Raw genomic sequence first — 72089 nt, 5'->3', positions numbered from 1 at the left:
CAGGATCTTCTGTTGCTCTTTGGCTGTCGATCCGCGACGTATAGTGGCCAACAATTTTGTCTCTGGTCCCGGTAGTGAAGATGCTGTCTCCGTTCGTTGCGCCGCCCTCTCCGTACATGAAGCATAAAAAATAAATACAAAACTTTAGACAATTCACAACCATTACAAATATTACAAAAATACATAAACAAAAACTAAATTAAACTTATATTCACCCGCAAACTGGGCTGACACTGGTGGATGGGTGACGCTTCAATTTCGCGTCCCACTACAGCAGGTTCCATGAATTCATGAGGTTGTCTCCAAACCTCGATACAATTTGAAACGAGACTCGTCCGACCAGGCAACATGTTTCCGGTAATCAACAGTCCAATGTCGGTGTTGCCGGGCCCAGGCGAGGCGTAAAGTGCAGTTATCAAGGGTACACGAGTGGGCTTCGGCTCAGATAGCCCACACCGATGATGTTCTGTTGAATGGTTCGCATGCTGACACTTGTTGATGGCTCAGCATTGGAATCTACACAGTTTGCGGAAGGGCTGCACTTCTGCCGCGTTGAACGATTCTCCTCAATCGATGTTGGTCCGCCGGCCGCTGGTGGCCGAGCGGTTCTGGCGCTGCAGTCTGGAACCGCGCGACCGCTACGGTCGCAGGTTCGAATCCTGCCTCGGGCATGGATGTGTGTGTTGTTCTTAGGTTAGTTAGGTTTAAGTAGTGCTAAGTTCTAGGGGACTTATGACCTCAGCAGTTGAGTCCCATAGTGCTCAGAGCCATTTGCACCATTTGATGTTGGTCCCATTCTTGCAGGATCTCTTTCCGGTCGCAGCGATATAAGAGATTTGATGTTTTACCAGATTCCTGATATTCACGATATACTCGTGAAATGGTCGTACGGGAAACTCCCCACTTCATCGCTATTTCGGCGATGCTGCATCCCATCGCTCGTGCGTCGACTATAACACCACGTTCAAACTCAGTTAAATCTTGATAACCCGCCATTTTATCAGCAGTAACCGATCTAACAACTGCATCAGACTCCTCTTACTACATACAGGCGTTGCCGACCGCAACGCTGTATCCTGCCTGTTTACACATCTCTGTATGTGAATACGCATGCCTATACCAGTTTCTTTGGCGCTTCAGTGCATGATGTCATAAACACTGATATGCGTGAAAAAATGCCACATCGTGAATGAAGTTTAAATTTATTATTTCTCTGCCATTAACTCTATTCTCAACACATTTTGAAGACAGTTATCAATATAGGCCAATAAATGTGCCCACAAGACTAAATTATTGTACGACACATTGTTCAGCAGATATGACGTCTTAAACATTGAGCTGTGTGAAAGCGAAACTGCAGGGCGAAATTAGCTACAGATACACGTGAAATAGACGTACAACCTTATTAAATTTAAGTCATATGTGCGTATATGGGCAAAGACGTGGATAAAAAACTCCTCCTAAGACCCTGGATGGTTTTGAAACACACACGGTATACATATCACTTACGTCAGGAAAGAAAAATAAGAGGGTAACAGCCATCAACTTCCTATTGGGGTGGGGGTGATAATGTGGAGTGAGTAGGAGGGAGAGGAGATGAACAGAGAGGGGGAAGGAGGAAATGGATTCATAGAGAGGGAAGAGGAGAAAGCGAGAGAGAGAAGACGAGAGAGAAGTGGACAGAGGAAGGTAAGAGGTGGAGATGAACACAGAAATGGGGAGGAGGAGGTGGAAAGAGGGGGAGGAGTAGATGGACAGAGAGGTCCAAAAAGGAACAGGCACTGCGGCGGTTACAGCCGATAAGAAATGTGTGAAATGTATTCGCAGTTGCGAATACGAACAACTATCAGCTGTATAATGGAATTACGACAACGAAAGTTTGTGGAGGAGTGGGTCTCGAACCCAGATTTCTGGCTTTCATGTCAGCGGGCGCCTTAACCGCTTTGATTATCCGTGTATGACTCACAGCCAGACCAACAACACGTAAATTATTATTACGGTATACATGACGTGAAGTGGTGATTTCTCGCTACTGATAACGCTAATGTGTCTCTTTAAGTGTTTCATAGTGACGATTTTCACAGCACTGAGCGTCACGACTATGTTTGTTTATAGTTAGACTGTTGGTCTAAGACGAGACGTTCCGCAGGCGCAACACCTGTGCGAAATATATTGCAAGACGGAACTCTGACTTTTGCAGGGGGTATACACGAATGGTACTGATCTGTTTAAAACTGTGGAGAACTGAGAATTTAACAGTGAGCAGGGAAGAAGTTTTATAAAGACAATACTTTTCTCATTGCAATCCAAAAACGATATGAATGGTGAAAACTCCTTTTTATGTTAGTGAATACTGCCCAATATAAATTTTGATAGAATCACATGTTATTTGCTTAAGACGTGCGTCTCAGGAACAGGGTTAAGTTAATAGTTACGTTAAATATCGCTCATCCATAATGAAAACAGGTTTTCTTGATCACCAGTGTAAGTTGGTTGGGTAAATTTTGATAGATTACAGTTCAATAAATTGCAGTTGTTATGCGGAATAAATATAAGAAAAGAAACTGCCTGCAGACTGGCCAATTTTAAGTGCCTTTCTGCGGTCCAATGACAGAGACTTTTGGTCTACCGAGTTCTGCCACTTGCTTTCCAAAGCCTATAGAGGCTGGAGGGGGTGTTCTCAGTGTTGTCCGAGAATGTGAGGATTTCGTGGAGTGGCTTCGTTTGGAATTTTACTAGCAGTGTTTCTGATACAGATTTCCTACTGTCAATGGCCTTGTCCTTTAAAGAAACACGTAAGCTTAATGAATATCTTTGTGTGGCTATTCATAGTCCTGCGATGTTCTTGTAACTTTACGATTTACACGCTGTTACGTAAACATAATGTTTTGAATGAAATGTTAAATACATATTCTTCATTTACGTGAGCGAATATTCTGATGGTCGGCTATCTTACGGACTGATATTGATCCTCTCCAATGTTGTTAGCATTAACAGCATGCCACTGAAACTAACAATAAGCATACTCTTCGTAGAATGTAACATTAAATTTTTAGACGTGAGCTAAATCATTTTAAAAATTTACAATATAGGAAAGAGATTATAATCGTCATCATCGCGTATTCTGTCTATTGGCACGTTCCTGCCATCATTGTCTTCGTCCGATTCTGTTCCAAACCGTTGATTCGTAGTCTGTTATCTTCTTCTTTCATTTCATCCCAGTTTTTTAATTTTTCTTCTTCCTATTTTCTTCCGTCCTTCCACCATCTTGGATAACTGCTGTTCCAGTTCATTTTCCTCACGGTTTATGTTCAATTAACTTTTCTTTTCTTAACCAGCTTTAGGAGAATTCTTTGTTCTTTTATCCTTTTCGTACCTCCATTTTTCTTCACACCATCCACCCATTTTATTTGCTCCTTTCTCCTCCAGAAACACCACTCAAATGCTTCAATTCCGTCTCTTTATCTCTTCATCTGTGTCAATCTTTCACAGCCGTACAGAAAAACACTACTCAAGAAGCATTTAACCAATCTTTATCTTTACTCCAGCATCATATTGCTGAATAAAAAGTGCTTATTTATCAGGAAAGATTGCTTTGCCGTTGATATTCTTGATCTTATTTCTTTTTCACTCATCCAGTTCTCAGTTAGCATGCCGCATGCGCAACCTGTTGAATTTGACATTTTGTATTTTCACTTTTATATCTTCTTGTCATGTACCCTCGTCACCCTAGTATTCTGTTTGTCGATTTTCATTCTGTACTCTCGTAATACATCTTCAAGTCTATATATTCTTTGAAGAGATATTGCTTTATCTCAAGGCAGTACCACGACAACAGCAAGTATGATGCAGTTTATCTTCCGGCCTTATGTGATTAATCCTTCCCTACCTGTTTCTACCGTCTTCAACAACAACTCGCCGATTTATTTGGTTAAGAGAGTAGGCGAAAGACAAGAGCCTTGTCTACTCTTCTTCCTATTCCGGACCAATCTGTCATACCATTTTTAGTTTCGTGGTTACTTTCTGCCTGGTGTATAACTCATTAGCTGGTCTCCTGTCCTTTGTGTTCTCCTTTCGGAATTTTAGAACTTCCATCAATAAATATAACCGTTCAGTTGCACCTCGCCCTTACGTTCTCTTCCATTCTATGCACAAATATACAATTCAACACACTCAACAGAATTTTAGAAGCGTGAGAGGTTATACTTATTGTTGTATATTCTGCGCATTTCTTGGTACCTGACTTTTAGGGATTTGAAATATCTCCGTACTGACTGCTCCTGGGTATGTCTTACAATCCAGTATTATGATACAATCTGGTATTATCATGAATGAGATTTTCACTCTGCAGCGGAGTGTGCGCTGATATGAAACTTCCTGGCAGATTAAAACTGTGTGCCCGACCGAGACTCGAACTCGGGACCTTTGCCTTTCGCAGGCCATATCTCCGTAATATACATTCTTTCAAGAGTGGTAGTTCTGCAAGGTTCGCAGGAGAGCTTCTGTAAAGTTTGGAAGGTAGGAGACGAGGTACTGGCAGAAGTAAATCTGTGAGGACGTGTGAGCAATGAGCTGGTTGTGTTTTACAACAATTATGTTTTCTAAATAGGTGTTGACTGTCAGTATCCCGTTCTCTTCCAGGTAATTCATAATCTTCGAACACAATATTATGTGTGTTGTGGAAGTGAAACGTTAATGATTGAACAATGCATCTGAGTGTTGTAATACTTAGGGGCGTATATGATTTAGGTTCCGTAACTGAGGATCAATAAAGTAGAAAAACTTTGTAAGGGAGATTCCATCTCAAGTGGTCTAGGGCTCTCCACGCAGCCATGATTTCGTTTAAAGTTTTTGTGAAGCTATGCTGAACTATTAGACTAAGACATACAAATTGCCAGCTCATAGATTTTAATGCTTTGTCAACAGGAGCCCGTTAAGCGATAGTCTCTCGGCGATCTTTTAGTAATCTTGGCTAAGTTTGAAGAGCTGTGTTTTAGTGAATAAGTGTGGTACTGTCAGTGAACGGTTTACATTGTACACATTCTGTTAGTTTTATATCATCTTATTAATTTTTCACGTAACGGCACTTAAAATAATTTTGTCGCTACAAAATTTGTCCAACAGTATTCACTTAAGAAACAGCTATGGAATTAATTTGTACATTCAGGTAAAGAAATTTATTTAAATGATTCCTGCGCATCAAACGGGCGACAAAACGTTTTCCTTGTAGCAGTATTAGCGTTAAGAGGTCACCAATACAGATTTACTGTTCCCAAATATCCATGGTGTCTGTACTAACTTCTGCGCCCTCCTTTGTGGAACCTACTTTGTGCTTAACGAGGAGGGGTCAGGGTCCCAGACGTAACTGGCCGTCTAATTACATTTGCAGTTAGGGATGAAGCCACCCTGCTCCTATATAAGTCCCAACCGCGGCAGGCGATACTAGTCAAACTTCGCAGCTCTTCTGTACACAGTGCTAGAATGGTTTCGGTAAGTAGAATCTTCAGCGCAATTACATGTGCCTTCCAAAATGATATTTCTGCTACCTGACGGGGTTCGACGCCGACTCTCTGTGGCTTGTGGTTGGGAGAAGTTGTCCCTCTGCAGATAATTCGTAGTTGAGTATTAGTTTCTTAATGTCTGGATTCACAGCCTCGGCGTCGTTTCTGTATGATAAAGCCATTTTAAATGTCCGCCCTGGAGTGTCGAACTCCTTATACAACCTGATTTCAGTTGCGCCATGTATTACACCAGAATGAAAAATGCTCCTAACGCAGCACAAAAAAGGCGAATATGTCCTGGGCAGAGTTTGTGACACATTCACATCTTGACATATTCACGCTTTTTTACTTGTTATTGTTAGTACTCATGTCGTACCCGTGTCGTATATCAACGATACATTATGTCATGTCGTATAACACGACACAGGCCATTATGTCATCCAACATGGCATTTGTCACGTCGTACAATATGGCACAACAGGTTATTAAAGTTTAGAATGCATGCATCCCCATTCTGGGATATTTCCTATTATAGATGCACCACCACTCTCAGATACTTCTTATTGTAGAAGCATCCCACTCAGTGGAAGCACAAAAATTTGTGTCTTATTTGTTCGTAGACCCAACATCTTAGATGTAGGAGAGGGTGGTTTTGGGAGAGAAATGGTCCATTTGGGGGAAAAGAATCAACCCCCGTCGCCTTGAAATAAAAAAAATACACTACCAGAAATTTTATTATCCCAGAAAAACATTTTTAGCTACTACATATATGTTCTTCAGCCATATGATATTACGTATTGTTAACTATGGCTCACGGATGTTCTGAATTTGGGCACAGGATCAGGGACTTTAGCGTATAAATTGCAAGATACAGGTGTGCCAGTACGTTACTGCTTAAGAGAGCTCACTGCGCTGGAGAAGTTGGTTTAACTCATAAGAAAGCGAGTATGCCAGGATGTATTGATTTAAATGTTTTTGAAGTTGCCAAATAAGTCAAAAAGCTTAAATGGCTCTGAGCACTATGGGACTTAACATCTATGGTCATCAGTCCCCTAGAACTTAGAACTACTTAAACCTAACTAACCTAAGGACATCACACAACACCCAGTCATCACGAGGCAGAGAAAATCCCTGACCCCGGGCGCGGGAAGCGAGAACGCTACCGCACGACCACGAGCTGCGGACCAAAAAGTTTTTTTTCCCTTTTTTACATCCCTGCCATTTCTTGTTCTATGACAGGTGCATTTTTCATTCTGATTCCCAACTTTAACTGTACGATAATTGTGATATTACACCGTCATATCATGGAACCAACGTACATTTTTGTTGACTCGGAGGATGACTGATCCACTGTTGTTTTTTTTATTATATTTAGAACCATGTTGCTTATATCGTGGGAACGGGTAAAGCTTTCGAAAAATATGAACCTGTTTTAACAAATCTGTAACATATAAGTCGCGCATGTAAAAAAGCTACAAAAACGTGTTTGTTGAGCGAAGATTTTTAAAAGCAAGATTTCAATTTTATCGTAATAATACATTTTTCATTCATTTGATTCACTTTAAATCATTCCGGCACACTCAATTCATCTAAGAACGAATTTTACGCACAACATTTAACTCAACTTTAAACCAGTGCATCTCAACAATGGATAAAGATTACTGGATTATGAAATATTTTTGACTTTATCGATTTATCTTGCTCCTTGCGAAGGTTCAACCGATTCGTAAAAGTTTAATGCAAAGAAGTGGCGCGTTTAAAAATCCTTTCAGAAAAATGTCTTTTTCGCATGTTTTTGCACGTATAATCAGAACCCTGCGTATACAAGTATTAATTTCAGCCCAATTAAATTCTTTTGCAAACGGAATTAATCGACACTTGCAAATTTCCTGGGCGCCAGATCCGGTTCGTCATTCAAATCTTGTTTAATGAACTGTAACATAGCTACAGTAAAGACGATTTTCGAATGGCTATAGAAATAGAAATGGCCGTTGGTCCGAGCTAAACCAAAATCTTTTTACTCCATGTTCTGGTTCAAATAGGAACCGAGCGAGCACCAAGTCCCCCCCCCCCCCCCCCAATCTCCCCCGCCTCCACCGAAACCTCTGTTCTGCGCGCGGCCTTCTCAAACACACTTATTACAGTGCGGACAGATAGGTTCGCACCATGGCTGTTTGCAAATGTACTTACTTCGGTGATAGGTGAAAGTGTAACATTAAAAAAAAAAATTACACAAGTATCACCGACCAACAGCATCTGAAAGCGGCCACGTGGCAAAACTGGCCCGAGTGTGATGTAATACACGATGAAATAAAGGTTATCTTGTATAAAAAATTTGACAGCCTACTGTGCATATATAAAATATTTTTATCATATATAAAGGCGGTCGTCTGTTACTTGGACAAATATCGTAGACTGATATTTCGTTTGCAAGCAGACAACAATATTGAGATTCGTTGGGGTTGCAAGACTATTTGCACTACATCTGACGTGACGATAGCCTCTTAAAGAGATAGTTACAGCAGTCTTGTTTAGAAACATTTCTGTAATCGAGAGAGTCGTGTGCAAAGGAACTGGGACCAAGAGATTCCATTTCACGAAATAGGAAGCTCGCCTGCTGTTATTTAGTGTGGTAGCATGAACTTCTCAGAAATATACCTGATATATATTTAAAAAAAATGAAGTGTCCAAATTCAGTCTCCAGAACGCTTACCTTTATTTCCGAACGACGGGTTCGAGGCCAGTTGGCGATCTTTAGATCATTTGTTGCAGTAACAGAGTAACCTGTCGAATATGGAACTGAAAGTTCTCAGTCATAACTAGTTATGACAGCTGTGACAGCGAAGTTTCAGTTCCATATTCGACAGGTTTTTCTGTTACTGTAACAAGTAATCTGAAGGTGGGCTGCTGGACAGAAACCGGTCATATGGAATAAAAGGAACGAGATCTGGAGACTGAAATGGCTCTGAGCACTATGGGACTTAACATCTATGGTCATCTGTCCCCTAGAACTTAGAACTACTTAAACCTAACTAACCTAAGGACATCACACAACACCCAGTCATCACGAGGCAGAGAAAATCCCTGACCCCGCCGGGAATCGAACCCGGGAACCCGGGCGTGGGAAACGAGAACGCTACCGCATGACCTCTGGAGAATGAAGTTCGACACTCTTTTATAAGTAACTATCGTCGTAACTCCTTGAAGGCGAATACGTCTAATTTTGATAAAATAATTATTTGAACATTCATTAGCGATCCATAAACAGAGTTCCCCGAAGTAGGATATCGTTTAAGTGTCTTTTAGAGCAAAGGGGGTAACATCCCGTCGACAGCTAGGTCATCAGAGATGGATAACAAGCTCGGTCTGGGAAAGGTTGGAGAGTGAAATTGATCGTGCGCTTTCAAAGAAATCATTCCGGGACGCGTCTTAATCGATTTAGAGAAGTCACAGTAAAAATTTGGAAATTTGTCGTAAGGTCTTATGGGATCAAACTGCTGAGGTCATCGCTCCCTAGGCATATGCACTACTTAATCTAACTTAAACTAACTTACCCTAAGAACAACACACTCACCCATGCCCGCGGGAGGACTCGAACCTCCGACGGGGGGAGCCGCGCGGACTGTGACAAGGTGCCCCTAGACCGCTCTGCTAGGCCGCGCGGCAAGTCACAGTAAACCTAAATATGGAAGACCGTATGGGGATTAGAACAGTCGTCCTCCCGAATGCGAATCCAATGTAGTACCATAGTACCAACCACTGCGCCACTTCCCTCGGTTTTTTTTCCGCTAAAGGAATCGGCTAGTATATTAATTACTGTGGGACTACGTGAAACAAGCTTCGTAGTAAATTACATAGAATCAGTAATGATAGTACGATACTGCTTAAAATGCACGGGATATTCTGAAAGGTGTGTAATCAGTTCCAAACGAAGAAAAATATCTTGGTAGGCTGCTAGGGGCAGTAACAGGATTTAACCGTGGGTGCCTTTCCAACACAGGAAATAAGAGGAGGCTAAAAGTTTGATTAGGCGCTCAACAGTATTGCACAGAATTCATATAAAGATTCTGGCTCAGTAAGACAAGTGATTCAGATGTGTATCGCCACTGTCTCTATACAGAGAAATATAGCGTCAGTCGAATGGTGTACCATACAGGCAGTTGTGGTGGGGTAACGGAGTTAACGAAAGGCTAAAATCCAAAATTTCCAATTATTGTGTGACCGTTTATAGTAAGTGAATGTAAATTCTAGATATTGTCTGTAAACGGATGACAAATGGACGGCATGCATATCCATATGATCATTCTCACTAGCAGACTTTGCACCTAACGCGCAGAACAGGCACATGAGTAGAGGTGAAATACATATGACACAGAAATTTAGCTTCACTAACACAAGAGTTTATATCCGTTTGAAGAGGTCAAAATTTGAAATTTGTGGTAAGTACCTATGGGACCAAACTGCTGAGGTCATCGGTCCCTAGGCTTACACACTACTTAATGTAACTTAAACTAACTTACGCTAAGGACAACACACACACCCATGCCCGAGGGAGGACTCGAACCTCCGACAGGGGAAGCCGCGAGAACCGTGGCAAGGCGGCCATGACTGCGCGGCTATCCGGCGGGGCGAACAGGTCAGAGGTCAAAATAACTTATAATCCCGTTTTCATAGGAAATGGTCGTTGCATCGGTCATCAAAATCCCTTCTACGTGGAGCTGACAGTACAAGCTGTGAGAGGAAAAAATCGACGATGGCCTTGTTCAGTGGAAACATATTGAAAATTCAAATCAGCAGATTCAAACGAGAATTTGAAACTTATTCCTCTTGAATACGATTCCAAAATCCTGACCACTTCCACAGCTCGGTTGGCCATTAGATTAAATTGCATACGATATATTCAAATTCGGATTCAAATGTGAAGCTGAAAATACTTACTCCCCACGAACCAAACTCGTGCGATCTTTTAACTACACGATCGCTGTTGGAGGGGTCGTAAATCCCAAACGAATACCTCGGTCTTGCAGGTACTTTTCACATAGAGCGTACATTCTGCACGTCTGTAAGTTAAATTATTTCGAACTAGTCGACGGTGAGACGCACATTTTTCTTCTTTTTTCAGATTTACGTGGCTGTCAAATGGATTTGCTTCAGAAAAATTTGGCACTGAGTTTTAAGAAAAGCGTATAAATTCGGTAGAATGAATCGGGGGAACAGTTGTAGTCATTTTAGTATGCCTTGATGCAGCCTCCATTAAAATTTTGTAGATTTTTCAATCAAGATATGGACAAATGGAGAGTCCAATACTGAAATGAACCACAGTTGAAACACGTACCGCACTACGTACCCCAGCAGTGACTAATGAAATGTGGAAGTGTAATACGCCATAACTATTTAGAGGAGGCCGTGATTGAAAAATGATTATTTGTCTTCTTCTTTTTTACATGACGACGGTGACTGCGTTTAGTTTTATAATGACTAGCTTCTTCGGTGATCTACACTCAGCTTTAGATCAGAGTTGCAGCAATAAGAAGTCTCGTAAGTCAAATGTAGACCATTTTACGGACGATTTAAATATATTATCTACATTATACACTACTGGCCATTAAAATTGCTACACCAAGAAGAAATGCAAATGACAAACGGGTATGCATTGGACAAATATATTATATTAGAACTGACATGTGATTACATTTTCACGAAATTTGGATGGATAGATCCAGAGAAATCAGTACCCAGAACTACCACCTCTGGCCGTAATAACGGCCTTGATATGCCTGGGCATTGAGTCAAACAGAGCTTGGATGGCATGTACACGTACAGCTGCCCAAGCAGCTTCAACACCTTACCACAGTTCATCAAGAGTAGTGACAGGCGTATTGTGACGAGCCAGTTGCTCGGCCACCATTGACCAGACGTTTTCAGTTGGTGAGAGATCTGGAGAATGTGCTGGCCAGGGCAGTAGTCGAACATTTTCTGTATCCAGAAAGGCCCGTACAGGACCTGCAACATGCGGTCGTTCATTATCCTGCTGAAATGTAGGGTTTCGCAGGGATCTAATGAAGGGTAGAGCCACGGTCGTAACACATCTGAAATGTAACGTCCACTGTTCAAAGTGCCGTCAATACGAACAAGAGGTGACTGAGACGTTTAACCAATGGCACCCCATACCATCACGCCGGGTGATACGCCAGTATGGCAATGACGATTACACGCTTCCAATGTGCGTTCACCGCGATGTCGCCAAACACGGATGCGACCATCATGATGCTGTAAACAGAACTTGGATTCATCCGAAAAAATGACGTTTTGTCATTCGTGTACCCAGGTTCGTCGTCGAGTACACCATCGCAGGCGCTCCTGTCTGTGATGCAGCGTCAAGGGTAACCGCAGCTATGGTCTTCGAGCCGATAGTCCATGCTGCTGCAAACGTCGTCGAACTGTTTGTGCAGATGAATCTTGTCTTGCAAACGTCCCCATCTGTTGACTCAGGGATCGAGACGTGGCTGCACGATCCGTTACAGCCATGCGGATAAGATGCCTGTCATCTCGACTGCTAGTGATACGAGGCCTCTGGGATCCAGCACGGCGTTCCATATCACCCTCCTGAACCCACCGATTCCATATTCTGCCAAGAGTCATTGGATCTCGACCAACGCGAGCAGCAATGTCGCGATACGACAAACCGCAATCGCGACAGGTTACAATCCGACCTTTATCAAATTCGGAAATGTGATGGTACGCATATCTCCTCCTTACACGAGGCATCACAACAACGTTTGACCAGGCAACGCCGGTCAACTGCTGTTTGTGTATGAGAAATCGGTTGGAAACTTTCCTCATGTCAGCACGTTGTAGGTGTTGCCACCGGCGCCAACCTAGTGTGAATGCTCTGAAAAGCTAATAATTTGCATATCACAGCATTTTCTTCGTGTCGATTTAATTTCGCATCTTTAGCACGTCATCTTCGTGGTGTAGCAATTTTAATGGCTAGTAGTGTATTTCAAACAAACAACTGTTTCATTTGAAACGTTCCCTTAGAAAAATTAGTGAATTACTGTGTTAATAAACCTCTTACATTATTTGATTTTCAAACAGCTGAGCAGAACTGAACTTACTCAGACGTTTCGCTCTTTACCTATTCTGATCAACGCTAAACTGACAGCCAATATTTTTAGCGCAACGCAATCTGACTTTCAATAATCCCTACAAATGAATGGCCCTGACTAACATTAACCTATACGTTTCACAAATCACTTACCTCACAAAAATCTTCGTTACTCGAACTACTGCAATACAGCGAGCGCCACTACTGCCAGCTAAATGAAAGATTCAAACTATTGAAGGTACTAACTACTGATAGGCATAGTTAGCAAATGAAAGATTTTGATAGAGAACAAACAATGTATTTACCTTAATAGTGTCCAAAAGTCATAATATATATAGCAGTTCATGGCATCCAGTCTTACAAATTTACTGTCTCTGATGGACACACGTCCAGATGATCCGCTCTCAAAACTCCGCCATTTCTCTCCCCACATCCATCACTGCTGGCGGCTCACCAACTGCGCAACGCTACGCGCTGTTAACATCCAACTGCCCACTACAATAGAGAATATTTCAACAATGCAAACCAGCCACAGACTCCACACAGCACAGGCAGTGATTGTCATATAGAGCGCTACATGGCGTTACCAACATAAAAACCTTGACAGCCTACTTACACATCTTATTACCTAATACTGACAGAACGCAGAACTACACTCACCTTGTTTTAGCTTAAGTGACGTGAGTCCTCCAGATAGAAGTTACTGGGACGTAACAGATGTTAAAATTTACACGATCAACATCGTGTCCACTGCTGCTAACGCTACATTACTTGGTGGAATTCAAATCCTGTTACATCGTTCTTTGAACACTATGAATTCGTACCGCCTTGTTTACTCCACTCTAAAATGGTTCAAATGGCTCTGAGCACTATGGGACTTAACATCTATGGTCATCAGTCCCCTAGAACTTAGAACTACTTAAACCTAACTAACCTAAGGACATCACACAACACCCAGTCATCACGAGGCAGAGAAATACTCCACTCTAATGACATAAACTTCACAGGAAAGTGGGCGAAAGTTATCCGCTAAGGCCCAAAGTAAACCATAGTTCCAGAAGATTATTTACCACTTCTTTTGTTGCCGTATGTATGTTTGGATCAGTGTGCGATTTGTGCTTTTACCAGTGTGGGGAGGGGGGGGGGGATGTCTTAGGGGGTTAGTATAATTATATATGTTACTTGCTTGAACCGTGGCGTTACCCATGGTTAAACAGTTATTTATAAATAGATGTTAATGCCGAAACTCACTATTCACGCGTATGCACTATCAGAAAAGCCATCCCTTTTATATCTTTAAAAGTACATTATAGGTAAAGCTTATTTACAAAATCATCTACATACAGGTATACGAGGGGAATTCAAAAAGTAAGGGGACATTTGTGAAAAGCTGTACTTATTGTGATGATAGAAAACTGAAAAATGCGTTATTTTTCTACGTAACCTCCCTGGACTTCAATGCACTTTTCCCGACTTTTTACGAGTTTTTTTTTTATTTCATCAGAAAATACGTTTTTAGGTTGCATCTGTAACCAATTTTGCACCGCAGAAATGACGTCTTCATCACTTTCAAATCTTCTTCCCTGTAATGCTTCAGTTAAGGGTCCAAACATGTGAAAATCGCTTGGAGCCAGGTCTGGACTGTATAGTGGATGTTCCAGCACCTCGAATGCCAACTCCTTTATTGCGTCGGCTGTCCGTTTGGCAGAATGTGGGCGAGCGTTATCTTGCTGCAGGATGACACCTCCTCACAGTTTTCCACGACGTTTGGATCTGATTGCAGGTTTTAGTTTCGTACCCAACACATCACATCCACCATACAATACAGACCTGGCTGTAAAGCCTCGTTTACGCTCGGGCGACGTCTTGCAACATTGTGGCATGCTACGGAAATGTGGCGTGCGTCGTCTTGTCATTTAGTTATAAATGTTTTGAAATGCTTAACTACTACATAACACTTTTTCAAAATTAATAAGCAAACATATCAATAGTAAGACTGTATTAAAAACTTTCAGTGTTCGGCTCCACAAATTTAAATTATACGCAAAGTTTTACTCCAGTGCGTGGGAAATAAACATCCCAGGTTGGGATGCATAAACTAAAACCAGAGGAGGGGATGGTCTGATGCAGAAGGAGGGAAATCCCCCCCCCCCCCCCTGCAAATCGCACACTGGTTTGGATTGGTTACATTGCTATTGCTGTCTGCAAAAAGAACTAATTCTGATTGCTGCATGTTAGGCCAAAAGTCGTTTACGTATATGAGAAACAATATTGGACCTAAAATTGAGTCTTGTGCAGTGATATATCCTCAGTCAGAAGAATGTCTCCTGGTTACTCTGGTTGAACTAATAAGTACGTAACTTTCTACATTTTTTTTCTGTTGGATACACTATTGTACCTAGTCTGTGTATACGTGACTCTTTATTCAAGTTATTTGTCGCATTAGTGAAACTTTTTAATAAGTCCATGACCTGAATAACGGGAGCATGAAGAAGAACTGTGCTACTTCCGAACAGGTAGCGTCACCACTGCTGCTGCTGTTGGTTGCGTTGGCGTCCGTCGGAGCGCGCGACCTGTACCGTTTGCGGCAGCACGCCGGTGCAGGCGAGGGCTACGGCAGCGCTACTGACGTCGGGGACGAGAACTACGAGCTCCCGGAGCTGCTGGCTGCGGATCCCACGCACGGGCTGGTGGGCACCGGGCTGCGGCTCAAGCCTGATGGTCGCCAGGCGGGCGCAACGCTCAGCTTGGGCAGCATTCTCACCGCACTGGGAACAGGTCCGTCCACTAATTTACAGGGAACACCCAGAAAATTAGTGCCCCTTCAGTACGGGGAGAAGTGTGTTGCTTCATATGCACCGCAAGAAAATCCGGGGAAAGAATACCTGAATACCCACCATGAGTGTGAGGAATTTTCATGAACATCCATTCTCTGCGAACCAATCCGAAAAGCGAGGTAGATGACACTTTCTAGTTATTAGGCCTACTTCCGTTACATTTACGTACGGAGCGTGGGAAGAATGATCGTTTCAACGCCTTAGTGCTCACTATAATTGGTCTATAAATCTTGAGCTCGTAATCTCTACAGAGTGGTACGTAGGGGCTTGTAGTATATTCCTAAAGTCGTCATTTAAGCTGCTTCTTGAATCTTTTAAGTGAACTTTTTCGGGATAGCCAAATGTCTGACCATTTGTGCTACTCTTCTCTGTATTGCCTGTCAGTCCTGTCTGGTACATGTTCCATACGCTTCAGCAGTATTCTAGGACGGGTCGCAGGAGCGATTAAGCAATCTTTACTGTAGTTCCGACGCAGTTCTCTAGTATTCCACCAATAAACCGAAGTGTTCTACATGGTTTATCCACGACCTAGCCTCGTTCCATTTCATGTCCCTACAAAGTGCAACACCCAGATATTTGTATGAGTAGACTGATTCTGACTCGTTGATACTGTAGTGGTAGGGTACCAGGTTTCATGTTTTGCGAAATGCACAATTTTGTATTTCCGAAAATCTGAAACAAGCTGCCAGTCTTTGCACCAGTTTGAAATGTTATGAAGATCACAATGAATATTTGTGCAATATTTTTCAGACAGTAGTTCATTCTAGATACTGAATCATCTATGAAAACTGTAACATTACTATCAGAGGAAAGTCCCTCAAACCAAGTCCCGATATTATTTTCGATTTTTTAAAAATAGAGGACACTAAAAATTGTGTTTCAAAGGCACACAGTATTTAAAATATAATGGCATGCACTATTTACCTTTGACTCTTAGAAAATATAATGAAAAATTATTATAAAAAACATTATTTTAAGTAACCTTACACTTAACGAGTTTGAAAAATAGTTACCAAAATCGCACCAATTGTAAAAATAATCAAAATAACACTAAAAAATGTTAGAAAAAGGCATTAGGTCAGAGGAAACATAATACTGTTTCAAAATATGTATAACATAATGTCTTCCGGAAAGTAACATAATTTATCTGCATTTTCTTTACTAAATTCAAGAGCACTGCTGAAGTATTTTATTGTAGGCATTCTTTCTTTGTTTTGTGGCGTTCAAGGAAAAGCCTAACCCACATTTTCCCAGCAATTTCGTTGTGAAATGATGTTCAGTATATTATTCCTCACTGCCAATTCTACGATCTTTCTTCACAAGTCTCACGAGTAAGCCCAATGAAAGTAGGATCCATAGTAAAACAATATAAAACCACCCGTTCTTTAAGATGTTTTCCCAGAATTGTAGGTGTCCCTCTTTCTGCTTTTGTTGCTTCCTCAGGTGTTCTGCACTTCGTGTTAGACAACTTTATAAGTTTTGTTTATCGAACAGTAGACTGTTTAGTGGCCTTCTTCCAATACAGCTTCTTTTTCTCAACTGCTTCAATAGCTTCAGACGTTTTCGACGGACTCAACTTTCTTTGATGAACCTTCTCCATTATCCTACTGTAATTCTCAAGAGAATTCCAGGAGAATAAGAGTGTATACAAATACAAGCAGGCTCTAAACATGAAACAGTGAGGCTTCCGATTTCAGCAACTGAAGGGGGTTCAGTTTACACACGTAGAGCCAACATTTTGTTAAAAGAATAAATATTTAACGAAACATCCAAACTAAACGGTTAATTCATAAACATTAACCTTAAAGCTTACAATTCAAGTTCAAAGGCTTACCTGCCAATATCTATGACATACCGAAAATTGTAGCACATGATAAATGTTGTCAGTTAAAGGCATTATCCTCTAACATTGTCTGCAAGGTCGTTAATATACAACATGAACATCTAGGGTTCCAAAGCACATCTATAAGGTGCACATGAAGTAGTTCTACATCTGTCGTTAAATATGCTTGCAAGATAATGTGCTGCGTCCTCTCCACCAAGAAGTCCTTAGCCAAGTCAAAAATTTCAGTTGATACCAGATACGATCGTACTTTCAACATAAAGTTCGGTGTGGCACTGAATAAAATGCTTTTCGGAAATCAAATATTTCTCCAGCTACCAGAACACCATGATCTTTATTTTTCAGAAGGTGAGTTGAGAAAGTGCATAATCTATATTTTGGAAATCCATGCTGGTTGGCATGGAGGTGATGATTCTGATCGAGATACTTCATTACTTCATTGCTTCGCTAAATTCTTCTGGACTATACTAGTATATGATACCAGTAGGCATCTTATCTGACGAAAAGAGGAAATATAAAACGAGTAGGTGAAAGGGAATACAGACGTAAAAAAAGTGAGACTGGCAGAGGGTGCAAAATGGCTAAGAATTTGAAATTATGTGCAACGTTTCTTGGAGGTGCTAAATGGTGTCATTCTCGCTTACTAGATGAATGAAGTCTGGGTATTTGATCGCTGTCAGTTACACTGCCTCAAATTAAAAACACATGTAGGCTTTCACGGCCGGTATCGTCTTCACTTAAAACTTCCGGGCTGATAGGCCATGGTCTATGTATGAAACTCTCCCCTGATGTTTCGTCTCCGACTGCGGGAGACGTCCTCCAAAGCAGTTCGCCGCTTTACCTCGGAGGATGTCTCCCGCAGTCGGAGACGAAACGTCAGGAGAGTTTTATACACTCCTGGAAATGGAAAAAAGAACACATTGACACCGGTGTGTCAGACCCACCATACTTGCTCCGGACACTGCGAGAGGGCTGTACAAGCAATGATCACACGCACGGCACAGCGGACACACCAGGAACCGCGGTGTTGGCCGTCGAATGGTGCTAGCTGCGCAGCATTTGTGCACCGCCGCCGTCAGTGTCAGCCAGTTTGCCGTGGCATACGGAGCTCCATCGCAGTCTTTGACACTGGTAGCATGCCGCGACAGCGTGGACGTGATCCGTATGTGCAGTTGACGGACTTTGAGCGAGGGCGTATAGTGGGCATGCGGGAGGCCGGGTGGACGTACCGCCGAATTGCTCAACACGTGGGGCGTGAGGTCTCCACAGTACATCGATGTTGTCGCCAGTGGTCGGCGGAAGGTGCACGTGCCCGTCGACCTGGGACCGGACCGCAGCGACGCACGGATGCACGCCAAGACCGTAGGATCCTACACAGTGCCGTAGGGGACCGCACCGCCACTTCCCAGCAAATTAGGGACACTGTTGCTCCTGGGGTATCGGCGAGGACCATTCGCAACCGTCTCCATGAAGCTGGGCTACGGTCCCGCACACCGTTAGGCCGTCTTCCGCTCACGCCCCAACATCGTGCAGCCCGCCTCCAGTGGTGTCGCGACAGGCGTGAATGGAGGGACGAATGGAGACGTGTCGTCTTCAGCGATGAGAGTCGCTTCTGCCTTGGTGCCAATGATGGTCGTATGCGTGTTTGGCGCCGTGCAGGTGAGCGCCACAATCAGGACTGCATACGACCGAGGCACACAGGGCCAACACCCGGCATCATGGTGTGGGGAGCGATCTCCTACACTGGCTGTACACCACTGGTGATCGTCGAGGGGACACTGAATAGTGCACGGTACATCCAAACCGTCATCGAACCCATCGTTCTACCATTCCTAGACCGGCAAGGGAACTTGCTGTTCCAACAGGACAATGCACGTCCGCATGTATCCCGTGCCACCCAACGTGCTCTAGAAGGTGTAAGTCAACTACCCTGGCCAGCAAGATCTCCGGATCTGTCCCCCATTGAGCATGTTTGGGACTGGATGAAGCGTCGTCTCACGCGGTCTGCACGTCCAGCACGAACGCTGGTCCAACTGAGGCGCCAGGTGGAAATGGCATGGCAAGCCGTTCCACGGGACTACATCCAGCATCTGTACGATCGTCTCCATGGGAGAATAGCAGCCTGCATTGCTGCGAAAGGTGGATATACACTGTACTAGTGCCGACATTGTGCATGCTCTGTTGCCTGTGTCTATGTGCCTGTGGTTCTGTCAGTGTGATCATGTGATGTATCTGACCCCAGGAATGTGTCAATAAAGTTTCCCCTTCCTGGGACAATGAATTCACGGTGTTCTTATTTCAATTTCCAGGAGTGTACATCGACCACAGCCTATCAGCCCGGAAGATTTAAGTGAAAACAAAAACACTGTTTGCAGCTGTAATAGTTATCTTACTGTGTTAAACTTTTAAAATAAGATTATTCGTCTTAATGAAAGGATTATGGCAGCTTTTAAATTTTTAAATTCGGTCAGTAATTAAGCGAAAAATTGAAAATCGAATTTTTGTTGCCTCTATACTTCACCTACTTCTAGGTTCTGGGATATCGTTGTAGTAATACAGGTTGTAGATGGTTAAAGTTCAGATATTTTTATATGTGGTACCTTAATATGTAAAGACATCAATGTGTTGGTTGTTTTTTTCTGTGTGTCGAGCAGTCCTCCTACAAACACGTCACAGACTTCTATCACCTGATTTATTCCGCACACTTGTAAACGCACAACTAATGCCTTCAGAATAGGCTAACTCAAATGGTTCAAATGGCTCTGAGCACTATGGGACTTAACAGCTGAGGTCATCAGTCCCCTAGAACTTAGAACTACTTAAACCTAACTAACCTAAGGACATCACACACATCCATGCCCGAGGCATGATTCGAACCTGCGACCGTAGCGGTCGCGCGGTTCCAGACGGAAGCGCCTAGAACCGCTCGGCCACACCGGCCGGCGTAGGCTAACTGTTTTGCGCTCAAGTGTCCACACTTCAGCATACATACAACACTTAATAGCTAGGCCATCAATAAAAATATTTCCTCTTATACCCGTTACATCATGTACAGACTACAGATGCACAGTTGAACACTATCATGTAGGGTCACAGTATAAAATTCAGGCTATATGAGCATGATTTGAAAATGGCCCATCGCCAAAGTCAGCTGACTGTGTAATATTTCAGCGATTGTATAACAGCCGAAGTGGAAAATGGATACGCCTTTTAATAAATTTATGGCTGTGGCACGTGATATGAAAAAACTAATAATTGTGCTAGAAACAGATCATGTCCTGTCAAATAATGTATCATTCATTTGGAGAGATGTCCGCCCCTGGTAGCTAAGTGGTCAGAGCGACAGACTGCCATACCTAACGGCCCGGGTTCGATTCCCGGCTTGGTCGGAGATTTTCTCCGCTCAGGAACTGGATGTTGTCCTTATCATCATCTTTTCATCCCCATCGACACGCAAGTCGCCGGAGTGGTGTCAACTCGAAAGACTTGCACCAGGCGAACGGTCTACCCGTCGGGAGGCCCCGGCATTTCCATTTCCATTTGGAGAGACGTATATAATGTAGATGAGGTCTTTCGCAGATGCCTGGGAAAAACCCTTGCAGCCTTCGAGTTGTATTTCCCGTGTTCCAGTCACGTTGTCATTCGGTGAACAGCCACTCCTTCAATGATCGTTTCCATGAGACCAGCAGACGGCCAGCCAGAACCGTGTCGTGTGTCTTCTGCAGCTGGACTGGGCGGCCTGCTGACGCCGCTGCTGGGCCAGACGGTGGGCGGGCTGCTGGGGTCCTCCCTGGGCTCCGGCCTGGGGGCGCTGGCTTCGAGCCTCGGCCTGGGCGGAGCCGCTGGCGGCCGGCGCCCTGCGCCCTTGCAGCAGGACTTCTCCACCGTGATCGCCACCAGGCTCGCCGAGAAGCCGCAGAGCCGCCCCACGAACCACCATCTGCCGGGGTGAGTGCACGTACCATTCTCAATAACAGCAGTTCCTTATATAATAATCAAATGAACACGAGACTAATAGAAAGAAGTTAGTTAGTTAATTATTATTTCAAAAGGAATCTGTTAATACATTTATTCCAAGGTAATTTCCAAAAATGATTGCCTATAGAAGTCACTGGGTCCAAACGATACATATCGAACGTGCGATCGTAAATCGATCATGCAACTCCGATGGCGAGCGTCATGAGTATGTATACGGTGGTGGCTACAGCAACGACAGAAGAAGACCGTTACAACAATACTTGTAATTGCAAAGGAGACGACTTATCTTACTCGTCGTCGGTGCTTTCGTCATGTAAAAGTCCATTACGGTGGTCTGGTTGAAGAGTCGAACCATCTATTCTTCCTGTTACTCGTTCGTTTTCCACACTGTCCGCAATGAAATTCTAACGGTATTTCAGCATCGAAACTGTTCTAACGAAGTTTTACACACTTCGCACCACCACAGTCTACACAGTCCCTTGTTTCCTCGTCCGGTAGTACTCCATATTTGCGACAAAAATGCTGGATAAACATGGAATTAGATCCTTTCATGTGAGAGAATCCGCCAAAGAAACATCAAGAACACCAGACGCCCCACTCACTAACGACATAAATCGTCTGGGTTTCCCAAGAAACTCACAAACAATTAGCGGAGGTATGTAATTTAGAGCAACTACTGGAAAAACGGGAAAAAAGATAAAAATGACGATCACAAATAACTGATCATAACGCCGGTCACCGGAGTTGCATGATCGATTTACGATCGCACGTTCGATATCTATCGTTTGGACCCAGTGACTTCGAGAGGCAATCATTCTTGGAAATTCCCTATCCCAGTGTTAGCCATGGCGCTCAGTACCTTCATGGAAAAATGTTTGCATTTGCCCACGGAACCATGATTGTACCCAGGCGTGCACCCTCTTCGTCCGAAGAAAATCAACAGCCACGAATTTCTTCCTTCAGAACTCTGTATCGAAACTGGATGAGGTGAAGGCGGAACTGTATGGTGGATGTGTAAGGGCTTCCCAGCGAAACGCCTGTAGCGTACTCGAAGCAACCATGGCAACGTCCAGAAGTTTCACATGGCAGCCATTATATGTCCTCCATACATTCCCTCTCTCTCACCTTGAGATTTGCAAGTTTTTGGAACCTTGAAGGAAGACAGTCGTGGCCGTAGATTTTCTTCGGACGAGGAGCTTCAGCCTGGGTACAGTCATTTTTACATGAAGGCATTCTCTGCCTCGTCTCACAGCAAGGGGTTGTAGACCCACTTTGATGCAAAACAGTGCAAAACACTTTCGTTTACTTTATTCCCCAGAGTAATTGCAGCCACAATATCGTCATCATCAGTGGGTTACTCTCAAACAAGCAAAATTGGCACTGTTACAAAACAATACAAAACGTTGTTACATATGTACCGTTTGGTTCCAGATAATGTATTGTGCGAATACTTTTGTAATACCTTTTTACTTCTGAGTCAATTTATTCTATGTGTATAGCCATTTTTTTGGCATATTTTCGGTTCTTTTTGCCTTTTTTCGGCGTAGAGCTTGTCATCAGAAACAGTATGAGCTACTGTTATTACCAAATATGAAAAGTGGACTTACACGCGTCACTGTTAAACTATTGAATAAAATTTTGATGGGCACTAGGTTGTAAAGTAATCCATCATGTACTCACGCTCGTTGCTCGGCTTGAAATTGCTTTAAAAACACACAAAAACGTAACTTCATATCTTGATAGTAATTCACATAGTTACGCCATCTTGCTGTTCGAGTGTGTCGCGAGATGTATCTCGTAGCGCGAGATGGTTTTCAAAACCGTAGCATGAATTCTGAGACTTCTGTTCCTCATTATGTGTCTGATGGGGTAGTGATCGTCTCTCTCTCTCTCTCTCTCTCTCTCTCTCTCTCTCTGTGTGTGTGTGTGTGTGTGTGTCTCTATGTATTTTTATTTCCGTCCTGTGTCTGCGCTAGTTCTCTTAAACCCGTAATAATAGTACACATGTAATAACATTTAGTAATATTTTGTAACGGTACTAATTTTGCTTGTTTCACAATAAATAAAAACCCAGTGATGATGCAGATACTGTCGCTGAAACTCGTTTTTGAAGAAAGTGTTTTGCATCAAGCGGGCTCATACTTCCATGTTGTTTTTATGCAAACGCGAATAACAGGAGAGTTTCCAAGTTACAAAGACTATCTTGTCACACAGTGGGATTAATGTATTAACAGTTACAGTGCTTACTTTTGAAATAATGAATAGTAAACTTACTTTTTATGATCCGTCTCGTTTTTATTTGACTGCTCTTTATATTACACAGATGGGTCGTAGAAGATTTGGGGGGGTTGGGGGGGGGGGGGAGGTGAGGAGGGCAGGGTACGGTTCCAGCTTCCCGTGCGAAAATCAACCACAATTCCCTGTTGTCTCCAAGTAAAGTAGTAATGGTTTCGTGTACGGGTAGTGCCGTCGTTTATGTTGGCACTGCTTTTATTCGAGTGAAAACTGAACTGCCGGTCAAATAAATAAGAGTAGGCGTATCTCTGCTGTCCTCTATTGCAACAACGTGGCCCATGGAACAGGAACTGAATATAATCCGTATTCGGTCACATTAATAACTGACAAATAAAATGAGGGCATCAGGAAACAACCAGAAACCGTAAAGTTAAGTCTAATATCTGAGTCAAATGTCACGCCTTCATTACCGGCTGTTCTGCCACTGTGTTACACATCAAGGCAGATTCGATGTTTACTTTGGAAGTGAAAGCATGTTATGTGGAGCAGAGTCTTCTGGCTTTGTTTAAACGTCAATAGTTATGGTAAATGGAAATGAGCGTTTGGCGTCATTGGTCGGGAGGCCCCTTGCGGGGCAGGTCCGGCTGCCTTGGTGCAGGTCTTATTACAGTCGACGCTGGGAGACCTGCGCGCCGGATGGGGATGAAATTATGATGAAACACCCGGTCCCTGAGCGGAGAAAATATCCGGCCCATCCGGGAATCGAACTCTGGCTCGTAGGACGGCAATCCGTCACGCTGACCACTCAGCTATCGGGGCAGACAATAGTATGTATGTATAGCACCATTAGATAAAAGAATAGCGTACGCATTTCTGGTGAGTGTTACAAGGAGCTTCCTGTTCTTTGTTTTCTATGAAAGTTTTGGATTTGTTGTGAAGTGCATTGAGACGGAAAATCCTGGAAATATATGCCTGTACAGTCTTAGTGCTGCCTATCAGTCAAGATTCTCCCATGTTTCTTATATCGCTTAAGAGACCAGTGAGTTTATGGATATCAAAACTGTTTTCTAGAAGTTTGAAGAGTCATCGTCCTATAAACATAGCCGAAAAAACTTCTAAAATTCTTTCTAAAATATTCTCCCGGTTTTTAAAGTTGAAATCGTAACTGGTTTTAAGGGAATTCTCTCATCTTTGCCGTATCTCGAGTTTAACACGTATCGTTTATTTCTTCAGTAAAATTACCCTCGTTTTTCTTTTAACTTCCGCAGAGTGCCTTGAAAGTAACTGTGCTCTTATTTTGACACCCTCACGTGCACGTCATATGCACTTTTCAAATACAGAATCAACTGAAAAATCCACCTTCTGATAATTCAGCAGATCTTGTATAAACTTCTTTGTCACGGCCGTGGCATCTGAAGTAAGTGGTTCGTTGGCTATCTGGACAATGGGTACGTAACAGAATGTCCATACTCTCATGGCACTAGCCGCATGATTTGAGAAACTTGTGTATGGAGTCGTATGTTCTCTCTCTGTGAAACCTGGCAGACAGGTTAACTTGGGGTGTGTAACCTGCCCACGAAGCTTACACCCCCAATTCTTCTCCTTTAGCCGGTAAAGTACAGTACTTCCTCCACGATCAGGAATCGATTCGACGGTCTCCTGGTAGCGGGCAATAAAGCTACGCAAGGGAATGTGCTTATCACACGTGCTTCTGATAATTATCACACATAATCAAAACTGATGTGAGGGATTATTGAAATATGCTATGCAACTAAGGATACTGTGTGAAAATTACAGCGGAAAACAGTGTGGAATTGTCACAAGTCACGAAATAAATAAAAAAGAAACAGAGTTGACAAACAGATAAGAACGTTATTTACACCTTTTGTTGATGGATGGCAGACAACATTTCTTACGCGATTGTAGGACTAAAAGGACGCTGTAACGGCAGGCAGGGCCTTCGGTCAAGAAACATGACCTACAATCAAACGATTAGCAAGTGCCGATACCGCAATGAACGAGAAAGCGACAGGAAAAAAGCAATTTTTTGAAATACATTTATTGGACGACACAGTAATGTTACCTAGTAGTAGAGCCATATGACATATGAGGCTGTAACATCCGCGCATTACACTTCTAAAAGCACAGCCCGTTACTTAATTTTTAGCACTTCCTTTCACTGTAGTTTCATACCAAAGTGTGTGGGACTGGGAGCTACTAATTTGCTTCTGTGTTTAATGAACAATGTACTTTTCACTCAAAAATGCATGTCATCTGTATCCAATTCTATTCACGTTCATTACATGTTATGTTTTTCACAATTACGTCTTTCCTAATTGAATAGTAGTTATTCGTTATGCTGTCTAAATCCAGTTTCTCCCGCCGGATCCACTGACAAACTGTTGTCCTTATTAACAGAAGCGGACTGGCAACTCAAAGCTCACTAATTATACTAAGGCTAATTGGTCACTGAAAACATAATGTGATTTCCTTTCGTCCGTGCCTCTGAGCTTCCGTAGCACCGCGCGAATTCTGTGTCGGCCGTTCTCAGTATCCACACATTCCACACACTGTATGACGCACGAAATAAATTACGCGACGTACTCTTCCACAGATTCAATCGGAAAGGTTTATTGGCGTACCCGGAGTAGTTCTCTGCACTGCTACATATGTAATATCAGTCTGAATAACGGAACGCCGGCCTCTGTGGCCGAGCGGTTCTAGGCGCTTCAGTCCGGAACCGAGCTGCTGCTACGGTTGCAGTTTCGAATCCTGCCTCGGGCATGGATGTGTGTGATGTCCTTAGGTTAGTTAGGTTTAAGTAGTTCTAAGTGTAGCGGACTAATGACCTCAGAAGTTAAGTCCCATTGTACTTGGATAAATTTGATTTGAATAAGGGTCGGAAGACTCCCTTTCACTCGCGAAACACGGTTAAAACTTCTCACTAATCAAAATTCAGTAATGAAATGCCGTGTAGTTAACTAACTGCTCTGAGGAAGATTTCGAGATTCGACTACTGGATTCCAATGTGTCCAAGACACCGCCTCAAACTGGCTACTAGCAAATTTCTGGCGTAAAGCGGGAGTACAGTAGAGTTAAAAGTTGACATGGAAAAAGTCGCACAAAAAGACCGCTCTCAGGCCTGCACGGAAACATCTGAAATAAATCGTTTGATAAGGAAGGATCACCTTCTCGCTTCTTCCGAAATACATTACGATAACTTCTTCCCGCATGTCAGCACGGATTGGGAAAGCATCGCTCCTGTGAAACTTAGCATGCCATCTTCTCGCTCGATGTCCTGATAACCATGGATGAAGGGCAACAGGCAGACTTGATGTTCCTAGATTTCCGGAAAGAGTTTGACATAGTGACCCACTGCACGCAAGTATACGGAATGTGTTCCGAGATATATCAGTCGAAGACTTCTTAAGTAACAGAAGCCAGTATGTTGTCCTCAACGGCGAGCTTTCAGCAGAGACAAGGGTATCGTCAGCAGTGCCCCACGGAAGTGTGACAGGTCCACTGTTATTCTCTGCATACATAAATTATCTGATGGGGCAGGGTGAGCAGCAATCTGTGGATATTTGCTGATGACGCTAAAGCGTAGAGAGCGTATCGTTTGAGTGACTGTAGGTGGATACAAAAGGACTTAGAAGAAGTTTCTCGTTGGTGTGAGGAATGGCAGCTTCCTCTAAATGCAGGAAAACGTAAATTAATGTATTTCAATTGGGAAAACAATCCCTTAACGTTCTAACTCAACATTAGCAGTGTGATGCTTGACTCAGTCACGCCGATCAAATATCGTAACGCTCCAAAACTTTATGAAATGGAACGATCACCTAAGGACGGTAGTAAGGAAGGCGAATGGTCGACTTCGGTTTATTGGGAAAACTTTAGGGAACTGTGGTTCATCTGTAAAGGAGCCTGTGTTTAGAACTGTAGTGCGACCTATTCTTGAGTACTGCTTGCACGTTGAGAATCCCCGTCAGATCGGATTAAAAAAAGATATCGAAGCAGGCGGGTTACCAGTAGGTTCGATCAATACGCGACCATTATAGAGAGAGTTGCGAACTCAAATGGGAATCTCTCGAGGGAAGGTGACGTTCTTTTCGCGAAACGCTGTTGAGAATATTTGGGGAACCGGCATTTTATGTTGACTACCGGACGATGCTGTTCAAATGGTTCAAATGGCTCTGAGCACCATGAGACTTAACATCTGAGGTCACCAGTCCCCTAGAACTTAGAACTACTTAAACCTAACAAACCTAAGGACATCACACACGTAAATGCCTGAGGCAGAATTCGAACCTGCGACCGTAGCAGTCGCGCGGTTCGAAACTGAAGCGCCTAGAACCGCTCGGCTACAGCGGTCGGCGACGATTTTATTGCAGCCAATGTACAATTCACTTAAGATACGATAAAGGTAATTAGGGTTTTCCATCGCTCTATTTGCGGGTGAAGCAGTAAGGGAATGATTAGTAATGGTAGGAGGTAACCTCCGCCACTCACGATAAGGTGGCTTACGGAGTATGTACGTAGATGCAGATGTAGATGTAGCAACACCACTTCCGCCCTGGAAACAAAATACTTGTACATCCCTCGATGGACCCGGGTGACTCCTCGACTCCGCGAGCTCCCAAAACACTCCACGAATTTCGCAATCAGGAGTAGAATGTAGATATTTTGACTGATCATTTTCTGCTCTCTCTAATAGAGCTTTTGTAACGTGTTGCTTCCTGGCAGTAATTTTTACAACTTTGTCTGCAGCCACTGTCTGAAAATACCGGCCGTTATGGGCAATCACTAACCCGTAAACCATCCATATAGGTTCCGGCCACAACCCATTTAGGAGAAATATGCTGCAGGTCACCTGTGTCCCCCGGTTACTGGCTCTGAAGGGCACAATAGCCACCTGACAAAGGCATTGGCAAGAAATGTTGTGTTATAAACGGCGACCACTACAGCGGATAGCCTATCCTAGAACAACATAGAAAAATTAATCTCGCAGTCTCAAAAGCAGTAGGCCAGCCGAAGAAACGTAGCAGATTCAGAGCTAGCAAGAATGGAGATTCAAAATGAGCCTCAGCAGTCATACTAAGGTAACCAAAAGGAGCAATTTTTGCTTTGGACCTAGATAACGAAGTTGCAAGAAGACTTTGAAGCGATTGTAGATATCTATGTGTCTGGCAGTGAGTTGCGGAATTTGATTTGTGTTTCGTGGTGTTCCAGGAACGAGGATGAGGAGGAGCACACCCTACACTATGAGGCGTACCTGGTACAAGTTCCAGGATTAGGACCCTGCATTGTCCTGGCTCCTCAGCAACAGACATCAGGTGCGTAGCTGTTCCCACACTAAGCATCCTTACCAGTTACCTATGTTTTACAGACAGTGTAGTTGTAACCAGTATGAAGACAGGGTTGATGCATCCCTCCACGCTAGCCCATCTTGTGCAAGTCTTTTCATATCTGCATAAAGGCATTTATCTGAACTCGCACGCAATACTTCGGCCTTGGTCTCCATTTACATATTTTACACAACTCATCCCCCCCCCCCCCCCATAACTATTCTTGATTCCTCATGATGTGTTCCATCAACATATCCCCAATTTTTTTCAAATTTTGACAAAAACCTCTAGTCTTCCAAATTCACCCCAACACCCAACTTACCCATTCTGCCCATTTAATCCTTAACATTTCCTTGTGGTACCACAAATCAAGAAATTTTTTTCTCTTCTTGCCTTTACTAGTTATCGTTAAAGTTTGACTTCTATGTAAGGTTTCACCTCAAAAACTTCTATAAAAGACTTCATATCGCTTAAATTAGTATTAGATATTAGCAGAATTGTCTTTTTCATAAAAGCTTTACTTGTTTTTGACAGTCTGCATTTTATATACTCTGTAGTACTGCCTTTGTCAATTATTTTGCTGACCAAATAGCAAAACTCATATGGAAGATCCTCTTTTTCATAATCTGATTTCCTCAATATTGCTTGATTTAATTTGTCTACACTCTGCCACCCTTATTTTACTTTTATTTTTGCTCATTGTAAAGTATTTTCAAGACACTATCCATTCTGTTTAACTGATCTCGCCTTCTTGACAATAACAACAAAGTCGTTGGCAAACTTCCACAGTTTTATTACTTCTCCTTGAAGTTTAACTCCTTTTCCAAATTTCTACTTTGTTTCTTTTATTTCTTGCTCAATGGACAGCGCAAACAAAATTTGGGATGGGCTACAATCCTGTCTCGATTCATTCTCAACTACGACGCTTTTCGGGAAATAATGGGAATCATTTCCCAAAAGGCGTCGTGCAAATATAAATAAAATGTTAGTCGTGACTGGTAATAGGAAGGTTACATCATAAACAAAATGTTGAAATATGAAATGTATTCTAATAAGTTTTTTATTATATCAGGTTCCTCAGCCACAAATGTATCAATTAAAAACAAAAGTACTGTCCGCTTGGACTGTATTACGATCTCAATCATTTCTTTCACACGAGCAGCTGACTTCGGCAGTGTGTAATCTTTTGGGTGTTTACTCGTAATCCCGGCCAGTACGGCAGCAGCTGTGTATTTAAATGAGAGACGTACATTATATATCAGGCAGCTATAATTAAAGTGGAGAGTCCATTGTAACCTGCAATCATCGTAAGGCATCGCTACTTGGTAGACAAGCTAACGCGATAGAAGTTAATTCAAATTTTAGCAGCCAGGTGCATATCTAGTGCTCTACAGCATTTCGTCGACCTCTCCTGCGCTCATGTTGAACAAATTGTCAAAGCGTTGGTTAATAATAAAATAAACATTACGCCTTTCTCACTCGTGTGACCTTTTCTGCTCACGTCCCTTTCGTAATCCATTACGCAAGGAAACATTTATAGACGTCTTTCTTGCATTCACAGCGCCAGATTAACACTTGGTGGCGGAAACTGGAACTAATTTTTTCTAGCGTCAATCGGTTTCGCATTAAAACATTAGAATATGTACCAAGTTTTGCTACCATACAATAATTGCAGCCCGTACCCGACCTCTGTGAGTAACTGCACTTTATTTATAACCGACAGGTATGTCCTCACAGGTTGAATGTATAAAATTACAAGGTAATGGGTAAATACTTGAAAATAATATATTGCCGGAATCAGCTGATCGTGTGAAAAAACTGACTTTGATCGTAATACAAGCAAGATGGAAAGCGGAACTCTCTTTTAGTAACTAGTAATGTATTCTGTAGCATGACCTAGAGTTTCCAAGGCAAGTTTCTTGACTTTCAGTTTCTCTTTGCAAGTACCGGGTGATCAAAAAGTCAGTATAAATTTGAAAACTTAATAAACTACGGAATAATGTAGATAGAGAGGTAAAAATTGACACACATGCTTGGAATGACAGGGGTTTTTATTAGAACTAAAAAAAAAAACAAAGTTCACAAAATGTCCGACAGATGGCACTGGACAGCAAAACGTCAGTGACTGCGCATGACAATCGTGTATAAAAGGAGCTGTAATGAGATAGAGAATCAGATGCGCCAGCAGTTGCAGCATGTTGACGTTACCTGAAAAGGCGCTATTAGTGAAGCTGTATGATCAGAATGGGGAATGTGCTAGTTTAGCGTTACGATCCTATCGCCATAGGAAGGGGATTCGAACGGGTAAAGGTCCGTTGACAAATGCAGCTGTGGCGAGAATGATTTCGAAGTTCGAAGCCACGGGTTGTTTCGACGATAGACCCTGTAGTGGCCGACCGACCACAAGGCGTAATGCTGCTGAGACAGTTCAGGAAGAAATGGAGACTGTAGCGGGTTCGTCTATGCACGGAGAAGCCAGCGCTCGTGCAGTCGCACGTCGCACCGGCATTCCATGATTGGTTGGCACTTACGCGTACCCTCCGATGCTATCCGTACAAAATCCATCGACATCATCAACTGTTATCTGGCGATTTAGTGAAACGGATGGCATTTGCGGTGTGGGCGTTTCAAAAGATGGCGGAAGATGACGATTGGTTGAGTAACGTGTTGTGGACCGACGAAGCTCATTTCACGCTCCGAGGGTCTGTCAACGCCCACAACTGCAGAATTTGGGCTACCGAAAATCCTAGAACTGTCGTGGAAACTCCATTGCACGACGAGAAAGTCACGGTATGGGTTGGATTTACCACATCTACCGTTATCGGGCCGTTTTTCTTCCAGGAAATGTGTGATTCTGGTTATGTAACTGCTACCGTGACGGATGAGAGGTACGCCGATATGTTACAGAATCGCATCATCCCCATCCTGGCTGATAAACACCTGCTGGAACGTACGATGTTTATGCAGGATGGAGCTCCACCCCATATTGCTAGACGCGTGAACGATCTCTTGCGCGCGTCGTTTGGTGATGATCGTGTGCTCAGCCGCCACTTTCGTCATGCTTGGCCTCAGTCCGTGCGATTATTGGCTTTGGGGTTACGTGAAGTCGCAAGTGTATCGTGATCGACCGACATCTCTAGGGATGCTGAAAGACAACATCCGACGCCAATGCCTCACCATAGCTCCGGACATGCTTTACAGTGCTGTTCACAACATTATTCCTCGACTACAGCTATTGTTGAGGAATGATGGTGGACATATTGAGTATTTCCTGTAAAGAACATCATCTTTGCTTTGTCTTACTTTGTTATGCTAATTATTGCTATTCCGATCAAACGAAGCGCCATCTGTCGGACATTTTTTGAACTTTTGTAATTTTTTGCTTCTAATAAAACCTCATGTCACTCCAAGCATGTGCGTCAATTTGTATCTCTCTATCTACATTATTCCGTGATTTATTCAGTTTTCAAATTTACACTGACTATTTGATCACCCGGTATTAGTGGACTTGCTGAGACGAGCTGTCACTGCAGTAAACATAGGACATCATTTTCCACAGCAAAACTTCACAACACAATGACGTTCGAATTGTTGGTTAAAATTGCGCCTGTGATATCGCCAGCGCGCCTTCGGTCGTGTGTGAGGCCCCTTTAGTCGTGTGTGACTTTCTCACAGGTGGGCACTACAGTGAGCACGCACTGGCGACGCCCCTGGGCCCTGTGTCGCTGAAGCCGTTCCAGCCGCAGCACCACCAGGACTTCCACGACCACGACCACGACCACGACCTCGAGCACGAGGCACCAGCGCCACCACTCAAGAAGCCGGCTGGGGCCGCTCATGCGAGACCTGCTGCCAGCCGCCTCAACGATCTGCGAGATGCCTACCAGAGATAGCTTGTGGGCAGTTGCTGAACATCTCAGATCGTCAAGTGTCACGTCATTCAGCTTCACTGAAAGCACAGAAGTTCACTGTTCGTATCTCAGCTAGACACATTTTCTTCTTCTCTTCCTGATTTCTCGTGTATTGTAGTATGTGGTGCTATACTGCTATAATCGATGGCAATCACCTTGAGCTTTTCTTATCGAATCATCCCACTCATAGTGACGACACAATCTTCTTATTGGCTGTTGCACTTTTCGATTCTTTGCCCCCATCATCAGACATAATTGTTACTCAGTCACTGAAGTTACATAATGGCAAGTACGACCACATGTTAGTTACCTTTTGCAGGATGAAGGTTTTCATAAGTGACTGAATAATTTTTCTAGCAGCGAATTCTGTGCCAATGAATCGTCCATTCCACTTTCTGGCACATGAATATTTTAAAAGTTCTTATTATATAGTCACTGTCGAGTTTTTCTTAGTCGGTAAGTATACTGTCTCCCTAAATAAAGCAAGAACTGGAACAACGTCCTGTCACGGTCGCCACTTTATAATATAATAAAATAATGGAATAGATGATCGGATCTTCGTAATTTATCGGATCTTCGTAATTTTCCAAAGTACACAGGTAGGCTTCAGTTCTTGTAATTATCGTACTATTTGAAATAACAACTCACACGATCTTTCTGTTAATAAAACAATACGGTATTTTCTAAACGGTGCACATATGAAATACATATTCCTCACTTATTCATAGCGACCCCAAAATGGCGGCTACAATTACTCGCTTAAAATGGCGTGCTTCTCACTCGTTCACTAGCTGAGCGCGAATCCTCCCTTCCTCATACTGGTACAAGAAAACTCCTCTGTTTTTTAACAACTGAAAGTAAAAAATACATGACGTTAGGCATAGGCTCTATGGTGGGCTACCGCTTAATCTTCTCTCTTTGCCTTTAAAGAAGACGAAAACATAAATGAAATGCAAAAGGTTTATCACGTAAGTCGATATAATTTTGAAGTGACCTACACTTTCCTGCTCGTTGAATGTGAACGTTTAATAATGAGTTTCCGGCAGAAGTTCTGCGGATGTAACAACACCCCGTGTTGTCAGTTTCGATCCAATAATCGTGCAGGGCAATACTACCCTTATAAAGACATGGAAGAGCAGAATCCTAAATCGTGCCTGGGAAAAATTAAAAATCAAGTCTGCAGTACGTAATAAATTGTTAATGTAATACTGAACAGCGATAGACTTGAGCTAACACACGAATACTTCCTAGCAGAGACAGCCGCAGTATCATTTATTAACGTCCACGAATGAAAAGGAAAGCACCATTTTCAGATGGTTTGCTGAACGTGCTGTACGTCTCTTCAAAATGAAAATGAAATGCATATTAGATAATGATTTTACTTTTATTTAATGTAATATATTGTATTTATTATATTTATTCAAGAAATAAACAAATTGTGGATAAAATATCTTCTGCCTTCCTTGAATGTAGTTACATGCGACATTTATTGGCAATTAGAACCCGCCCTTTGATGTTTTTTTTTTTTGTAATATTCTTTAATGGTCCTATCGTTACGACAAGACGTCGCTCACACTCACACACACACACACACACACACACACACACACATACACACACAGACATACAGGATCGGATAAAAATTTAGAAACATGAAAAACACTACACATTATTATGTCTAATTTGGAGGCATTCAAAACAGGCGCCGCGCGGAGTGGCCCTGCGGTTTGAGGCGCCATGTCACGGACTGCGGTGCCGCTCCCGCCGGAGGTTCGAGTCCTCCCTCGGGTATGGGTGCGTGTGTTGTTCTTAGCATAAGTTAGGTTAAGTTCGTTCAAGTATTGCGTAAGTCTAGGGACCGATGACCTCAGCAGTTTGGTCCCTTAGGTATTCACACACATTTGAACATTTTCAAAGCAGCCTCCAGTCGTCTCGGAATGGATAAGGACAGATCCTGTACGGTTTTCAAGTAATCTTATACCATTCCTTCCTAAAACACTGGCACGTTCACATTATGATGATGGAGTTGAACAGACATCACGCAACCTTCTCGCTGAATAATACTGAGACCTGTTGACTCTGTTGGCTGGGGGCGATGCGACATTTCATCGTCGTGCTCAGAAAACCAGTCCTGGACGATTTAAACTGTGTAAACAGTGGTCCTGTCAACTTGAAACACAGCATCACCGTTGAGGAACAAACATTGTACCATGGGATGGGCCTGATCAGCGATAATGGTCACTTAACCCTTGGCAATAGTCCGACCTTGCAGACTGAACCATGGACCCATGGAACACCACGATATGGATGCCCAGTTCACTGAACCGTGGGAGGAAAACTCGGACAGTAGTTGGAAAACAGTGTGAAACAAGGCTCTTCCAACCAAATGGCTTTCTTCCATTTGTGCCGCTGTCCACATTTTACGGCTTCAGCACCACGTTTTCCTGTTACGGACACTTGCATCACAGATGAGTGTAATTTCCTGCTTATGGCGCTCATTGCGTGTTGTTTTGATGTCGACAGGGTTCTCGAGTGTGACATTCAACACTGCAGTGACTTTTACAGCTTTCGTCATCATATTTTTCGTCACAATCCTCTTCAATGATAGTCTGTCACGATACCCAAACACACATTTTCGTCCGCGTGTGACTTAGCGGATGATGTTTCTCTGCGCTCCAAATACGTAGTATAAATATTCGATAGGGTGCCTTCTGAAACAACAAACTCTTCGCATACCTTTTTACAGAGGCATCCACCATACGATCACCACTTATTTACCCACCCGCGACATAATACACTCACATTACACAGAACACTGTTCTGACATCGATTGACACTTGCAACGTATTGAGGACAGTTCACATGTGGTCAAATACAAAACGCAATCTGCAGGATTCGCTAGCATCTGCATTTTTATCTTCAAGCATGCATTTCTCTCTGTTTTTCCATATTTTTGTTCAACCCCTGTGTCACCTGCGTAATGATATCAGAGCAGGGTACGTTCAATTGAGGAAAATATTTAGCTAAATCATAGATCGAAAATGCATCGTTGTGGAGCTCCGGCCATAAAACGACAGCCAATAAGCGAAAGTGTGTCCATTTATAATAACTTGCCTCAGCTAATACCAGCTGTGTTAAAGAGCGCAGTTACAAATTAGTTGAACAGTGAAACGAAGGCAGACTTTAAATTCCTGCCCATGACGTCGGCAACGCGAATTGGAGTGGCAATCATTAAAACAAAGGCGTTTTTCGTTGCGACGGAATCTTCTCATGAAATTTCAATCACCAATTTTCTCAAATGGTTCAAATGGCTCTGAGCACTGTGGGACTTAACATCTGAGGTCATCAGTCCCCTAGAACTTAGAACTACTTAAACCTAACTAACCTAAGGACGTCACACACATCCATGTCCGAGGCACGATTCGAAACTGCGACAGTAGCGGTCGCGCGGTTCCAGACTGAAGCTAGCCTAGAACCGCTCAGCCACACTGGCCGGCACCAGTTTTCTCCTCCGACTGTGAAAACATTCTGTTGGCAGCCATCTACATAGGGAGAAATGATCATCACGATAAAATAAGAGAAATCAGGGCTCGCACAGAAAAATTAAAGTGCTCGTTTTTCCCCGCGTTCCGTTCCAGAGTGGAATGGTAGAGAGACAGCTTGAAGGTGGTTCTTTGAACCCTCTGCCAGGCAATTTATTGTGAATAGCAGAGTAATCACGTAGATGTGGATGTAGATGGCGTGTTACGTGACACAGAGCCTGAGTATCAAATCTCCTACGCTACAAGTACCCCAGTTCCATTAATTTGTTACCATAAGAAGCCGTTCTGCAGAAACAGCTCTACAGAAAGATGGAAAACACGTGATACTGTAAGGTGCAATGTTGTTACTAACCACTTCTAAAAGTCACTTGTATTCATTTTTCCTAATGTGCAGGGAGCTTGACTGTCGTTTATTTTAAGAACCAGAATATATAATTGTGAAGCAACACAATGATTAAAAAGAAAACATAAGTTTAACTTCAAAGAAGCTTTTTTCGTCAAATTCTATTGTTTGCAGCAAATTAAAGACATTTCTACTTACAAAATCGCCACAAAGTTGGCATCGACGAAGAAAGTATTGAAGAATGCTCACGGATGATCCTGATACGTTGAAAATTACAGTCGCTGAGCAAACGTGAGCTTATCCGACAAATTTAACGCTCGCTCGTTGCTGTCATTTATAGACACAGCTCCGCAACGCCGTATTTTCGTTCTACGGTTATTTGGAATGTGAGGGTCGTTCAATAAGTAATGCCTCATATTAAAAAAAAGCCATTAATATACATATACAAACGTCCTTGTTGGTGCTTCACATTTGGTGTTTGTTCTGTGTGCCGATGAAGTTTTGAAACATTCTGGCAGATGGCAGAGCCGTAGTACAGCTTCAAAATGGCGTCTACATACGACTCACGTTATAAGCAGTGTGCTGTTACTGAATTCTTGTGTGCAGAAAAAGAAACCGTGGTGAACATCCATAAACGTTTGTGTGCAGTGTACGGCGATGCTGCAGTTGATAGGAATACGGTTGAGCGATGGGTAAAGAAAGTTACAGCCTCAGGAAATGCAAAAACAGCTCCATTATCAGCCACGCTCGGGACGTCCTGTCACAGCCACTGCTACAGACATGCCGAATCGTGCGGATGCCATTATTCGTTCCGACCGGAGAATCCCAAGTCGACAATTGGCTCTACAGTTGTCGGTCAGCATTGGAAGTGCTTCTGGAATGATCGAGACTCTCGGATATTCAAAGAGGTGCTTGCGATGGATTCCACGAATGCTCACAACGAACCACAAGAAAGGCCATTTCATCTGAATTCTTGGAGCGTTTTGAGACCGACGGAGAGGCCTTTCTGTGACAGATCGTTACGGCGGGCGAAGACTGGGTGTACCACTTTCCGTCGAAAACAAAAAGACAGTCTATGGAGTGGCATCATCCTCATTCACCACAAAAGAAGAAATTCTAGACAACCCCCTCCGCCGGAACTCATGGTGACAGTCTTCTGGGATTGTGATGACGTCATTCTCTTGGATGTGATGCCAAGAGGGTCAACCACCAAGTCAGAGCCGGCCGCGGTGGTCTCGCGGTTCTAGGCGCTCAGTTCGGAACCCCGCGATTGCTACGGTCGCAGGTTCGAATCCTGCCACGGGAATGGATGTGTGTGATGTCCTTAGGTTAGTTAGGTTTAAGTAGTTCTAAGTTCTAGGGGACTGATGACCACAGACGTTAAGTCCCATAGTGCTCAGAGCCATCTGAACCAAATCAGAGCATTCGTGTAATCTGTGAATAAAGTCTGTGAATAAAGTCAAGAACCTTTTCCGACGGGTTCGATTGCACAAGAATCCAGCAGTAATCTTACTCCAACACGATAATGCACGCCCACACACAAGTCTGAGAACCGGGAACACATCGCCAAATTGGGTTGGACATCACTGCCTCATCCACACTGCAGTCCAGACATAGCACCCTCGGACTTCGGGTCGCTTAAAGATTCTCTACGGAGAACATACTTTGAAGATGCCGAGAGCGTCAGTCAAGCAGTGAAAATATGGCTACGCCCACTGGACAAGAGTTTTTACCACCAGGGAATATATGCTCTTACACAAGGTTGGCGTAGAGCTATAGAACGTGATGGAGACTACGTGGTAAAATAGGGCATGGACAAGATATGTTGATGAATATTGTCACCAAATTCAGACTCTTAACAATTAATATATTCTGAGAAAATATAGGTGGAGCATTACAGACTGAACGGCCCTCATATTTGATCGATTCAGTTCCCTATCCAGCTCTGTCCTTACTATCAACTTATTCGTTTCCACGCTTTATGCCGTCTGTCGCACTTTACGTGAACAACAGAAACATTTAATAAATGACTCTAGAATTGGATGCACGTCCAGTGACTCGTGCACAAGCGCAAAACGACAAGTAGGTTGCGTATAGTCACCGCTCTTCGTTGATGGTATAGTAGAATACTTGTCTCTTTGTCTAGCAGCACTAATAAGAACAGAAATTTCGTAAGTTATGCCTGTAAAAACATTGCTGTAATGGAGAGGACTTGGAAAAATACAAAAAATAAAAAAAAGTAAAAATAAAATAGTTCAAATGGCTCTGAGCACTATGGGACTTAACGTCTGAGGTCATCAGTCCCCTAGAACTTAGAACTACTTAAACCTAACTAACCTAAGGACATCACACACATCCATGCCCGAGGCAGAATTCGAACCTGCGACAGTAGCGCTCGCGCGGTTCCAGACTGAAGCGCCTAGAACCGCTCGGTCACAACGGCCGGCAATGAAAATAAAGTAAAAAAAAAAAAAAAGACATTACAGGCAAACATAATGAATTTCGTCCGGAACGTAGATATTAAGAAGAAACTGAAAGTACTTGATGTAAATGAAAACGTTGAATAAAGTGGGCAAATTTTGATATTCCATCTGTTGCGAATGGAGGAGTCAACATTACCAATACATATTTGGCGATGTAATCCACAATGTAAAAGATGCATTGGAAGATTCGCATGAGGGTAGAAGGACCAACAGACCGAGAAAGGCCTAAATGCATGACCGAAGAAGATCATTGCTCTAAGGAATTTCTTTTTCCGCTGAAAATATGAGCTTCTCAGGGGTAATCGGAGGTTGTGAAAATAGAAACTATTGCTGTTCCTACTCAATTTTCCTCGAACGTGTCAGGGGCTCCAGTAAGCTTAGCATGCCTTTTGACAGCAATATTGCCTTTCGACAGCATGTATGGGTCACAATTGTTGAATAAAGTCGTAAACAAGCTCTGTAAATTAATTGTATCCGTTCCCAGTAAAGACTGGACTGTCGACAGCACACACTCCAACAATTTTTTAGAACGTGTCTCGCGAAGAAAAATAGCTGTATGTCTAAAATACTTTAAAACGGATTGAAAGCAGTCTTGACCGCAATGAAATGTTTATTTGCAATCATTACCTGTTTCGGTCGGACTACAGTTGACGTTCGTCGAGTCACAACACCTGCTCCGGTCTCTGCCACGCCTACATCATCGTATAAATGGTCTGAAGATTCCAAATAAATATTTTATTGCGATCAAGACCGTTTTTAATCCATTTTTAACACATTCCAATGGTTGGCCCACAATGGCTTTCAACGAATGAGCTCCACTGTTTCAGATCCATCAGTATTCTACTGGTCTGATCCTGTCATCTCGGTGTAACACTTGCATTCAACGTCCCCAGTTATTTTTCTATATAGTCCAATCTCACTACAAATTTGCCCATGAAAAAAATTCCCAGTTGTCATGTACTACAATCTTGTCCTTTATTTTAATTACTGTTTTTGGCATATTTCTTTCATTGCCAACTACGCAGAGAACATTCTTCTTCTCAAACGCTTCGAGTTTCATTTTGTTCGGCTGTCCATTAGTCAATGATTTACTTTCATCCAGTGATGTAGCGCTGTTTGATACTAGTAATACTTATTTTGGCGAACAACTCGATTTTTCCAACAAAAATTAGCCACACATTCTCTGGGAAGAACCTGCCGTTATTGTAGGTATTTATGCACAAATGGGCACGGAACGATTCGTCCACTTACATTTCAGTTAGGACTTATCGATTTCGAAGAAGCAATCTCTCAAAGCACCCTGCTTTATCTGGAACTATCAGAAAAACAAATCATTAGGGCGCTTAATATGTATTACTTCCTGGTAGGTTTTCTGTCTCCACAGCAGAGACCGCATGAAACTGCTTAGAATTGATTCACCACACAATGCAGATCTTAATATCTTTGCGAGGGAACATGCTCCAGCGCCTTAGATGTGTATAAAAAACAAGACGAAAAGAAGAGTCACATTTACTTTGCATAAAAATAGTCTGAATTTAGATTCCGAAGAGGTATTAAATAATTCTACGAAATTGTAATTATATTTTGAATTTCGATTCCGGTTTGGAAAATGATCATAAAGTTCGAATTAATACCCAGAGTGAGCTAGGTGAAATAGTTCTTGTTATCTTTGACATTCCGTGCCTTCTTTCGCTAACCATCGGAAAAAAAGAAGAAAACTGAGCCACTTAAATTTTTGGAAGGAACATTCAGAAATGTGCTTGATTTGCTATAAAGGATAAAGTGATACAGGAAATGAATTGCATGTTGCGTAACTTAACCTGTTTTTGAGTAGAATGTTATCGATCTCTAGACATGTAAAATTTGTGTAAGTTCTTGACATTTAGATAACTGTCGATAGTCGATACTCGTTTCGTCGGGGGGAAAGAATTCTCAATCGGAAGTGTATCTGCTTTTTTTTGTTTTTTTGTTTTTTTTTGTCTTTGACGAAGGACGTTTCGTCGACGTAAGGATCATCAGAGACGGAGAGGAAATTTCCATTAAAGAAAGGAGGACAAGAAATCGGTCTCTTTAAATGAATCACCGCTGCCTTCATCTCAAATATTATATGAATACCGTAAAACTGCTCGGTGAAAACGGATCTCATCCGTTTCCTGCCTGGAAATATGAAAGAGATACTGTGTCCAAGTCAAAAAAGTCTAGTCATCAGTGATTCCAATGAAAGTTTCAAATAATTACGTGCGACGTTCCATATACAGGGCTGCAGAACGCCATGCTAAATGCCAGCGCTACATGGAGTAAGGCAACCTTGAAACAATCACTGGTGAATAAAAAAAGGAAAAGTTTTTTATCGTAAGATCTGAGTTCTTTGAGTCCTCTTCAAAATATTCGCTGTTTCGTGCCTTCTGCTGAGATGTTTTTCAGGATTCTAGTGCCCCTGGATGGCTGAGCAATATCGGAAAACTGTGTCGCATACCCTTATAGAAGGCTGTCTTATCTCTCTAATCTGTCGAGTTCCAGACATCTTTCACTATTAGGATTACGACAATAGGCTGCCAATGGCAGCCTGAAGGTCTTTGTTATAGTACTGCCACTTTTCGGGAAAAGTGCAGGAAAACATTTTGTAAGTGGAGAAAACAACATTTTTAGGCTGTTCAGCCCTCTGTGGACCCCAAGAAAATCCTGAAGATGATTCCAATACAGAAATCAAAACGTTGAATACTTCAAAATTTGAATAGGAATGCGGTGGAACCTAACAGGTTGGAAGAATTTACTGTCAATGACAGCCTCCAGAATTTTGCAGACTTAAAAATACGAATAAGCTTGTCATCACTGAAATTCTGCCAAATATCCGTAACTAGTGGTACTCGATAGTTAATCAGACAGACGAAATTAAATATACTGCTGTAGGAACAGTGGCTGCGCTGTTTACAGTCGCTCGTCACAGAGAAATCGTGGAGATATACACGTAACGGCTTTAATTCCAAAAAAATGAGCGATGGTGCTAGCCTTGTCCCTGTGACGTAGTTCTCAGTCACGGAGCCGTTCCGTCGTAGGTACACTACTGGCCATTAAAATTGCTACACCAAGCACAAATGCAGATGTTAAACGGGTATTCAGTGGACAAATATATTATACTAGATCTGAAATGTGATTACATTTTCACGCAATTTGGGTGCATAGATCCTGGGAAATCAGCACCCAGAACAACCACATCTGGCCGTAATAACGGCCTTGATATGCCTGTGCGTTGAGTCAAAAAGACCTTGGATGGCGAGTACATGTACATCTGCCCATGCAGCTTCAACACGATACCACAGCTCATGAAGAGTAGTGACTGGCGTATTGTGACGAGCCAGTTGCTGGGCCACCATTTACCAGACGTTTTCAATTGGTGAGAGATCTGGAGAATGTGCTGGCCAGGGCAGCAGTCGAACATTTTCTGTATCCAGAAAGCCCCGTACAGGACCTGCAACATGCGGTCGTTCATTATCCTGCAGAAATGTAGGGTTTCGCAGGGATCGAATAAAGGGTAGAGCCACGGGTCGTAACACATCTGAAATGTAATGTCCACTGTTCAAAGTCCTGTCAATGCGAACAAGGGGTGACCGAGACGTGTAACCAATGGCACCCCATACTATCACGCTGCGTGATACGCCAGTATGGCGATGACGAATACACGCTTCCAATGTGCGTTCACCGAGATGCCGCCAAACACGGATGCGACCATATGATGCTGTAAACAGGACCTGGATTCATCAGAAAAAATGACGTTTTGCCATTCGTGCACCCAGCGCCAAGGGTAACCGCAGCCATGGTCTCCGAGCTGAGAGTCGATGCTGCTGCAAAAGTCGTCGAATTGTTCGTGCAGATGGTTGTTGTCTTGCAAACGTCCCCATCTGTTGACTTAGGGATCGATACTTGGCTGCACGATCCGTTACAGCCATGCGGATAAGACGCCTGTCATCTCGACTGCTAGTGATACGAGGCCGTTGGGATCCAGCACGACGTTCCTATTACCATCCTGAACCCACCGATTCCATATTCTGCTAACAGTCATTGGATCTCGACCAACGCGAGCAGCAATGTCGCGATACGATAAACCGCAACCGCGATAGGCTACAATCCGACCTTTATCAAAGTCGGTAACGTGATGGTACGCATTTCTCCTCCTTACACGAGGCATCACAACAACGTTTCACCGGGCAACGCCGGTCAACTGCTGTTTGTGTATGAGAAATCGGTTGGAAATTTTCCTCATGTCAGCACGTTGTAGGTGTCGCCACCGGTGCCAACCTTGTGTGAATGCTCTGAATAGCCAATCATTTGCATATCACAGAATCTTCTTCCCGTCGGTTAAATTTCGCGTCTGTAGCATGTCATGTTCGTGGTGCAGCAATTTTAATGGCCTGTAGTGTATATTTCATACCATACTTCGTGACGTGGCGATGATGTTGATAACCAGTCCTAAAAGATAGAACCACATATATCTTCGTCAAGGACTGTATGCTACTGTAGAATACGTTGGACAGTATACGTTGGTGCCGAAATAGCAGCGAAAGTATTTCATGTAAGTATAATCGTCATAAATCAGGAATGAGATTTTAGGCCTGTTCCGCTCACAAATCGGTCTTCACGCTTAAAAATTTTCATTGTAATTTCTTATTAATCATGTACGAGACTAAAGAGAACGATGTACTCAACTTTCGAGATCTTATCGTCAAAACTAAGGAAGAAAGCACACTTTCAGGGTCTTCAGATAGCATTGTAGGAGACACCTCGTGCCACCCAGCCCAACATAAGAGCTTCTGCGTTAATGCCATGTGTAACAGTGGCCTTAGACTGCCAATCTCGGAAGATGAATTGAGAACTGAAAAGAGTGTTAGGAGTTAAACAGCAATAATAAGAAATGGGTGAGGCGCAAGATGTCACACGTATGTCTAAAAAAACCAAGAACGAGATTACTATCATGAATGTTGAAGGAAAGAAAAAGTAAGATGAAATTTGTCACTTCTACATCTACGTCATCTACGTCATACTATGCAAGCCACCTAATGGTTTGTGGTGGAGGGTACTTTCGGTACGACTATCTGATCCCTCCAACCCTGTTCCACTCGCGAATAGTGGGTGGGAAGATTGATTGTCGGTAAGCCTCTGTATTGGCTCTAATTTCTCGATTTTTCTCCTCGTGGTCAATACGCGAGATGTATGTGGGGGGAAGTAATATGTTGTCTGACTCCTCCTGAAAGGTGCTGTCCCGAAATTTCAATAGTAAATCTCTGTGTGGTGCATAACGTCTCTCTTGTAACGTCTGCCAGAGGAGTCGGTTTAGCATCTCCGTAACGCTCTCTCGCCAGCTAAACGATCCCATGACGAAACGAGCCGCTCTTCGTACAGGAAAACATTTTGTAAGTGGAGAACACTATCTCCTCTATCTGTCCTACCTGATAGGGATCCCAGATAGATGAACAATACTCAAGAACCGGGCGAACAAGCGCCTTATAAGCCACTCCTTTCGTGTATGAGTTACATTTTCTGAAGATTCTTCCTATGAATCTGAGTCTTGTGTCTGATTTTCCCACTATCTGTTTTATGTGGTCATTGCACTTAAGGTCGCTCTGGATAGTTACTCCCAGATATTTTACGGCAGACGCCGGATCCAGGTGTTTGTCATTAATAGTGTTTCTGTACAGTAGTGAATTTCGTTTCCTATGTATGCGCAGTATGTTACATTTATTTACGTGCATGGTCAACCGCCAGAGTCTGCTGCATTCATCAATTCTCTGTAGGTCGTTCTGCAAATTCTTACTACCTTCTGGCGTTGCTACTTCGGTATAAATAACTATATCATCTGTGAATAGCCTTAAAGAGCATCAGACGCCTTCTACTTGATCATTTGTATGTATTGCGAACAGCAACGGTCCTATCACACTTCCCTGTGGTACTCCGGGTATTACCTTTACATCTATCGATTTAGTTCCGTTAAGAGAGACGTGTTGAGTTTTATCTGCAAGGAAGTATTAAATCCAATCGCAGGTCTGTTCCGATACTCCCTAAGCTCGTATTTTTTTTTCATTAAACGGCAGTGCGGAACGGTGTCAAATGCCTTACTGAAGTCAAGGAACATGGCATCAAACTGTGCGCCGTTGTCCACTGCGCTGTGGATCTCATGGAGGAACAGAGCGAGCTGAGTTTCTCAGGATCTCTGCGGAATCCATGCGATTTTTATAGAGTAGCTGTTCATTTTCCAAGAACGTCATAATTCTCGAGCATAAAACATGTTCCACAATTCTACAACAGACTGACGTCAACGCCGGCTGGAGTGACCGTGCGGTTCTAGGCGCTACAGTCTGGACCCGAGCGATCGCTACGGTCGCAGGTTCGAATCCTGCCTCGGGCATGCATGTGTGTGATGTCCTTAGGTTAGTTAGGTTAGTTAGGTTAGTTAGGTTTAATTAGTTCTAAGTTCTAGGCGACTAATGACCTCAGAGGTTAAGTCGCATAGTGCTCAGAGCCATTTTAGCCACTGACGTCAACAATATAGGTCTATAATTGTGTGGATCTGTCTTAAGGCCTTTCTTAAGGACGGGAATGACCTGCGCTTTTTTCCAGTCGTTAGATATCGCTGCTCAAGCGATCTACGATAAATTACTGCTAGAAGAGGAGCAAGTTCTTTCGCAGAATCTTTATAGAATCTTAGAGGTATCTCATCTGGTCCTGAAGCCTCTCCACTACTAAGCGATTGTAGCTGCTTTTCAGTTCCACGATCGGTTATCTCAATATCTGCCATTTCGACTTCCGCACGACGATTGAAAGGAGGGACAGTGTTACGAGCTTCCGCGGTGAAACAACTTCGGAAGACCGAATTCAGTATTTCGGCCTTCTCTCTGTCATCTTCCGTTTCAGTGCCGGTGTGGTCGCTGAGAGAATGAATAGATGAGTTTGAGCCACTTACTGATTTTACTTTGCCATAGAAAGGAAGAGTGTCAAAAAAGAAGTGGGGATTTTTCCAGACAATGTAGGGTGATTGTCATTAACTTTTGAAAACCTCCAAAGCGAGATAGATGATGCTGAGGCAAGTAATTTTACGTACGACGCACGGGACTGCAGATGTCGGGAAATACCTCAAAAGTGGGTGGCAGATATTGAATATGTGACGTCATCATGTGACGTACCTTGCCGCATTTGCAGTGGTTGAGACTATCGGTATGTCACCGCTTGACATACGTCGGTGTGGCTCAGGGCCCACGTGTGAGACCTTAGTTCTTGGGGCCCCGTTCGATATGTGCGTCTGGCAGGCAGTACTTCTTTCACTGAGTTAAACAGTTATGTGTTTACATTGAGACAGGATCTATTATTTTATTTACCGGTCTCACAGTCTCCTCTGGTTTAGTGTAATATGCACTACAACAGAAACCTGCCGTATTGCGTAATAAGTACATGAATATAAACTTCCGAATTGCGTCGTTAACAGTAAATGACCTATGTTTTATTTTCTAAATAATGCCACTAAACAAAAAAGAAGGGACAAAAAGAAATAAAGATAAAATAAGGATAACCTTTACTTAACTACTGCGAGGACAGTAATTTTTTCACTACGACGTTTACAACAGATCACATTTGTAAAAAGTATTCGAAATTTACACCGTTTGCTCGAATGCAAGTATTGGATCACTCAGTCATCCCTTCACCCCAAGCCCAGCCGCAGTATGTGCGGATGTGCGGAGTGTTACGCCATCTGGTGACGTCACATGTTCAGCAGCAGCATGTGCGGAGAGTTACGCCATCTGGTGACGTCACATGTTCAGCAGCAGCGTGTGCGGAGAGTTACACCATCTGGTGAAGTCAGATGTTCAACATTTGCCATCCACTTTTGAGATATTACACGAGTTTTGCGACCCCATATGTTTTATTTGTCTCAGCGTCATCCACTTCGGGTGTTTTTAAACGTCAATAAGAATCACCGTGCATAGCCGAAGCACGTCGGAATGAACGGCAGCTTGCGCACAGATTAAGGCAGAGACCCAGCGTGCCAAAAAAGAACTAATATAATTATTCTGGGGTGTACGAGGTCAAATGTGAAGAGTGGAGTAGCCAACCGTGGCGAAACTTTGAGATCCAACATAAAGAGCATTGCGGCCATAATAAGACGACAGCATTTGCGGTGCAAATGGAGAATACTAAGCATGAACTTCGTACGATCAGGTGGGCATACTACACTCATGCTCATAAATTAAGGATAATTGCAGAATGTGGTGCCACACAACGTGGCACTACATAAAACTGGCGCTAATAGCATAGGCACGTAGGGAACACACACGACACAGATCTGTAAGTCCACGATATTGGTGATAAGTTGAGAAAACCGTCCCGAAACACATGTCCTACTAAACGCCACTGGTTCCTGCGCATGTACCCCGACATCAGTATGGGATATGATCACCATGCACACGTACACAGGCCGCACAGCGGGTTGACATACTCTGGATCAGGTGGTCGAGCAGCTGCTGGGGTATAGCCTCCCATTCTTGCACCAGTGCCTGTCAGAGCTCCTGAAGTGTCGTAAGGGTTCGAAGACGTGCAGCGATACGTCGACCGAGAGCATCCCAGACGTGTCCGATGTGGTTTAGGTCTGGAGAACAGGCAGGCTACTCCATTCGCCTGATGTCTTCTATTTCAAGGTACACCTCCACGATGGCAGCACGGTGGGGCTGTTCGTTATCCATCAGGAGGAAGGTGGGACCCACTGCACCCCTGAAGAGGCGGACATACTGGTGCAAAATGACGTCCCGATACACCTGACCTGTTACAGTTCCTCTTTCAAGGACATGCAGGGGTGTACGTGCACCAATCATAATCCCACCCCACACCATCAAACCACGATCTCCATATAGGTCCCTTTCAAGGACATTAAGGGATTGGTATCTGGTTCCTGGTTCACGCCAGATGAAAACCCGGCGAGAATCACTGTTCAGACTATACTTGGACTAGTCCGCGAACATAACCTGGGACCACTGTTGCAATGACCACGTACTTTGTTCTTGACATCAGGCTTTACGGGCTCTCCTGTGACCAGGACTCAGTGGAATGCGCCTTGAAGGTCTCCAGGTGAATAAACCGTGTCTTTTCAGTCGTCTGTAGACTGTGTGTCTGGTGACAACTGTTCCAGTGGCTGCGGTAAGGTCTCCAGCAAGGCTACCTGCAGTACTCCGTGGCCGTCTGCACACTTACTCGCTGCACCGTACTCTGACATGTACCAACACACCACTGCGTATGTGGACTGCTGCCAGCGCCACCGCGTGACGACCGCAGGTCAAATCCACCACACGGTCATGACCTGAGGTGATTTAAATCCGCAAACGTTAAGCGCGTTGATTCACCAAGTATCAGCATTATCCTTATGAGCATGAGTGTACATATGGCCCCAAAGGGGCATTACTTGAATGTGCTGGCTCAATTTGAGATTTACGCCCACTGACCACCAACCCCAGGAGAATGGAACGAATAGTGTGATTTCGCCCGTAGTAATTATTATGAACTTTTAAAGACGTGTTGTAGGCCGTGTCAGGTCATCGCATTGGGATGGGACGCCGAACCACGTGCTTCTGTGGTAGCCAGTGGCGCAGTTCAGCGTCGAGTTTGACGCTGAGAAAACCTCTGTATAGCGCTGCTCTCGGTCTGGCACTTCTGCAGGTCTATCTACGTACGTCTAATGGAAGAAAGAAAGGCAAATTTTTAAAAGCGTATTAAGATTTTCCCTTTCATAAAAAATATAATGCTTTGACATGTTTTATGTATCAGTTACTTAAGTGGCCAGCCGTTGTGGCCGAGCGGTTCTAGACGCTTCGGTCCGGAACCGCGCGACAGTTACGGTCGCAGGTTCGAATCCTGCCTCGGGTGTGGACGTGTGTGATGTCCTTAGGTTAGTTAGGTTTAAGTAGTTCTAAGTTCTAGGGGACTGATGACCTCAGATGTTGAGTCCCATACTGCTCAGAGCCATTTGAACCACTTTTGACAGGTTCCTTAATCTCACTGTCCGTGGGATTGTGTCGCTCCTTTCCTATTTGCACACCACTGACTTACACAACTTTAATATTTTTCTGATACTTTTCCTTCAGCGCTGTTATTTGTTTCTCCTTCTCGTCGGCAAGAAATGTAATGGTGTTGATAACAAGCCGTCGTGTCTGCCTTTAAAGATATTTTCCTCGATCACATTCAGCGTTTGCACTGCGATGCAGCGACGATCAACTATTATTTTTTCAAAAGAATTTCATTCAGGCTATGAAGGCGCGGACTGTTGGCTCAGAGCAGTTTCATGTACGTTGATTATTTGTAAAAAAAGAAAATTAATATATACGTTACTAAAGCGCGCGCGCGCGCGCGCACACACACACACACACACACACACACACACACACACACACACACACACACACACACACAATCACAGATCGTGCGACAGTAAGAAGCTTGCGATGAAAAATTCGATTTTTTTTCCTTGTGCCATTCTCTTCGACTCAGAGTAGCACTTACCACCAACTTCACAGTTGAGCTGACTTTAACCGCTAAAATTGTTGTCAGAGCTTAGAATGTGAAGTGGTTACACATGATTAATATCTAGGTGCTAAGAGTGCGTGCCGAAATGTATGGAAAGGATCGCAAAATTTTATTGGCTAACCAAGCTATTTGTCAACAAAGTATTAGCTGCTCGCTCAAAGCCTTTATCTGACGACGTCTGTATAAAACAAACTGCAGTCAGTGTATCAACATGCAAATATGGAACTGATCGTTGCAAGCCTGCCACACAGTTATAATTTGTCACATAAATCAAGGCAGTAAACACCTTGTTATAGTAAAGTGATTAATTCGCAGCATCTACTTGGAGAGAATGGGTAAGCAGAATCCCTGTTGCACCTTTCTCTCGCAGATGTCAGTCTCACTCATCAGGAGAGCGTTATCACAGTTTGGAAGGATTGAGGAGGATCCCATGACAAGTTAAGGCTTTGGGTCAGTCAGGGAAGCAAGCTCGGATCGAGAAATTGGTAGAGATGTGCCAGCAGAAGGCAGACATCCGGGTTAGAAGCGCAGTTATGCAATTATAATATCTAAAATCTTTCAGTGAAAGACCACTGTCGAGGATTTCGTGGTCTGCTAAGCAGAGGCTACACAAGAGTGAATTTCAACCTTTTCTTGTCATGTTCTAGTGGAAAAGCAGCCACATGAGCTACAGTGACATTCTACAAGCAGAAAATAAAGGTAGTAAGACAATACTCGAAATATATTAGTACAATATACAAAACATTAGCACCTTTTTACAGGAAAACGCGCACGATTTCCTTTCGTTCTCTGGTGAATTAAGTTTCATTTACAAATATATGAAGAAAAACCAGGAAAATCACAGCAGTAAATTCGAATTCATTTTTAAAATGTAACTACTGATTGCCAACGGCCTTGCCGCAGTGGTAGCACCGGTTCACGTTAGATCACCGAAGTTATGCGCTGTAGGGCTTGGCTAGCATTTGGATGGGTCACCGCCCAGGTCTGCCGAGTGCTGTTGGCGAGTGGGGTGCACTCAGCCCTTGTGGGCCCAATTAAGGAGCTACTTGCTTGAGAATTAGCGGCACCGGTCACGAGAACTGACAACGGCTGGGAGAGCGCTGTGCTGCCCACATGCCCCTCTGATGACGCCTTGTGTTCGGGATGACACGGCGATTGGTCGGTACCATTGGGCCTTCAAGGCCTTTTCGGAAGGTGTTTGTTTATAACTATTGATGTGTGAATTCTGTAGTTAAGATCAACGTCACAATTTTAAATGAAAAAGCTTCTGACTGTTCCGCGATACTTTATTTCCATTTTGGACAGTCAGTTGTAGTAAATACGGTTAGTGTATTAATAAAAATTGATGTAACACATAACAAATATTGCTATTTGTAATTATTGCAAGATTTTGTCAGACATTGGTAGAATCCTGTCAGTGTTGCTAAACGAATGATGAAGCGTTTATATATTGGTTTTACCACGTTCTTTATACTACACAGTTCGAAGAACAAAGGTAAGAAGATTAGAGTTTATCAGCCCGTCGACAGCGAGGTCTTGAGAGACGCAGCAAAAGCTCGAATTTCGAAAGGATAGGGAGGAAATTGACAGCGCCTTTTCCAATGGAACCACCCTGGTATTCCCCTTAAGGGATTTAGGGAAACTGCTGATAACCTAAATCTGGATAGTTGGAGTGGGATTTGAACCATCGTCCTCCCGAATGCGAGTCCAGTGTGTTAACCACTGCGCCATCTCACCCGATTGCAGTGCGAACTTTTCGATGAGATGTATAGGAATATCCAGGAAGTGGAACATTTTGAACGCGTACATTACTCCAGACGAAAGTAATGAGTACCCATAGTATCATCGAAGGATGAAAAACGCAACTGGAGAACCTTAATCCACACATATACTACAAACAAAATACAAGAGGACAATAAAAAAGTTAACACACAAAAGATAAACAGAATCTATACACGGTATCCCGTTTATCTTGATCGCCTCAAATAACTTCTTCTCCACAAGTAAAATAAAGAATGCGTCACACAAATCTTGTTAGGTGCCAGAGGCACATGAACCATCATGATTGCCTTTCTTGTAAGTTTATCTGTTACGAAGCTATAAGTAGCATCATTTATTTTTTTTAAAGAACGTTCTATCTTTTTTGACAGTTCAATTCGACTCTTCGATACCTGTTCAGAAAAGTATCGCAGTGCATCATTCACATAAGCATGACGTTACTAAGAATGTAACATAAAATTAAATTTGACTCTCCTGTACTAGGACACAGTTCAAGTACCCGAGGTATCGTAACTCGTCTGCTTACTGGAGTCGACAGTAAACAAGTTCAAACTTTAGGAAAATACTCACCAGTCAGTCAGTGAAACGTCGTCAGTTAATGGTTTGTGCGAGAATAATGTACAGTGTAGGGTGGTATACGAAAAGAAGATAGAGGATTTAATTTAGGGTGATTTGTTAGAAGAAAATACTTGTAATGTATCAAATTATATTTATAAGTCAAATGAAATCAGTACATCATAAAACAAAACTTATTAACTCATATCAACATTTAATAATAACATTAAATATACAACTTTCCAACGTAATAACATATTGCTTAGAGCAATAAAACAAATAGAAGTGCAAAAGCTATAAGGTAAACAGATGGAAGCTATTACAGCCGCAAGCATAGACTACATTATATATATATAAAACTTTTTGTATTCCCATTTCTGGAACGCAGAAAGGAGGTAATTAATTCAGCAGCTGAAATATATGAAGAGAGGAGAAAGCATACCATTTTGAATTTTCAGTATGCAGTCTTCAGATATAAAAGACATTCAGGTAACAAATTATATTTTTAACCCTTCATTACTTCCCCAATACTTACAAACTTTGCGTATCACATTACTTAAAACATACTAAATATATGCAAACAATTTTTCCTTTTCCAGGAGTTAGGATTACTTTTCACCCTTTAGAAGTGGTGAAGCTACGTGAACCTTACGAAGTAGCACCACAGAAATATACAGCCGGAGAAAAAGTGGCTGTAACACTGGGCGCAAGCACATTGTCCATATTTTGGGCCGCTGACGTGTATCATAAAGTGTCACATGACAGCAGACGTCATGTCGCTGGAATGAACTATATTACAGATCACTTATTTCCATCTACCTAAAATCTGTATATGATCACAACGTCTACATTTGTCTCTCTAAAGCTGTCTTTCGATCCTAAGGGATGGGGACGGGAGATTTCTCACAAACCTGGGCATACAGGTAAGTTGTAGCAGAAAAGATTTGTGGACAACAGTGGTCAATAATCTTGGGTGCAGTAGCGTTACACTTCCTGATTATTTAATAGCTCCTAGAGAGAGGACGAGTGCACTTGATGGTTTCAGTGGCGGTGTCAGTTTCTGCGCTAGTGGAACTCTGGTACTAAGTGGTCAGCTTCGCTTCCGCCGCGGTAGTAATAATCACCGTCGTCGTCGAGGTATCCTTGGAAGCCGTAGGGCCTGGGGTAGTAGGGCACCGCCGGAGATGGCCGGTAGGGCCTGCGAAAGGGCGACAGCCACCCTCCGGACCCTAGAAGAAGGATCGGCGGCGGTCTCACACCTGCACACAGCGCAACCATCACATCCTAATCACAATAGCAACAACGAGGAAAACATTCTTACTGAAATCAAAGCATATACTTTATAACTTCATTTACTTTATGGATGCCTACCAGTGGATGGCGCATTGTTGGCAGTAGCATTTGCATTGACATTCTACAATAACTTTTGTAAAACAGAAGTATTTTGGAAAATAGAGTAAATAGTCTTTGAAGTTTACGCCGTTAATTTCAGCCATGAATTATGAGTGACAGAACATAGAACTTACACTTCGGGCTTGTATCACAGTATTACAAAATTTCTGAAATAACATTTCCATCGTAAACTGTAATTGTTGTTACAAAAGAAGTAATGGTCACACCGTCAACTGTGTGTCTGTTTCTATTTATTTAAATGCGACCGGTTTCGGTGGTCCACTCCACCGTCACTAGGACCTTCAATTGCAAATAGTGGAATTATAGTGAGCTGCACACAATGCCATAAAAGGGAATACAAATCGATGTCCGCAGATTTGCTCATGCGCGATGTGACCAGTACAGCGCCGATTTTTATTCCCTTTTATGGCATTGTGTACAGTTGGTTACAGGACCACTGTCTGCCAATTCAAGGGCCTGATGATCCTGGAATGTATCACCGAAATCGGTCACAATTTCATAAATAGGTACAGACACACGGCTGACCCTCCTATAATTACTTCTCGTACAGATATTGTGATCATGGTACCTTATTATGTACAAACTTCAATGTGTGATTTGATTTTTCTCAGTGTCTGTCTTCTAGCAAATATGTCATATAAGTTACTATGTGATGTTTTCATGACTATCGTGGCTGTAACGCGAAATGGACTACGCTTGTCAGTGCCGACTAACCGTTTTGCGTCCACGCGTCGTCAGTTCAACAACTGACCTTCTGCCAAGGGGAAAGATCCATTTATGGCTTACTCTTGCAACATGTGTTTTGAAGTACTAACCAACCTAAAAACATACTACTCCTAATAGCTATAATTATTAGTCTGCAAGTGAAGTAAATACTGATGTAATGTTGTTGACTACACCGTCCTCAGTCACTAATAAAAATATCTGCACCCTAGCCGACTTATTCACTTGAGGGATTCAGAAGCTGTATTGATATTTAAGATAACTCTCAGTTATTGTTTTTGCCTCAGTTGCTCTGTACTCTGATACGTAGTTCTGTGTAGACAGAACGGGTTGTTGACGCAACTGCTTAGTTCTGAAGCTTATCCTTAGTGATCGAAACATGTAGTCTAATTAAAAAAATGCAAATGAGACGGAACAATAAATGAGAATATTCTTAAAAATATCTGGACTTAAACCTCGAACATCCTATATATTCATCAACTGTTGTCCCCTTATCCAATTGAGTTCAGGATGGATGTACGAAAAAATTATTGTTTGTTTTCCAGTATTGGACAAATTCGGCTGTTTGCTATTTTCAAGTGGTATCTGACAGACATGAGGAAAAGGCACCAAATGGTCCAGCTGCCTAAACATAAAAAAAATTTTACCTGGCGTTAAAAAGTAAATATTATTACGAAAAAAATCCAGATGGTCAGTTGCAGTCGTTAAAAGATTAAATGTCGATTTGTTGATTGTTTGAAGTATTTACACAGAGAATATGAAGTGTAGAGTTTGTGCAGACTCCCAGAAATGAGGATGTTATAGGATCTCTAAGGGTTTAAGTGGTGTGTGGTACGAGTTTAATGTTAATTGATGTTTGACTCACGATTCGGGTAATTGAGGGAAGTTTCTGAACCAAGCCTTAGGCTATGTGTGGAGGGGAGCGCCGAGGATAGGAGGGTGGGGAAGCAGATTTTACTATATCTGCCGGTGCAGGTATATATCTGGGCAGGTTTCATCGTCAGGTAAGGGGAGGTTGAAAAAATTCGTTCGGAGAGGGTGTGGAGAGTGTGCAGATGCAGTGTTGGGGGAATTTGTTGATACAGATGCTGCAGAGTATCAGGATCAGAGAGCTGGAGAGAAACTATAGGGGGTTTGTGTCAAGTTTGCAGGTAATGTCGGATAGTCTCAGGTGTTTAATGTAGAAGCGAATTTTATAAGTTGATTCTTGCAAGAGAGGGTAAGCGAATCGGAAAAGCTAAGCGAAGTGCATGCTATTGTAGGATCTATCTTGATAGAATTTTGGAGAGCTGGAAATTCAAGCTACATTTGCTTAGTACAGGGTTGGGCAGGTGATGTGGAAAGGTGCAAATGGTTCAAATGGCTCTGAGCAATATGGGACTTAACATCGGAGGTGATCAGTTCCCTAGAACTTAGAACTACTTAAACCTAGCTAAGCTAAGGACATCACACACATCCATGCCCGAGCAGGATTCGAACCTGCGACCGTAGCAGTCGCGCGGTTCCGGACTGAAGCGTCTAGAACCGCTCTGCCACCGCGGCCGGCCAGAAAGGTGCAGTTCCTATGTTCGTCCGTTTAGTGGTTTAGTAGCTTTAATCTATTGTTGTTTTTCTGTTGTATGGTTACTAGTACGTGGTATTTTAGTCTGTTAGTTAACTGAATAGGACAGTCGTAAATTGTAGGTTAAAAGTAGCAGGAGCAGAGGCTACAAGTGGTTGGCTCTGTAATTGATGCCTAGGTTACGTAAGGGTTAGTTTTGAGTACACGCTTGTTGCAAAAGCAAGTGAGTTGACTCAGACGAATCTGGAAGGATCGATGGGGTTTCTGGAAGGTAGAGTAGAGAACAAGATGTCATCGTCTTATTGGAGGAGATATACTAGAAGAGTTGGCATATCTGCTGTGTATAGAACATGGAGCCGGCCGTGGTGGCCAAGCGGTTAAAGGCGCTACAGTCTGGAACCGCGCGGCCGCTACGGTCGCAGGTTCGAATCCTGCCTCGGGCATGGATGTGTGTGATGTCCTTAGTTAGGTTTAAGTAGTTCTAAGTTTTAGGGGACTGATGACCTTAGAAGTTAAGTCCCATAGTGCTCAGAGCAATTTGAACCGTAGAACATGGAGGAGTGGAGAGCAGAGAGGTCCTTGGGGCTGACTTGAAGTGGGATGTAGTTGGCGTTGTTGATGGTGAAATAGTCCTATGTACAATTACTATCAAAACAGTTTAGAAGTAGTAACAGAAACTAGAACATTATCCAGTGCGGGTCAACTGTGATAAAATGAATTCTCTTGCCAACGCCCATCGTCTAAGAGATAAATGCATCAGCAAATGAGTGCATGTACAAACTGTGCTCTCTTACGTCTCAACAGAAGGGCTGCATACTAGCATGTGTCAAAAATCTCGTTTCGATGATTTCAACTGTTCACGAAATAAAGGGATTTTACGCTACTCACTCCGGTAGGATTTAGATGCACGATGAAGGTGATACTGCTACATTTTATAATACGACACGATCTAACAAGGGTCGGGGATTTGCCCGCCGAAGTTTTGTGTGGTGAAAGAGGACCCCTAACACCTCACGTGCTTAAAGTATTAGGACGCACTACGCCGAAAATCCCGGGAAAAATCGATCCAAAGTTTCCTGGGTGCCATATGAATATGCCAGAAGTCTCGTGTTCGATTCCTCCTCCAAAACTTTTTTTCTTCTGTTTCATTTTCTTTTGTTATTCCACCAATTATTCAGAAACTTTCTCAAACCTACATTATCTTTAACAAATTAGTTACATTATTGAACAAAAAAATTTTTTTTGTCCAACAACACATTTATACATATAATAATTATAAACAAGAACTGCAGTGGTAACTATCGTAAAAACAAACAAAGCAATAATTTTTGCGACATCTTGCGCAACATATAAAAACGGATTGTTTTACAATCACAGGGAGTTTGCAATAAATCTGTACAAAAATATGCCCCATTAACATTTACGAATAATTTTGAGGCAAACCAGGAATGTTGAATCATGCCTCGGAATATTGGTGACGATAATTGACGGTGAATTATAGAATGAATTTTTACACAATCTTCCTGGGAATGAATTTCACGATTCTCCTGTAACAATGGGCTGCAATTTTGCAAGCAACAGAAGGAAAATTAAAGTACCATACGAGGAATCGAACCCTCTGGCTTAACGTTCCGAGCGGTAACCATGTAGGCCAAACGGCGGCCCGGGAACGGACTAACATTTTATACTCATACAGCACCTAAGAAACTTTGGATCGATTTATCTCGGGATTTTCCGAGTAGTGCGTCCTAATATTTTAACCACGTGAGGTGTTAGGGGTCCTCTTTCACCACACAAAATTTCGGACAAATCCCCGACCCCACGGTCGTGCCGTCTCCTTGTAAGCCCAGAAGAAATTTATGACGCTAACTGTAACACCACCAGCGAAGTCTTCTCCATGCTCTCACACATTGGTCGCTACTATAACTTACCACCGCCGCCGAAGAGCCCCTCGAGGATGCCACCGAAGAGACCGGGTCTACCGCTCCCGAAGAGCCCTCCTCCCCCTCCGCCTGCGCCTCCAAGCAGTCCTTCGCCGAACAGGGCGTTTCCCAGGAGGCCGAAAGTCCGTCCCCTGCGCGGCCCTGTCGTGTCGTCTTCGTCATCCTGACCCATCCCTCCCGCGCGTGCGTGCTGGGCCAGGGCGGACAGCAGGAGCACCAGCGCCATCACAGCGGTTGCCCTCGACATCTGTAGCAAACACACACGTGTATCAGGATAAAGCTGTCCGTGCGAGCTAGCTTGCCTGGGAAACGAGGTATTTTTTTCTCCCTCTTTGACAATCAGTACAGAAGACAACCAGAGCTTGGTTAGTCAAATTAAGTCAAAATCTACCCGGAAGTCTCCAATCCACTGCAAGGAACAGTATATACTTTCTACTGTCCTTTAACAAACACTACGGAGGAATGCTATACCTAATGGAGCGTCTAATTACATTGCTGAAATATTAGCAGTTCGAGAAGGTGTTATCTTGGTATAAGGAAGGAAACTTGAAAGTAGGCTGTTTAGGTTTTTATATTGGTAATGCCACGTAGCGCTCTGTATTAAAATCACTGGCTGTGCTGTGTGCAGTGTGTGGCTGGTTTGCATTGTTGTTCCCTATTGTAGTGTTGGGCAGTTGGCTGTTAACAGCGAGAGTAAATTTGTTCTCTATTAAAATCTTTCATTTGCTAACTATGCCTATCAATATATATATACTATGACTTTTGAACACTAGTAAGGTAAATACATTCTTTGTTCTCTATCAAAATCTTTCATTTGCTAACTATGCCTATCAGTAGTTAGTGACTTCAGTAGTTAGAGTCTTTTATTTAGCTGGCAGTAGTGGCGCTCGCTGTATTGCAGTAGTTCGAGTAATGAAGATTTTTGTGAGGTAAGTGATTCATGAAAGATATAGGTTATTGCTAGTCAGGTCCATTCTTTTGTAGGGATTATTAAAAGTCAGATTTCGTTGCGCTAAAAATATTGTGTGTCAGTTTAGTGATGATCGGAATAAGTAAAGAGAGAAATGTCTGAGTACGTTCAGTTCTGCTCAGCTGTTTGAAAATTAAATAACGTAAGGGGTTTACCAGCACAAGCATTCATAAATTTTTCTAAGGGGACGTTTCAAACTCAAAAAGTCCTAATCTTAACAGACTCTGAAAGTAGTCTACAGTCTGAAATACGTAGATTAGTTCACGGTCCGAAGCTGCGACATCGTCTCGTCGTGCAAGGCAGAGACAATAAGCTGCAAGAATACCTTGCTCTCCGAGGTGATGGTGAACCACTGCAAAGTCTTCATCGCCTACGAACAGCACGTAAAAAATCTGAAAGTCTCGTTAGTATAGATCCATAGAGTGTCTTTAAGATCGTAGAAAAGTCTTATCGTAATTTCAGTTAGGACCAGAGTTTTGTCAATGTTTCTGGAACGAGGGAAAGTTACCCGTTCGGGCAACAGCTTCAAATTTATCATACCTCTCAAGTTATTGAGGTAACTGAAATACTTTCTGCTTTAGTTGATTACCAAAACACCTCGCCCGGTATTATACTTTCCACTTACGCGTTTTGCTACCTATGAGCTTTTCTGTGAATGTTTATTTCGTAACAAGCTTCAAGTTCAGAATCTCTGTCTGCTAAACAACCGTGAAAATATTTTGAAATTCACATGTGGTATGGACCTTTTGGTATTCCTAACCATGACAAACCCGTTCTTCATTGTTTTTTCTTCAACTTGGTGCAATTTTCGTAGCCGGGGAAAAAGTTTCTTACTTGCGATCTGGCAGGTGCAATTCTTTACACAGCAAAAATTGCAGCACAGTGAGGGACAACAGTTCCGAGCCTGTATTGAAGTACTGGCAACCCAATTCGATTCAGTATCTCCTCATTAGCCATTTGATCTATTCATACAATCTCCAGAATTCTTCTGCAACACCACGTTTGGGAAGCTTCTCCTTTTTACGTTTCTGAACTGCTTATCGTCCACCTTGCACTTCCGTACAAGGCTACACTAGAAACAAATGTCTTCAGAAAACACTCCCTATACTTACACTTAAAACTCCTTTTTATTCAGAAATACTTTTCTTGCTATTGGCATTCTAGGTTTTACGAGTATATCCTCTCCGATCATGTCAGTTATTTTTCTGCCTGAATAGCAAAACTAATCTTCTACTTTTAGTGACTCATTCCACATATCTAATTCCATTAGTATCGACTAATTTAAGTAGACTACGTTTTATTACCCTTAGTTTACTTTTGATGGCGTTCTTCTTATAAAATGTTTTGAAGATATTATCAATTCCGTTAAATCGCTCTTCCAAGTCCTTTGCTAAATTTCTCCTTGGTGTCCTTTGCTGCTTACTAGTGTACAGACTGAATAACATGGGAGACGAGCTTCAGCATTGTCTAACACCCTTCTCAACTACTGCTTGCCTTTCGTGTCCTTCGACTGTTTTAACTGAAGTCTAGTTTCTACGCCAGTTTCAAACAGCCTTTCTGTCCCAGCCTTTTATCGCAGCTAGCTTCAGAATTACGAAGAGTTTACGACAGTCAACACTGTCGAAAGCATCCTCTAAATCTACATATGTAGATTTGCCTTACTTCAAACTACCTTACAAGTTAAGACGTAGCGTCAGTATCACCTCTTATCTTCTTACACTACTGGGCATTAAAATTGCTACATCAAAAAGAAATGCAGATGATAAAACGGGTATTCATTGGACAAATTTATTATACTAGAACTGACATGTGATTACATTTTCACGCAATTTGGGTGCATAGATCCTCAGAAATCAGTACCCAGAACAACCACCTCTGGCCGTAATAACGGCCTTGATACGCCTGGGCATTGAGTCAAACAGAGCTTGGATGGCGTGTACAGGTACAGCTGCCCATGCAGCTTCAACACGGTACCACAGTTCATCAAGAATAGTGACTGGCGTATTGTAACCAGCTAGTTGCTCGGCCACCATTGACCAGATGTTTTCAATTGGTGAGAGATCTGGAGAATGTGCTGGCCAGGGCAGCAGTCGAACATTTTCTGTATCCAGAAAGCCCCGTACAGGACCTGCAACATGCAGTCGTGCATTATCCCGCTGAAATGTAGGGTTTCACAGGGATCGAATGAAGGATAGAGCCACGGGTCGTAACACATCTTAAATGTAACGACCACTGTTCAAAGTGCCGTCAATGCGAACAAGAGGTGTCCGAGACGTGTAACCAATGGCACCCCGTACCATCACGCCGGATGATACGCCAGTATGGCGATGACGAATACACGCTTCCAATGTGCGTTCACCGCGATGTCGCCAAACACGGATGCGACCATCATGATACTGTATACATAACCTGGATTCATCCGAAAAAATGACGTTTTGCCATTCGTGCACCCAGGTTCGTCGTTGAGCACACCATCACAGGCGCTCCTGTCTGTGTTGCAGCCTCAAGGGTAACCGCAGCCATGATCTCCGAGCTGACAGTCCATGCTGCTGCAAACGTCGTCGAACTGTTCGTGCAGATGGTTGTTGTCTTGCAAACGTCCCCATCTGTTGACTCAGGGATCGAGACGTGGCTGCAGGATCCGTTACAGCTATGCGGATAAGATGCCTGTCATCTCGACTGCTAGTGATACGAGGCCGTTGGGATCCAGCACGGTGTTCCGATTAGCCTCCCGAACTCACATACTGCTAACAGGCATTGGATCTCGACCAACGCGAGCAACAATGTTGCGATACGATAAACCGCAATCGCGATAGGCTACAATCCGACCTTTATCAAAGTCGGAAACGTAATGGTACACATTTCTCCTCCTTACACGAGGCATCACAACAACGTTGCCTCGTGATGACTGGGTGTTGTGTGCTGTCCTTAAGTTAGTTAGGTTTAAGTAATTCTAAGTTCTAGGGGACTGATGACCATAGATGTTAAGTCCCACAGTGCTCAGAGCCATTTGAACAACAACGTTTCACCAGGCAACGCCGGTCAACTGCTGTTTGGGTATGAGAAATCGGTTGGAAACTTTCCTCGTGTCAGCACGTTGTAGGTGTCGCCACCGGCGCCAACCTTGTGTGAATGCTCTGAAAAGCTAATCATTTGCATATCACAGCATCTTCTTCGTATAGGTTAAATTTCGCGTCTGTAGCAGGTCATCTTCGTGTTGTATCAATTTTACTGGCCAGTAGTATATATTTGTCTTGAACCCAAACTGATCTTCCAAAAGGTTTACTTCTTCCAGTTCCTCCATTCTTCTGTAAATAATTCGTGTCAATATTTTGCACCCATTAATTACTAAACAGATGATTCGGTGGTGTTCACACCTACCTCCACCTGCTTTCTTTAACACTGAAGTTATTACATTCTTCTTGGAGCGTGAAAGTAGTTCTCCTGCCCGATATATCTTGCACACAAGGTGAAATAGTTTTGTTATGCCTGGCTCTCTCAAGGATTTCAATAAATGTAAGGGAATATCATCTACTCCAGGGGTCTCGTGTCCGCTTACGTCTTTCAGGTTCTGTCAAATTCTCTTCACCTACTTCCTCTTCTCATTTTATGTTATTGTTTCTGCTTTACAGACTCTCTAAACATTCTTTCGCCGTTTCAGTTTTCCCTTTATTGCTTAGTGCTGGCTTGCCGTCTGAGCTCTTGATGTTCATGCGGGCCGGCCGCGGTGGTCTAGCGGTTCTGGCGCTGCAGTCCGGAACCGCGGGACTGCTACGGTCGCAGGTTCGAATCCTGCCTCGGGCATGGGTGTGTGTGATGTCCTTAGGTTAGTTAGGTTTAATTAGTTCTAAGTTCTAGGGGACTTATGACCTAAGATGTTGAGTCCCATAGTGCTCAGAGCCATTTGAACCATTTTTTTGTTCATGCGGCCTCTGCTCTTGTCTGCTTCAGTATCTCGGTTCATACAAGAGATTCTATCCGATATATACTCTCTCGTAGCCACACAAGTACACTGCACATGTCGAGCAGTTATTCGACATTACTCTATAAGCACATAAACAAATACACCTTTAGACATACACACACACACACAAGGCTTTCACCTTTTTGTTCGAAATGTTCAAATGTGTGTAAATTCCTAAGGGACTAAACGGCTGAGGTCATCGGTCCCTAGACACACACTATTTAAACTAACTTATGCTAAGAACATACACATACACTCCCGTTCCCAAGGGAGGTCTGCCGGCCGGAGTGGCCGAGCGGTTATAGGCGCTTCAGTCTGGAACTGCGCGATTGCTACGGTCGTAGGTTCGAAACCTGTCTCGGGCATTGATGTGTGTAATGTCCTTAGGTTAGTTAGGTTTAAGTAGTTCTAAGTTCTAGGCGACTGATGACCTCAGATGTTAAGTCCCATAGTGCTCAGAGCCATTTTTTGAGCCCAAGGAAGGGCTCGAACCTCCTGTGGGAGGAGCCGCGCCATCCGTCACACGGCGCCTCAAACCTCTCGGCCACTCCGTGCGGCACACGTTTTTGCCATATTACCCCCGTTCCCATTCCCGGTTCTGACCAAGGTTTTCGGGAGGTTTGCCTTAGTTGTGAGATAATAGCTCGAAGTGGAAATCTGCCAAATCTTCCCAACTGTGACTCTCTCCGCCCCAGTACCAGCTCCCTGTATTTGGGATATAAGGTACTGACTTCTCTCAGTGGGTTATTATCCGAACTGCTCGCTGTACATTTGAGGGTTGGGAAGGATAATTATCAGAAAAACAAGAAATAAGCTTTATCGTTATCTTACGAATGTGAGAAAGATACGTGTTTCGGGTATTAACCTGCAATCATCTGTCTGTCTGCGTTCAACTCTTCAGAAGCTTGGACGTAAACAAGGAAAAAAGTACTGTAAAATGGGGTGAATAGAAAAAGTGGGACGAGTAGAAACGAAACTACCAAAAAACTTCTATGCTATAGTGTCGGAAGACAGATGGAAATATCATTCAAAGATTTGTTTTTCTCGATTTTTAGCGGTTTAATGTAACAGGGTAATTATAAGTTTCAAAGTTGGATACATTATCAGTTGATTTTTTATCCATTCTATAGCAAACACCGGATGTGGTTCTCAACTTGCTTATTTCGAACTTTATTTGTAAGCACAAATACAAACTGAGCTAATAAGGAAATTTGCAATCCCGTTGTTATTACGTGACAGTTCAGTTTTGAAGTATATTTAAATCTGACTCGCGTTTCGGCTGACTGAAAATATAGAGTTGTTATTTGGAATTTGTGGAGTGGACAGAAACAGTAATCGCCAGGGTTTCTTAAAAAAAAGAGCATGAATTTGACGGAAATGTAGAACCATCTGACACTGTTCTCAGCTAAGGAGATTATGCCGTGATTAAAGCACATGGAGGATGTAAGAAGTCATTTAGATAGTATGCATGTAAAGCTTGCTTATTCGAAGGCATAGGTTATGTTGACGTTTTTTTGAAAAACAAGACAGATTAAATTCGTTCATTTTAACGGGTGAGGAGTCACTTCATTTTTTAGTCGAGGAGATATTGTTCGAAAGTTCTTCGTTACTTTTAGAGATACGACTTGTAGATTCTAGACAACATTTCTAAACATCTGCCAGTGATTTAACGTGTTAAAAAGCAAACTAAGTTTATCAGTTTTATGTTACAATGAAGTAATTAGTGATACAGAAATCTTTGCTTGGAAAACAGAATAAAAAAAAACACCGTCCGCAATATTCTTCGTTTTTGTATCACAAAAACATTTTTGATCCAGATAAATATGGTTTCTTATTTTTCTAGATTCAAAACAGATTTTGAGATGTCTCTGTTCACCTTCAAGAACCGATAAACAGAAAAAAAAAGAGATTAACAGTGCTGTTTCTACTCGTCCCTCCCTGCAGGGCGACAGGAAACACCAAGTTTTTTGTGTTATTAAAGCATGAAATACGTTCCAAATCTGGTTATAAGTTTAAAGGTAGGTGCCAGACTTATAATCCCATACAATTTTGCTTCTCATATTTATTTCTGAAATTATCGTTTTTCTTTTTCTTTGAAGTTTAAAACTATCTTTTTTCACCCCAATTTACGGTAGTCATGAAATAATAATAATGAAAAAAGATATTCGGACATAAAGACCTCGTCTTACTTTAAAATCAACAAGGTACTCTTTTTTTGCTTCTTCATACTACCAACCTTTCGTCAGAGTGCTCCCTTTTTTATATCCTACAGTTGTAACACCGATCGCACCTGTTTAACGTTACGCCGTGCACTGACTTATTCTGTAAAGAAGTAAACGTCTCCAAGTGACTGCACTGAGCACCAACTGTTTCTCAGTATTCCATAAATTTAAAATAGTAAAAGGTACAGCAATCAGTCGCAAATTATGTTTAATATACATCTAGATTTCGGTCACTGTGTGCCTATCGTCAGTGCGAAAAAGCATGTAAAGGACGGTTACATAAATACCTTATTAAATATACGGATTGCGTAAGTTTTAAATGTAATTTATTCGTAAAATATATGCTACTAAATGTAAGCGGAAACATTAAAACCACTTGTATACGCATATAGTCCCAACTGGGCTATTCACGTCAGAAGTTCAATTCACACTGAATCCGCTGTTTATAACTGCAACAGACCTGGCTTCAGTGGGAATCATAGCAATCTGCAGCGGCCCCGTTTCATGTACGGTGCTTTGACAACATGTAATGACTTTATTTTTCAGTCGTGTGTTTTACCGTCTTCTTTATTATTTGTATTGTTTTTTAAAATCTTACATAAATATGTACTGGTGTGTATTTTACGGCTCACTTACATTTAAACCTTATGCAATCTGTACATTTAACAAGGCATGCATGTTACCTTATTGTAACTGGTTCTTTACATGATTTTTAGCACTGAAGATGGCCACACAGTGAGGGAAATTTATACCTAAGTTTTAGACATAAACGAGACATCCTTAGAACTATTCTGAGGTCTTAATCATATGTTTGAAAACCCATAGCTACCATCAAGCATCATATCAGATGCAACCATTTCCATTTAACCATGAAACAGGAGCAAATAACTCATGTTTTCTTGTAACAGGACGCTTGTCAGTAGTTATGGGCTGGTACACATCTGATTAAGAAGACGCAATACACTTAAAGATGGGCTGTTTCTGACTATAGCTGGCTGTGTAATAAACTGATTAATAGAGCTGTGTGAAACCACGATTTGTCAACAAATTTCCTCCTTCTTGACATGACATCAGAGAAACGATGCGTTACGTTCTTTAGGAGTCATTGCTTCCTCCAACATTGATTGTAATGTGGGCCGAATTTGGGAGTAGTAAAAGTTCCTCCTTTCACCTTTGCATCAGATATCTGGGGAAACAAAATGGTTCAAATGGCTCTGAGCACTATGGGACTTAACTTCTTAGAACTACTTAAACCCAACTAACCTAAGGACATCCCACACATCCATGCCCGCTTAAGGATTCGAACCTGCGACCGTAGCGGTCGCGCGGTACCAGATTGTAGCACCTAGAACCGCTCGGCCACTCCGGCCGGCCAGGCAAACACTCATCTTACAAAGTGAAGAGTTGTAGAATCACTAGCCAAAGGTTTAATGAACAGTTTAATTAGTCCCAGTTTGGAATGCAGTGAAGGTAACGAAATTTTCTTCCTGGGTACAAGAGGTCCTAAAAGTACGTTATTAGAGTCTGGAACTAACTCGTTTTTCACAAGCAATTCTTTCCTGTTGGGCGTCGCTCTATTACCCCACAGACAGAAGAACCATTAGTACTCTGTGAAGCCTTTTCGAAGTTCTAGAAGGAATACAATCGTCTTAAAATCTCCATATAATTATCTAGAAAACATTCAAATAATTTGGCACTTGAGTGTCATCTTGTAGTAACCTGCAGTACTAAGAAAGACAATGGAGATAACACTAATAACCATAGTGACCATGTGTTATAGCTGATGGTTATTTATCGAAATAAATGAATGAATGGTTTTCTATTCTAGTGTTTTCTAAAACAAGGTCACCCTAATTATTGAGAAAGTATTTTTTTTCGAAGAAAACTATCGTTATTTTCGTCTTCTGCAGATCATTTTTAATCACAAGTGTTGTTAAATTTACATAAACAGTTTCTAGTTTCAGAGAGTAATTCGACAGCTGAAAACATGGCAGTGCTGACTCGAAAGGCACGACCCGTAAATATAGATCGGTGTCGAAGTGTTAGACAGTGTGTCAACTGGCGGCGAGGAGTAACCTCTAAACCATTCGTGATACAGTAATAAAAAATAATAGTAAAAGTTACTTTTCACAGTCCACTACACTAATAAAAACTAGGCCTCACCTTTACATAAACAGTTTCTAGTTTCAGAGAGTAATTCGACAGCTGAAAACATGCAGTGCTGACTCGAAAGGCACGACCCGTAAATATAGATCGGTGTCGAAGTGTTAGACAGTGTGTCAACTGGCGGCGAGGAGTTACCTCTAAACCGTTCGTGATACAGTAATCAAAAATAATAGTAAAAGTTACTTTTCACAGTCCACTACACTAATAAAAAATAGGCCTCACCTTTACAGAACGGCTGCTGCTTATTACTGGGAAAAGCTTTGCACAGTGGCCGTACTGCCGGCCGCCGCAGGTATATAGGCGAACGTGGGGAAAGCCTCGAGGGCGAATTCACTTTCCACAACTGCGCGACTGTCACGCGCTTTGCCTCACCTGTTTACTCCAAAATGCTCTTTCCCTGCCCAGAGTAAGCACGGGGTAAATCCCACACGAAATGTAGGCGAGATTTCATTGTCGTCTTTTGAGCAATCGCCGGTACCTGTCGCTCATTGCGCGGAAATGTGATGGAGTACATTTATCGCATGGTACATTCATGCTTCGGAAGCCGACGTATCCAGTATGGCATCAGGTAGTATATTTCAGCCCTACTGAATACTTGTACTACTCTTTTCGTCAACGTATCACGAGCAAAATGACGGCAGCTGTACCACTCTTCGAGGTGGAAGATATTTAATATGATCACAAATATGATGACAAAATGGTAGATACCGAAATAGATGACAGAGGGATAGAAAAACAATTAAAATCGCTCAAAAGAGGAAAGGCCGCTGGACCTGATGGGATACCAGTTCGATTTTACACAGAGTACGCGAAGGAATTGCCCCCCTTCTTGCAGCGGTGTACCGTAGGTCTCTAGAAGAGCGTACCGTTCCAAAGGATTGGAAAAGGGCACAGGTCATCCCCGTTTTCAAGAAGGGACGTCTAACAGATGTGCAGAATTATAGACCTACATCTCTAACGTCGATCAGTTGTAGAATTTTGGAACACGTATTATGTTCGAGTATAATGACTTTTCTGGAGACTAGAAATCTACTCTGTAGGAATCAGCATGGGTTTCGAAAAAGACGATCGTGTGAAACCCAGCTCGCGCTATTCGTCCACGAGACTCAGAGGGCCATAGACACGGGTTCCCAGGTAGATGCCGTGTTTCTTGACTTCCGCAAGGCGTTCGATACAGTTCCCCATAGTCATTTAATGGGCAAAGTAAGAGCATATGGACTATCAGACCAATTGTGTGATTGGATTGAAGAGTTCCTAGATAACAGAACGCAGCATGTCATTCTCAATGGAGAGAAGTCTTCCGCAGTAAGAGTGATTTCAGGTGTGCCGCAGGGGAATGTCGTAGGACCGTTGCTATTCACAATATACATAAACGACCTTGTGATAACATCGGAAGTTCACTGAGGCTTTTTGCGGATGATGCTGTAGTATATCGAGAGATTGTAACAATGGAAAATTGTACTGAAATGAACGAGGATCTGCAACGAACTTACGCATGGCGCAGGGAATGGCAATTGAATCTCAATGTAGACAAGTGTAAGTGCTGCAAATACACAGAAAGAAAGATCCTTTATCATTTAGCTACAATAGAGCAGGTCAGCATCTGGAAGCAGTTAATTCCATAAATTATCTGGGAGTAGACATTAGGAGTGATTTAAAATGGAATGATCATATAATGTTGATCGTCGGTAAAGCAGAGGCCAGACTGAGATTCAATGGAAGAATCCTAAGGAAATGCAATCCGAAAACAAAGGAAGTAGGTTACAGTACACCTGTTTGCCCACTGCTTGAATATTGCTCACCAGTGTGGGATCCTTCCAAATAGGGTATCATTTAGTAATAGCGAAAGCGTTACGGAAATGATAGATAAACTCCTGTGGAAGACTCTGCAGGAGAGATGCTCAGTAGCTCGGTACGGGCTTTTGTTGAAGTTTAGAGAACATACCTTCACCGAGGAGTCAAGCAGTATATTTCTCCCTCGTACGTATATCTCGCGAAGAGACCATGAGGATAAAATCAGAGAGATTAGAGCCCATACAGAGGCATACCGACAATCTTTCTTTCCACGAACAATACGAGACTGGAATAGAAGAGAGAACCGATAGAGGTACTCAAAGTACCCTCCGCCACACACCGTCAGGTGGCTTGCAGAGTATGGATGTAGATGTAGATGAACTGAGATTTTTAGCCGTAGCTTGGCCTGGATGCACGTTTGTCTCTACTGCTTTATACCATGCGATTCCAGGTAGGATGTTAAATATATGTGTGGTATTCAGCCGTGTGGCATGATCTTAGGTCTCGAAACATTTCTTCTCTTGGACTTCATGGATTAGGAAATGTTCTGGGTTCTAAACACATCTGACCATCCTTTCCTTGGTCTTACCGGACACCTTATTCTCTCAGGCCTATAGAACAGCACTCTTCCTGGGATACTTTTCTTCGGCTTTCTATCAACATACTTTTTCCAATAATTTGTATAGTTTACAATTTTGTCTTTCAAAGAGTTTATTCCTAATTCTTCCATTATTTTCACCAGTTGAAATTTTATATGAAATCGCACATCCATTCATTGTTCTTAAGAATCTGATTTCGGGATGCTGTATCTTGCTCTTATCAGCTTTTGTCATCATCCGTGTTTCAGATCCACAGAGTGATTAAAACCTGTTACTTGCTCTGCTATAGTGTTACTGATTACAATTTTGGTTCTTGCAGCATATTTACCTTTGAAAGCCATTGTTTTTGTTTTTTTATGGAAATTTTAAAATTACAAATCTAGTAAACTCCTGTAACATATATACTGCTCTTTGCAGCTCGTCTGCCATTTTACTTGTAATAATCTGATCATCAGCAAGTAGCATCGTCAAATGTGTAAAATGTGGTGCAATACAAATTCCCTCGTTAATTTTATACATCCATTATCTAATCAGATCGTCTATAGAAATTCTAAGCAAAATAGGAGACGAGCAACAACCCTGCCTTCTACTTTGGTTTTTACGTATATTTTTACTGTACCTTCCACTTATGACATGTATGCCTATGGTTGTGGCGTTTTATATACATTTAAAAAAATTATAAGGAAAGCTGTCCAAGAGCGTTTGGTACCGAAACACAATGATAAAATTATTAGCTCGCTGTATTGCTCCTTCTCACGCTGAACAACACAAATAAGAGAGAAATTGCACTTCATACTTTCAAGATATTCCAAGACGACTAAATACAGGAAATAAATTCAAACTAGTCGTTTTAGAACAGTATAAACTATCACCTTCTTATCCGCATCCACATACCCAGGTGTAGCTTACTCCCTCAGTGCTTTTATACAAAAAGAGTGATTAAAATACCGAATTTGATTTAAATTGCTCTAGACATTCCTAAATTATGCTTCTGTGTCACTCCGTTTTCACTCTTATCTCCACTACTATAGAAGGTAGACGGCCGTCACACAGTGCTTCTTTCTAGGTAATAGGTGACGTGTGTACAAGTTTTGGCTGAAATAGATCCATGGGTTTGGTCGATGTGGAATATAAACACATACATTTTTAAAAGGTATATAGATTTCCTGCGAGACGAAATCCACCGACAGGAATATCTGCTCAGAATTTCCGTGCAAGAGGACCGTGGTACTGCGCGGCCCCTCCCGCCCGAGGTTCGAGTCCTCCCTTGGGAATGGGTGTGTGTGTGTTGTTCTTAGCATAAGTTAGTTTAAGAAGTGTGTAAGTCTAGGGACCGATGACCTTAGCAGTTTGGCCCCTTAGGAATTCACAAACATTTGAACATTTTGAGAAACGTGGTTCCTGGTGCCTCATTACAGAGTAGGTGCATTTCATCTGATTTCTTACCCCCATACCTTCGACTTCTCGCGGGAATCTCGAAGTAGCGAGCATGGAGGACATGGACAGAAACTGCAGATAGGAGGCGCTAGATCTGAGTGTGGGTCGGCCGTGGGGTGTTCCGAGGTAGTCCGCCCAAGTGCGATAAATCCTGTGTCCGGGTGGCGCAGTGGGTAACGCAAGTGCGTAGTAGGCAGGAGGTCCTAGTGAGCAGGAGATGAGGCACGAAGCAGCTGACACCGATAGTTCCTTCCCTTTGCATTTCTTCCCCCCCCCCCCCCCCCTCCACTTCCCCCTTCAATTTACTTAATACAAATAATACATTAGTACTCTGTGACGAACCACTCGAGATCTTGGTTACCTTGTAGATGAATACTCAGAGTATACCCCTAAACTACCTCCCTAACTTTGTAGATGGAGTTCAAGTTCCCTCTTTATATGGACATGGAAATATACAATGACGGAATTGTATACGATGGTACGCTCTAGGCATTAGTGAAGTAGTTCTTCTCGTCTCACTGTTACATTCTCTGTAGAAATTTTTTGAGTATTTCTTTTTCGTGCTATTGTGATGGGTAAATAAAAACACCACATATCACACATCTCTTCTTACGTTTATCATGCTATTAGTTATTTTTCTCCGATGGATAAACTATGAACCAAATCATACAGAGTATTTTCTGGAATACGGCTCGAAGAATCTTTGGTGTTACACTAGACGGCGAATGTTCAACAGAAAAGAAATACAACCTCGGAAGTGAGCCGAGAAATTTTAGCAGGGCCGCTAACGTTCTATAAAATTAAATAATTTAGCAAATAGCGTCATCAGCACTGTCAAGTCGTTCGCTCATGACGCTTTAGTTTACGGAAAACTGCCGTCGTCGGATGATCGTAAAAAAGAGAAAAAAAACTCAAGAATTACGTGGCTGCAATTCCAATTTCGTAACATGAGTGACATCTATTTTTAAACATTTATAATGTAGCTAAACCCCGCCTCGGCTCGCTGTTGATCAGTCTGATATAAAATGAATAGGAAAGTAAATAAAAGAATTCTAGCCAACATAGATTCACCGAGGGCACATTTCGTTCAAGTCAGTAACCTGCCCTGCTTTGCTGTGGGTATGTGTAATGAAATAAGAGGAAGTAAAAAGATGTTTTCACAAAAAACAATTTTTTATTGTAAAGCTAGTGGATTGACTACATTTTTGTTTGTCTGTTTATTGCATAAACGTAAAGATAAGACAGTTTACCGACTTCAGAGCATGCGACGTACAATATAA

The 72089-nt window shown here is 42.6% G+C and overlaps 1 protein-coding gene, 1 long non-coding RNA gene and 1 pseudogene across 2 annotated transcripts; 2 read left to right on the top strand and 1 right to left on the bottom strand.

The window, feature by feature from the left end:
* The first annotated feature begins 21110 nt into the window (after positions 1–21110).
* Positions 21111–32626, top strand: LOC126203992 (uncharacterized). Its single transcript, XR_007540441.1, has 3 exons — positions 21111–21237; positions 28732–28835; positions 32523–32626. It is a non-coding gene; the product is annotated as an uncharacterized LOC126203992 (long non-coding RNA).
* Positions 32627–50567: 17941 nt separating this feature from the next.
* Positions 50568–50686, top strand: LOC126204583 (5S ribosomal RNA; annotated as a pseudogene).
* A 2368-nt stretch (positions 50687–53054) lies between these two features.
* LOC126204172 (pupal cuticle protein Edg-91-like) lies at positions 53055–57883 on the bottom strand. The gene is made up of 2 exons (XM_049938578.1): positions 57646–57883; positions 53055–53276 (listed from the first exon to the last, which is right to left on the bottom strand). The coding sequence occupies exons 1-2, from the start codon at positions 57881–57883 to the stop codon at positions 53083–53085; spliced, it is 432 nt and encodes a 143-aa protein (XP_049794535.1). The 3' UTR covers positions 53055–53082.
* Between the last annotated feature and the right edge of the window lie 14206 nt (positions 57884–72089).

The sequence above is a fragment of the Schistocerca nitens genome, chromosome 9, assembly GCF_023898315.1.
Source record: "Schistocerca nitens isolate TAMUIC-IGC-003100 chromosome 9, iqSchNite1.1, whole genome shotgun sequence".
In the NCBI taxonomy this organism is placed as follows: Eukaryota; Metazoa; Arthropoda; class Insecta; order Orthoptera; family Acrididae; genus Schistocerca; species Schistocerca nitens.
This window is presented reverse-complemented; position numbering and strand designations above follow the sequence as displayed.

Excerpts from the sequence above, each read along its gene's own strand:
- LOC126204172 (XM_049938578.1), bottom strand. The coding sequence starts at position 57,883 with ATGGCGCTGGTGCTCCTGCTGTCCGCCCTGGCCCAGCACGCACGCGCG. Across the intron at positions 53,277-57,645 it reads GGGGCTCTTCGGCGGCGGTG|GTGTGAGACCGCCGCCGATC; the intron begins GTAAGTTATAGT and ends CGCTGTGTGCAG.